The sequence below is a fragment of the Crinia signifera genome, chromosome 3, assembly GCF_055691185.1.
Source record: "Crinia signifera chromosome 3, ASM5569118v1, whole genome shotgun sequence".
NCBI lineage: Eukaryota > Metazoa > Chordata > Amphibia > Anura > Myobatrachidae > Crinia > Crinia signifera.
In genome coordinates this window covers 123,188,254-123,260,342 of record NC_139219.1, presented here as the reverse complement: position 1 = coordinate 123,260,342, position 72,089 = coordinate 123,188,254, and the positions used below count along the sequence as shown (strand labels likewise).

General features: G+C 44.4%; 1 protein-coding gene across 2 annotated transcripts; it reads left to right on the top strand.

The window, feature by feature from the left end:
- Positions 1-25,192: 25,192 nt before the first annotated feature.
- On the top strand, positions 25,193-52,958 carry CCSAP (centriole, cilia and spindle associated protein). 2 transcript variants are annotated; one of them, XM_083176458.1, is made up of 4 exons: positions 25,193-25,341; positions 39,229-39,624; positions 43,730-43,968; positions 49,073-52,958. In XM_083176458.1, the coding sequence occupies exons 2-4, from the start codon at positions 39,282-39,284 to the stop codon at positions 49,250-49,252; spliced, it is 762 nt and encodes a 253-aa protein (XP_083032584.1). In that variant the 5' UTR covers positions 25,193-25,341; positions 39,229-39,281; the 3' UTR covers positions 49,253-52,958. The 2 variants fall into 2 exon arrangements, with proteins under 2 accessions (XP_083032584.1, XP_083032583.1); XM_083176457.1 differs by lacking the exon at positions 25,193-25,341 and adding an exon at positions 39,008-39,139.
- The last annotated feature ends 19,131 nt before the right edge of the window (positions 52,959-72,089 follow it).

The window sequence follows — 72,089 nt, the reverse complement described above, 5'->3', positions numbered from 1 at the left end:
CCAGCTCCTCTCAGCTTTAGACGGACATAAAACAATTGCCCAATCACAGTGGGAAAGAGACTTGGGAGTGTCCCTCTCTGAGGAGGATTGGGATAGTATTTTCAAGTCATGTTTTAAGATATCGCGTTGTTTACATCATTCTGAAATGTATTTTAAACTTTTACACAGAGCCTACTATACCCCTGCAAGGTTGCATAAGATCTGGCCATCCACCTCTAACACCTGCTGGAGAAGGTGTGGGTTGGTAGGAAACCTAATTCATATTTTCTGGGAGTGCCCGATGCTGCGACCTCTTTGGGTCAAGGTGTTCCACTTGATAGGTTCTATACTTAACCGTCCCATCGCCCCCGACCCAGCCCTAGCATTGCTCCATATTTTTTCACCCTCTCTTTCTGCTGCCGACAAATATGTAGTTGGGCATGTGCTGATCGCTACCAAAGCCATGATTGCCAAAATGTGGAAATCAGATGTTATCCCGACCATAGATTCCATTCGCAGAAAAGTTCACAAACATTACACTTTTTAAACTACTGGTGCAAAATACTCCACTGCAGGGCCGTTTCTAGACAATTTAGCTCCCAGGGCGAAGAAATAAAAATGCGCCCCCCCCCCCCCCAATACATAGCATGGTATTATAGTAATTTCGCGCGCCGAAGGCGCGCGCCGAAATAGGGGGTGTGGCTTGATATTAAAAGGGGTGTGGCTTAATGTAAGGCGTGGTCTAGCAGGAAAACAATTACCTTATATCACACTTTTGCAACCTGCAAGACCAGACATTGGTTGCTGCAGGAATTGTTATTGTCCTCCCGCACTTAAGTTGGCTGGCTGAAGGCCACACAATGACCTAGTACGCCTCACAATGACAGGCTACTTAAATCATTATACACTATTTATCTGTGATGCCAATTACACATTACGCCGTACACTGTGATGACGATTACATATTACGCCGCACACCGTGATGACAATTACACATTACACCGCACACCAAGATGCCCATTAGACCACACACTGTGATGGCAATTACACAATACTCCCCACATCGTAATGCCCATTACACATTATGCCCCATGTGCCGCTGCCGCACAACCGATGCTGTTTACTAATATGCCCCCACAGTGCCAGATATGCCCCCACAGCGCCACAAATATATACCCCACAGTGCCACATATATGCCCCCACAGTGCCACACATATGCCCCCACAGTGACACAAATATATGCCCCCACAGTGACACAAATATATGCCCCCACAGTGACACAAATATATGCCCCCCACAGTCCCACAAATATATGCCCCCACAGTGCCACACATATGCCCCCAGTGCCACAAATATATGCCCCCACAGTGCCACAATTATGCCCCACAGTGCCACACATATGCCCCACAGTGCCACAGATATATGCCCCCAGTGCCACAGATATATGCCCCCAGTGCCACAGATATATGCCCCCAGTGCCACAGATATATGCCCCCCAGTGCCACAGATATATGCCCCCCAGTGTCACAAACATATGCCCCCAGTGCCACAGATATATGCCCCCAGTGCCACAGATATATGCCCCCAGTGCCACAGATATATGCCCCCAGTGCCACAGATATATGCCCCCCAGTGCCACAGATATATGCCCCCCAGTGTCACAAACATATGCCCCCAGTGCCACAGATATATGCCCCCAGTGCCACAGATATATGCCCACAGTGCCACAGATATATGCCCCCCAGTGCCACAGATATATGCCCCCCCGTGTCACAAACATATGCCCCCAGTGCCACAGATATATGCCCCCAGTGCCACAGATATATGCCCCCAGTGCCACAGATATATGCCCCCCAGTGCCACAGATATATGCCCCCCAGTGCCACAGATATATGCCCCCCAGTGTCACAAACATATGCCCCCAGTAACAAACTTACTTGGAGAGGGGAGGGGAGCGCATCGTGCTTCTCTCCTATCCCGCGCCCGAGCTCCTATTGGCTGACAGCGGCAGCCCAGTGACGTGGGCGAGGGGACGGAGAAACGCACGATGCGTTCCCCTCCCCTCTCCAGCGTGGAGTCGGGCGGCCGGGGAGACAGCGGCAGCGGCAGCGGCTGCGGCTGCGGGCGGGGGGGTTAGACTGCCGGGCGCCCTGGCTGTTTCAGAGGCGGACAAGCCGTGCGGCGCCCCGGGCTGCTGCACGGCTTGTCCGCCTCTAGAAACGGCCCTGCTCCACTGCGTCTAATTCAATATTGATTAAATGGTTCGGATGGTCTCTCTATTGTGACAAGGCGGGTATCTCAAACTTGCTTAGTGACCCGATTGATCTCTCAACTCTAGCCTCCAGTACTAACGGCCCTTGATCTCACTTAGTGCTATTTTACTTACTATTAGAGTCAGACTGTACTTCTACTGATTAATATATTGGTATATACTTTTTCTATTTTTGTCTTTACCAGAGTTATTTATCGCTGATAATTCGACTTTTATTCCATGAGCATGTATAAATGTCCCCTCCCATCCCTTTTTTCCCTTCTGTACCCCCTCTCCCATACCAAACTGTCTTTCAGACTAAATTTCTTGCAATAAAAATCTAATGTTTAAAAAAAAAAAGTACAGAACGGAGCCGCAAAAACGGACCGTGTATGGGGGGCATTACTGATGGAACCATTACTTTATTCAGGCATGTCCAAACTATGGCCCTCCAGCTGTTGTGTCCATCATGCCTTGCCACATTTTTGCTATTAGGGAATGCTAAAACTATGGCAAGGCATGTTGGGATATGTAGTTTCACAACAGCTGGAGGGCCACAGTTTGGACATGCCTGCTTCATGTACATTGTGCTACAGCACCAGCTGGGCAGCCAAAAGCCAGTCTCACTCACAAACCTCAAGCATTATATCTTCATCCTACATACCAGTTATATAACCTTTGTTACAGTGGCGTAACTATAAATTTTTCGGTACTTATGTAATATCTGGGCTCCCGTTTTTCTTATGAGACCGCGTCCGCTCGCCACACTTCGGGCACAGTGGCTCGCTGCGCTCCCCACACTATATAAAATCAACTCCATGCGTAGTTGGATAGTAGGGGTATGAAAAAAATGGGGTGCATTTAACATGGGAGCCCAGATAATACATAAGTACCAATTTTTCTCCCCCCAGCCAAAAAAATTATTGCGGTAAGGTATATATATATATATTTTACACATATACTTCTTTAAAATGTATTTATTTATATAATTGCAAGTAAAAACAAACCTCTGCTTTTACAGTGCTGCCTGAAGAAGTTATGAAGACTGGGTCGACTGGGACACTCTGCAACCTGAGGAAACCACCCTCCCTGCTCAGCTTCCCGGGCTCCTCTGTCTGGCCTCTCCAGCGTGTGATGACGTCACACGCATAGGAGAAGCTGAGGCAGAGTAACCAGCAGCCACTGCTGCTTACCGTCACTCAGTGTCAGGCCACTCCCCCGCCCGCCCTCTCATTCCACAGCCAAATCATGCCCGCCCTCCCTCCCATTGGACAGCCGCCTGCCCATTAAGCAATGTGACAGTCTGACAGTGAGTCTGTAGGCGCACGCAGCACACTAGAATGTAAGTTTTAAAAAAAAGAGCAACCCACCCGTTTTGACACATAGTGCGCCGGGCGGGAGCCGGGGCCCACGCAGCCCCCGCTCCCCCAAGCAGTGGCGGGGGCTGCCTTACACAAGCTACACCCCTGCTTTGTTACATGCACATGCAGGGCCGGTGCAAGGTTCATCTGTGAGACTGCGCCCTAGGCAAACTGTCTGCCTACCCCCCCACCCATTCATACACACCAACACCTGCACGTCCCATATATGACACGCTGGTAGCAGAGGCGTGGGAAGGTAGCAGTAATGGGTAGATGGAGGCTGGAAGTCGGAGGCGGGCGGATGGAGGCAGGTGGGAGGGCGGATGGACTCGAGGCAGGCGGGCGGCCGGGTGGATGGAGGCGAGCAGGCAGGCAGGTGAATGGATGCATGGTAGCGGACGGGTGGATGGAGGGCGGTGGGCTACTGTGTTTTTTCCGCTATGCAGTGACAGCTGACTGCCCCTCAGGTTCCGCCACCCTAGGCAGCTGCCTAAAGCTGCCTAGTGGAAGTGCCGGCCCTGTGCACATGTGCAGTATAACTAGTAAGTCCCTTACTAGTTTAGCACTGGGTTTATCACAATTAGAAGGGGAGCTGTATGTATATTAGCCTAGGGCAGTGGTCGCCGACCCGTCGCTCACAAGCTACCGGTAGCTCGCCAGAGCAATTTGGGCATTCGCTGCATTACCCCGCAGGCTTACCCTCCCAGCCTCATAGGAAACAGACACTAGAAGTCATATTTGACCGCTAGTGTCTCCCAGTGCACAGTGCTGGAACTTCCAGGCAACACTGCAGCGTTGTGCACCCTGTCAGACGCTAGAGGTAAAATATGACTTCTAGCATCTGTCTCTTTCGAGGGGAGGGGTGTGGGGGGGGGGGGGGGGGGACGATGGGAAGACGAGTGGAGGGGTGTGGGGGAAGACGATGGTGGTTGACCCCTTGGCAATGAGCATTAACGAGGGGGGGTAAGAAAAAGATTTGCTCTGCGGATGCACTCCAAAAGGACAAAAATTAATTAACACGTTAAATTCTTTTAATCTTTATTTAAAAAAATTATTAAAAAGGTTTTTTCTAAATCCTGTGTATATTTTAATCAATGAATTTACGGGAAAGAGCTCCTACTTGCAGTGAAATTTTTGAAGGAGTTTTTAAAGCGTTTTAGACACACTTAACACACAACATATAATAAAGTGCTAATTGCTAAAGTGAAGAAAAGAGAAGAAAATGTGTATATAGATTAAAATAGGTTAGGTAGCAGGGAGATACTGATCATTTGATAAGTATGTGATAGTTTGAATAAAGATTTTGTTTTAATTATAATTTTGTGTCTTTATTTCAGTATTCTTAATTATTTTATTCAAACTAATTGTAGTAGGTGTAAGTAGCTTTGTTCTTTTAATATTGAGGTATTTCCTCTTGTTTATTTGCACAATGTAGTAGGTGTAAGTAGCTTGGTTCTTTTAATATTGAGGTATTTCCTCTTATTTATTTACACAATGATAGCCTAGTTGTGTTATGAACAATTATGGGTTCCCCACAACACACATAGGATAATTTCAGGGATTTGCTCAATTCGCACAATGATGCTTCAGGTAAGCTCTCTTTCCCTGTTATGTATTGGTCAATATCCCCATCTAGTGGCGGATCTCGAGAATTGTCAGCATTAGTCTCTGTTTCAATATTTATATACATATATAAGGTGGGGGTATGTATCAATGGTATTCCTCTTATTTTTCTCTCTCCAAGATTTACTTATTCTTGGCTTGGAGTATTTGAGTAGAGGCAGTACCACTTAACAATACATATCTACTATACTACATTTGTATTAACATAAATTTCACATGAATGTCATCCCTGCTCCTAGCCTAGTAACATCTCAACAGCTGTTTCACTTGCGCTTCGTCAGGAGAACCAGGGGGACATCGTGTGAAGCATCTTGTGTCAGGGGTATTACAGCGTGCAGCATAATATGTCAGGGGTATTACGGTGTGCAGCATAGTATCAGGGGCATTGCGTGTGTGGTATAATGTGTCAGGGGTATTACGGTGTGTAGCATAGTATGTCAGGGGAATTACGGTGTGCAGCATATTATGTCAGGGGTAAAATGTTTTCATACCTCCCAACAGTCCCGCTTTCCATGGGAATGTCCTGTTTTTTGGGGGACATTCCCATGTCCTGCCCAGAGCCAGCATTGTCCTGCAGCGAGAAGGGGGCAAAAGGTAGAGGGGCAGCAGTGGCAAAACGGGGGGCATGTTCTCGTGCGAGTAATACGATTTGAAGGGCACACCCCCTCATTGCACGGCCACGCCCCCAAGTTTCGGGTGCACAAAGGTCCCGCTGCACCACCATAGATAGTTGGGAGGTATGTGGTGTGCAGCATAGTATCAGGGGCATTAAGGTGTGTAGCATAGTATGCCAGGAGTATTAAGGTGTGTAGCATAGTATCAGGGACATTGCGGTGTGGAATAATATGTCAGGGGCATAATGGTGTGCAGTATAGTATCATGGGAATTAGGCAAATTTTAGTAGCTCTTCAGGAGGTTTATTTTGTCTCGAGAAGCTCACACTCGATTAAGGTTGGAGACCACTGGCCTAGGACATCTGGAACCTTTAATCGGGCCATGCTAAGCCTACTCAACCTACCTAGCCCTAATGCTACCAGCCAAAACTTCCCCCAAGTGCCTAAACCTAACCTTTCTCACCTTCCCTGGTCTAACCACATGACGTCTTTGGGTCATCAGCAAGTTGTTAGACCAGTGGTTCCCAAACTATGTGCTGTGGCACCCTGGGTGCCTTGGTGGACTTGCAGGGGTGCCCTGGGTTGGTGGTCCAGGACCAATTTAAGTTATTTATGTCCATTATAATTGTAGACAAACAGAAGGGAATCCTGTTCATTACCACATAACTGACCCTAAGGATAAGATATAAACACAATTTATTTAAATTAATATATGTTTCTGACTTTCTCAGTAAGAAACCTCTAGCCTAGGGGTGCCGTGAAAACATTTCTGATACTTTGGGGTGCCGTGATTTAAAAACTTTGGGAACCCCTGTGTTAGACAGTCATTAGGTCGACATGCATTTAGGTCGACATGTGTCTAGGTCGACATGGGTTAGGTCAACATGGTCATTAGGTCGATAGTCAAAAGGTCGACATGGGGTTTTTCACTTTTTGTGAGCCGACGTGCCGACAGGCGGTATTTCATGCCCTACCATCCACTAGGGCATGATGGGAGAATAAAATAGTGTGCTGAGCATAGCGAGGCACCGAGCCCGAAGCATGGTGAGCGCAGCGAGCCATGCGAGGGTACGCGGTGCACTTTAACCTGTGCCCATGTCGACTGTGTTGACATTTGGGTAAAAAAACTGTGAAAACCCCATGTCGACCTTTTGACTGTCAACCTAACCCATGTTGACCTAATGACCCTGTCGACCTAGACTCATGTCGACCTTCCTGCACGTCGACTTAGACACATGTCGACCTAAATGCATGTCGATCTAATGGTGTCGCCCTAATGACTGTATAACATCTTACTGGTGAACAATTGATCCACACCCACGTCAGCCACTTGCCCTGTCTTCATAACAAGGGCCGCAAATATGTGAGTTCAGACTTACTCATATATGCGAAGGCAGGAGAACTCATGGGTGGGATTTATTGTGTTTACCGTTTTTTAGAAAATGCGATTTTTTTCTCAAATCGCCCTATATGGCCGTTTTTTTATATCGCACTTTTAAACAGAAATCGCGTATTTAAGGCTGGCGTAATGCCGCATGAAAAGTGCGATATATGGCGATATACGGCGATATGGTGCGAATTAAGCCGATGTAATACGCCATAAAAGTGCGATTTCCGGGTTAGGTCATGTGCGTATTTGCGGCCAACCGGAATGCGATTTACACCAATACACCTGATCAGCCCATAAAACATGCTAACCTATTGGCCCACCTTAGTCCCTTGCAATACGCATCACACCCCCTATATAAAGGGGCGCAGGCGCCATTTTACCCTTTGAAAGGGAGTAAGGCGTTTGAGATGGAGAGGAGCAGTCATAAGGTGCAGAGGAGGCAAAGGGACAGCCAGCTTGGGCCCAAATAGCCCCACCACTGGGAGAGGTAGGGGAGTGAGAGGCTGCACTGTAAGAGCATACCTCCCAACTGTCACGATTGACCCCCCAATCTAATAGAATAGACGCTGTGCGCATGCGCACAGTGTCTATTCTCGTATAAAAATGAGGTTGCGGCTAATTAGCATAAGCCGCACCCTCATTTGCATACGCCCCCACCCCCTTTCTGGACGCTCCCTATTTCATCAGCACAGAAGTTGGGAGGTATATAAGAGGCAGGACAGGGAGAGCCAGCATGCTGCCAGGAAGAGCTGCGCCAGGGAGAAGCCACATGGTGGAAGCTGAGCATGGAGGATGAGGAGGAAGTAGGCACAAGCCATGTGTCTTCACAGGAGGAACAGAATGCCAGGCACACAGAGGAGGAGCTGCAGGAGGGTGATTTCTCAGAGGTGGACTGGCCACTGCAGGAGGAAGATGAAGCAGACTTGGAGGTGCTGGGGGAAGAACCAGGACAGGAGGAGGGGGAGGAGGGTGACCCTGAAAATGTGGATAAGGAGGATGATGCAGCTCGTACAGCTAGTGGGAGGAAAGTCAGGTTCTCATATGAGGAGAATATGGCCCTGGTGCGTGCACTCTTGCCCCTGTATGATCGCCTGCTTTGTCCTCACCATCACCGCACAAGTGTGGCAAGGAAGAAGGGGATGTGGGACAATATCACCTCCGCGGTAAATGCAGTCAGCACACACAAGAGGAGTGTGCGCAACGTCAAAAAACGATATAATGACATCAAGCGCCTCCTTAAAGCCAAGCTTGCCCTGGAGAAGAAAGAGGCCTGTCGCACAGGAGGTGGACCTAGGCAGCAAGTCAGCTTTAAGGCCTATGAAAGGCTGCTACGCAGAATCATCCCACCGGAGGTGCTTCCCGGCATCCACATTGCTGACACAGACAGGCCCCCCACTCCACCGCCAACTGGTAAGTGTCCACACATGTCAACTACACATTTTGCTGTTATGTGCGCATGCAATTATGGTGGAATGCTTTATGTGTCCTATAATGTGTGTGTGGAACTACATATCCCAGCAAAAACACATGTTGCTAGGTTTCATTGCAAAATAATGGACTGTGCATTTTGCTGGGTTATGTAGTTCCACAGAACCAATTAATGTGTGCTGTCCTTATCACTGTAGGCCTGCAGTGTAGATGATTGTTAATCCACATCAATCCTCTGGGTAGTTGAACAAGCACTTTGCAGTCACTTTTACATGTGTAATCTGATGGTCTTTCCTGTTAGTAGCAAGTGGAGGACAAATATCGTGCATAGTCATAATACTTAAATAACCTCTTCAGTTCAAAGTCATAAAATTCCTTTTTTTATCATATCAGAAGAGAAATGTTTTTTTTTTTTACTTTTTATCTGCATATTTGCAAAAGTGCCAGTTAGGTGCAAATGTTCATAATGGAAAATGTCTTCTTCTTTCAAACAGCGCCATCTCTGGAGTCCCAGCCTGCTGTTGAGCGACATCAGCCACATCCGATTGTTCATACTGTCCAGTCTGCAGGTGAGATATCATTACACAAACACATTGCACATTTCACACATGGCTGGCCCCACCACAGTAGCCTGTGCCAATGCATGCACAATGCATGGGCAAGACCTCACCATTCCAGCTAAGGTAACATGACCCACCATACACCATTCTGCATAACATACTTACCACTGTTATCTCATTTGTAGGACCTTCACAACCGATGGCAGAATCCACGGATCCCATGCAAACTATGGACGACATGAGTGAAATCATCTTGGAGCCGGTGCCATCATTGGAACCTGCACAATACCAATCACACCCAGTCAATGAGGCCACCTATACGCAGTCACATAGGTAGCAGCCCCCAATCATTGCAGCCACCAACACTCCAACTAGTGCAGAGGAGTTGGCACAATCCATCCATATTTTCAAAGGGAAACAAATATCTGTTATGGAGATGCAGACCACCCAACTAGAAAGCATTAAGGGGTATGTGCGTAACATCGGTCAGCAAATGAGAAAAAGTGTGCGTGCTAATGTAGGGACACAAATTCGTCTTGTCTCCACATTAGACACACGCTTATCAGGAATTGGGCAAGCCATTCAGGGCCAAACTACTAATTTTAGAGCACTAAATGCCAATATGGTTGAACAGACCCAAGCTATTAACCCCTTCCCGACATTTGACGTATATATACGTCATGGCCGGGATGTACTTCCCGACACATGACGTATATATACGTCATGACTTTAAACTGTCACCGCGTCTATAGACGCGGTGACAGTTTAAACATGTCTGCTGTCCCTGACAGCAGACATGTCCCTGCATGCCCAGGGGGGGCGGCGATGCCTCCCCCCCGTCGGCGATCGCTGTGATTGGCTGTTCAATGTGAACAGCCAGTCGCAGCGTTTTCCTGTGTTACCGGCGAATCAGACGCTCGGTAACACAGGGATCAATCACCGCCGGGTGGGAGGGGGCGTGAGGGGGTCACCGGTGATGACCACACCTCACCCCACCTCACCCCACCTGCCCCCAAGGCTGTGATTGGTCCGTCGGACCGACGGACCAATCACAGCCATGGCGCGTGATTTAAACTAACGGTGACTGCGCTGCAGACGCCATTCCGGTCTGGAATTGCGTGCAGAGCGGTCACCGTGCCAATCTGTCGTGATATACTGACCTGATCCTTGCCTGATACTTACCTGATCACCGCTGGTAGCGTGCTGCCAGCAGCTGGATGCTTCCTGGATCTTGTGACTTCCTGTGTGCTGCTGCTGCAGTGTCATAGAGTCACAGATAGTGAGAGATAGTGAGAGATAGTGAGAGATAGTGACAGAGAGTGATAGAGAGTGCTATATTTTGTGTCTGCTGCCCCCCCTTTTGTGCTGATCAGTATATCTGTGCTGATCAGCAACTTTTTGGGGGTGCAGGTTTTTTTTTTATATATATATACCTGTCAGTTGCACCAAAGGTTGTGCTGCCTGTGCAACTGACTGCTGCCCCCCCTTTTGTGCTGATCAGTATAAACTAAGTGATCAGCACCTTTTTTGGGGTCCAGGGTTTTGTTTTTTTATATATACCCTGTCAGGTTGCACTCACAGTTGTGTGCCTGCTGCCCCTCACTGCTAATCAGTGTTGCATCACTGCATCACTGATCTGCAGGTTTTTTTTTTGGAGAGTGCAGTGGGGTTTTGTTTTTACACCCACGTTGCTTTTGTGGGTGTCCTGTGGCAGCTGAGCGCTGATCAGTGACATACATCACTGAACAGCATTTTTGGCACAGGGTTGATATAATTTTTTTTCTGCAGTTTTTTTAAATTGTTTTTTTTTTTGGAGAGTGCTGTGGTTTATTTTTTTTTATAATTTTTACACCCACGTTGCTTTTGTGGGTGTCCTGTGGCCGCTGAGCGCTGATCAGTGACGTACATCACTGAACAGCATTTTTGGCACAGGGTTGATATAATTTTTTTTTCTGCAGTTTTTTTAAATTGTTTTTTTTTTGGAGAGTGCTGTGGTTTTTTTTTTTTAAATTGTTTTTACACCCACGTTGCTTTTGTGGGTGTCCTGTGGCCGCTGAGCGCTGATCAGTGACGTACATCACTGAACAGCATTTTTGGCACAGGGTTGATATAATTTTTTTTCTTCAGTTTTGTTAAATTGTTTTTTTTTTGGAGAGTGCTGTGGTTTATTTTTTTTAAATTGTTTTTACACCCACGTTGCTTTTGTGGGTGTCCTGTGGCCGCTGAGCGCTGATCAGTGACGTACATCACTGAACAGCATTTTCGGCACAGGGTTGATAAAAAATTTTTTTTTTTTTATTGGGATCAAATTCCTGTATAAAGTATTTTTTTTTTCTGCACTACATACACACTACACACTACATACCCCCCGTGTTGAAATAAAGTTTGTACCCCCCCTACACTATACACGTGTTGAAACATTACACTTACAGAAACACAAAAATAAAAATGGCATCCCAAATGTCATCCCAGTCATCCAGAAGAATGTATTTAGCGGAGGAGGCATATGCCATGCTTGCCTCTGACTCTGACACAGCCAGTGATGCAAGCGGGGAATTTGAAGGATTCGTCTTAACCTCATCTTCCTCCTCTAGTGATGAGGGACCCCCTCAAAGACGCCCCCGTAGAGCAGCTGAGACACCCCCCCCAAATGATTGATCCCGTATGGACCCCACCACCAGACAATTTAGAGCCCCAGGTTCCTGAGTTTTTGGCCATCCCAGGAATCCAATTTGATTCAACAGGTCTCAGAGAAATTGACTTTTTCAAATTATTTTTCTCTGATGATTTTATAAATTTAATGGTGGACCAAAGTAATTTATATGCCCAGCAGTTTATTGCTCAAAACCCCACGTCATCATTTGCTAGGTGGACCCCTGTAGATGCAGTAGAGATGATGACGTTTTGGGGTCTGGTGTTACATATGGGCATAGTAAAAAAGCCAGAAATTAGGCAATATTGGAGTACAGATGTTCTGTACAGCACCCCACTTTACCGTATGGCCATGACTCGGACTCGTTTTGAGACAATCCTTAAATTTTTACATTACACCAATAATGCACAGTGCCCACCCAGAGATGATCCCACCTTTGACCGGCTATTCAAAGTCAGGTCGGTCATTGATCATTTCAGTGCCAAATTTGCAGAGTTGTACATCCCTGAAAAATTTATTTGTATCGACGAGTCCCTTATACATTTTAAAGGAAGGGTTAAATTCCGACAGTACCTTCCCAGTAAGAGGGCAAGGTATGGCATAAAAATGTATAAACTGTGTGAAAGCACCTCAGGGTACACCCACAGGTTTAGGGTATATGAAGGGAAGGATTCAAGAATTGAACCGCCAGAATGCCCCCCCTCCCTCGTAGGTGTTAGTGGAAAAATTGTCTGGGATTTAGTGCACCCCTTCCTGGATAAAGGTTATCACCTCTATGTGGATAACTTTTACACTAGCATCCCCCTGTTTAAGGCCCTTGGTTCAAGAGGTACAGCAGCTTGCGGTACTGTGCGCAAGAACCAAAGAGGCCTCCCAAAAACGCACATTGCCCAAGTACTGAGAAGGGGTGAAAGCAGGGGAATATGCACCGAAAATATGTTGTTGGTCAAATATAAGGACAAGAGGGATGTCCTTATACTGACAACAATTCACGGAGACAGTACCACCTCCGTCCCTGTACGAGGTACCAGTACCCACACCTCAAAACCTAATTGTATCCTAGATTACAATAAGTACATGGGCGGAGTGGATCTTTCAGATACTGAAGCCGTACAGTGCCCTGCGGAAAACAAAAATCTGGTACAAGAAGCTGGCCGTGTATATCATCCAGATGGCACTGTATAACGCTTACGTGCTATTCCGTTCTACCAGCCAGAGGGGGACATTTATGCACTTTCAAGAGGAAGTCATAAAGGGCCTAATATTTGGGAACCAGCAGGCAGAGGGCCCCAGTACTTCTAGTACTGGCCCCCGTATTGTACCAGGGCAGCATTTTCCTAACGAAATCCCCTCCACTGCAAAAAAGGGCAGGACACAAAAAAGGTGCAAAGTTTGCTATAAAAAGGGAATAAGAAAGGATACTATTTTCCACTGTGAAACTTGCCCCGACAAACCCGGCCTATGTATAAAGGAGTGTTTTAAAATATACCACACATCTATGGATTATTAGGTTCATCATTTCACCGTGCTTCGGGGGTCTTGCTAATGCCACATAGCACCCACCATTCATTCCACCAGAATCTGAGCTGCAAAATCCAAATATCACTCCTTCCCTTCTGAGTCCTGCCATGCACCCAACTGGTATTTTTTGGTCACATATGAGGCATTGCCATACTCGGAAGAAATTGGGGCACAGATTTTGGGGTGCTTTGTCTCCTTCATTCCTTGTGAAAATGAAAAATTTTGAGCCAGAACTGCATTTTTGTGTAAAAAATTTAATTTTTCATTTTCACTGCCCAGTTGTACCACAATTGGTGAAACCCCTGGGGGTTTGAAATGTACACTATAGCCCTAGATGAATTCCCTGAGGGGTGTAGTTTGCAAAATGGGGTCACTTGTGGGGGGGTTCCACTGTATTGGTGCTTCGGGGGTCTTGCTAATGCGACATAGCACCCACCATTCATTCCACCAGAATCTGTGCTGCAAAATCCAAATATCACTCCTTCCCTTCTGAGTCCTGCCATGCACCCAAATGGTATTTTTTGGTCACATGTGAGGCATTGCCGTACTCGGGAGAAATTGGGGCACAGATTTTGGGGTGCTTTGTCTCCTTCATTCCTTGTGAAAATGAAAAATTTTGAGCCAGAACTGCATTTTTGTGTAAAAAATTTAATTTTTCATTTTCACTGCCCAGTTGTACCACAATTGGTGAATCCCCTGGGGGTTTGAAATGTACACTATACCCCTAGATGAATTCCCTGAGGGGTGTAGTTTGCAAAATGGGGTCACTTGTGGGGGGGTTCCACTGTATTGGTGCTTTGGGGGTCTTGCTAATGCAACATAGCACCCACCAACATTCCACCAGAATCTGTGCTGCAAAATCCAAATATCACTCCTTCCCTTCTGAGTCCTGCCATGCACCCAAATGGTATTTTTTGGTCACATGTGAGGCATTGCCGTACTCGGGAGAAATTGGGGCACAGATTTTGGGGTGCTTTGTCTCCTTCATTCCTTGTGAAAATGAAAATTTTTGAGCCAGAACTGCATTTTTGTGTAAAAAATTTAATTTTTCATTTTCACTGCCCAGTTGTACCACAATTGGTGAAACCCCTGGGGGTTTGAAATGTACACTATACCCCTAGATGAATTCCCTGGGGGGTGTAGTTTGCAAAATGGGGTCACTTGTGGGGGGGTTCCACTGTATTGGTGCTTCAGGGGTCTTGCTAATGCGACATAGCACCCACCAACATTCCACCAGAATCTGTGCTGCAAAATCCAAATATCACTCCTTCCCTTCTGAGTCCTGCCATGCACCCAAATGGTATTTTTTGGTCACATGTGAGGCATTGTCGTACTCGGGAGAAATTGGGGCACAGATTTTGGGGTGCTTTGTCTCATTCATTCCTTGTGAAAATGAAAAATTTTGAGCCAGAACTGCTTTTTTGTGTAAAAAATTTAATTTTTCATTTTCACTGCCCAGTTGTACCACAATTGGTGAAACCCCTGGGGGTTTGAAATGTACACTATAGCCCTAGATGAATTCCCTGAGGGGTGTAGTTTGCAAAATGGGGTCACTTGTGGGGGGGTTCCACTGTATTGGTGCTTCGGGGGTCTTGCTAATGCGACATAGCACCCACCAACATTCCACCAGAATCTGTGCTGCAAAATCCAAATATCACTCCTTCCCTTCTGAGTCCTGCCATGCACCCAAATGGTATTTTTTGGTCACATGTGAGGCATTGCCGTACTCGGGAGAAATTGGGGCACAGATTTTGGGGTGCTTTGTCTCCTTCATTCCTTGTGAAAATGAAAAATTTGGAGCCAGAACTGCATTTTTGTGTAAAAAATGTAATTTTTCATTTTCACAGCCCAGTTGTACAACAATTGGTGAAACCCCTGGGGGTTTGAAATGTACACTATAGCCCTAGATGAATTCCCTGAGGGGTGTAGTTTGCAAAATGGGGTCACTTGTGGGGGGGTTCCTAACTTTTAGCATCTTATGGTGCCTAGAAACCTACATGGTGCCTAAAAAATATTCTCATAAAAAGGAGGCTCCAAAATCAAGTAGGTGCTCCTTCTATTATGAAGCCTGGGGTTTGGTCAACGTGCACACTAGGGCCACATATAGGATATTTATGAAAACAAAAGAATTGGGGGAATCAATTTTTAGTCACATTTCTCTAGTAAAATCTACTGTGTTCCTTAGAAAAATGTATTAAAATTGAAAATCTGCTAAAAAAATGAAATTTTGAAATTTCACCTACACTTTGTTTTAATTCCGGTGAAACACCTAAAGGGTTAACAAACTTCCAAAATGCTGTTTTGAATACTGTGAGGGGTGCAGTTTTTGAAATGGCATCATTTATGGGGGTGTCTCACATACAAGTCCCTCAAAGTCACATCAGAACTGAACTGGTCCCTAAAAAAATCAGTGTTTGAAATTTTCTTGAAAATTTGAGAATTTGCTATTCATATTTTAAGCCTCCTAGTGTCCAAAAAAATGAAAAGGAGGTTGTAATAATGATGGAAACATAAAGTAGACATATGGTCTATGTTAGTTATTAACTATTTTGAGTGGTATGATTATTTGTCTCACAAGCAGAAAATTTAACATTTTGAAAATTGCTAAATTTTCCATTTTTTTACGACATTTTGGTATTTTTCACAAAAAACACAGACTATATCGACCCAAATTTACCACTAACTTGAAGTACAATGTGTCACGAGAAAACAATCTCAAAATCACTGGGATAAGTAAAAGCAAAAAAAAGTTATCCCCACTTAAGTAATACATGTCAGATTTGAAAAAAAGGGCTCTGTCAGGAAGGCAAAAACAGGCTGCGGCGGGAAGGGGTTAATGGCCAAACAACTGCGTTGATGTCCCTACAAACGCAACTTAGCCTCAGTGCAACTAGTTTGTTAGGTCAGCACCAAACCACATCTACCCAAAGCAGTAGTGTGTCCTCCACACCCGTGAGTGGATCCCCCACTACTCCCCCACGTCGTAGTATCCGTACTAGGGGTGGTGGCTCCACTAGTGTTAAGGGTGCTAATACCCGGGCTCCAGGGAAAAATGATTAATGTTGTGTGCATTTACATGTATCATGTGCTGTTTTTTTTTTTTTACCACACTCATGCAGTGAATGGTTATGTTAAAATTTTCTATGGTAATGTTACATTTTTCTATGGTATGGGCTATGCCTAAATGTTTCAGCAAGTAAAAATGATTTACAGCCAGCAAACTTGTTGTCATTCTTTACTAATGATTACCCACACTGTACTTTTTTGTATTGTCAAATAGTGACATTTTAGCAGACACAGGACTTTGGGTTGTGTGTGCTTATTTGTCATGAAAGTTTAAGGACATAGTGACATTTCAGGGGGATAAGCATTGGGAATTGCATACTGTATGTAGCCGCCACTTGTTTTATTAAATTTCAACCACTTTTACAAAAAGAAATTGGCTTGCACTGACTTTTAGTTGCCTAAGCCTAAATGAATGAACCAACTTTTTTATTGATATCGGTATAAAATACCTCACATGAATTTGTTGGTGGTGCTCCCTAGAGTTATGGATAACTATATATTGTAAAAAGAAAAAAGATAACTCTCTTTTTAGGGGCACTAACTTGTTTACTTGAATTAATAAATGTATTTAATGTGTGGTAATAAGTGATCCAATGCACTATCATGCACGTATGTCCCTGGACACCCAGGCACAAAAAAGAGGAAGGAAAAACACAGTATAGACAAAAAGAGAGGAAAATAGCGTGTCACAATTAAATATGATTATGAAAAGTGCCAATGCATTCCCTTACAGGGGACTAATCCGAGCTCGCACTAGTGAGCCCAAGACTCAGCGCCCTCCTTCACTTGTTCATATATGGCAGGGCTATAGTTATATAGTGATTTAACATGAAAGCATTAGTGCACACTTAAAAATTGAAAAATTAATTTTTGTTTCAGCTTTGTATGTTCAGTGATTCCCATATATGGTCCTTCGCAGAACTCTTTGGGTCAATGATTGATAAAGCTGAGTTTTTTTGAGTTGCTTAATGTGAAAAATTGAATCAAAATACAGTATTATAACATATAACAAAATTTACAAGTGACTAATTAAGAATAAATAGTGAATGGCGAAAATTTCTTTACAGTGGTGTCAGCCACCTGAGGGAGACCCCAATCTCATATCTTTTATATTTATTACATTTAAATTGTTACGATTAGAGCAGATAGAGGGATGGAGAGATGAAAAAAAGGATTTTGCACCCCTAGTGTCCCAACTGATCCCTGCTTGGTCGTGTGCCAATAGGGCAGTGAACGATTCAGCAGTATGCAGATTAAGGGGCTACTAGTATGGGGGCAAATGAAGAAAGATGACTGGGATCTGCTTTTGGGACTCAGCTGCCTGGATCACCCCTGTTGATGTCCAAGCGCAGGGGATCACTCTCTGGCTGGCCGCAATGAGAGTCCCTTAAAGGGAGAAAGGAGATAGTCTTACATGGAGGTGATTTTATATTCTGCAATATACTGTAGTCTCAATTTATGTGGATAGTATACAAGTGACCACAACTGTGTCCCTTATCCCCTCTTCACACTGCTGAAAAAATCTCTATCTGGATTATCTCAGCAATTGCCAGAGAAATCTCTGGTTAAAATTGCTGTAGCACACTGTCTGCAGAGAGAGAATAGGGTACTGACGACAGAGAAATTTATCATCACAATTTTTGCATAATTCACCCTCACACAAGTGAATAGCATATCAGTAATTGTAAATAGATTCTAAAGACTTCAAAAAAGGTCCACATCCACAATTTTAAGTAATAATCAAATACATTGATCTTAAGCTCTACATTACTGACACAGTTTGCATTAAGCCATAATATTAGCTCACAAGGAGGGGAAGATTGTGACCCAGAGTCACTGTCACAGTGTTTGGTATATATTCCCACCAATAAAAGGTTCTCTCAAAACCAGTCTATGTGCGTAATTGCAGCAGATCAATGCGGTTATCAGTTATAAACTCTGCAATGTTGACACATTGTCGACTGAGGGAGGGATAGTCGTAGCAAGGAGTTTCAATCGCAGTTTCAGTCACCTTTACCCTCTAAATAGACAGCCTCCATACAAAATTTACAGTAGGTATTTAAGGCTCATTCCCCTTTCAATCACCAGGGGTTCGCTCATATGCAATAGTATAAGCAAATAAATATTACAGCCCAAAAAAAGGTTTTCTACTTAGCCTCCTTATGTCCGCTCATGTACGTGTATGTATCACTGGGGTCTCCTCAGTGGCCGCCATACCACCTCTCTGGACGCGCGTTTCGCCGTTAAAAGCTTGTTCACCAGTGTCTGGTGAACAAGCTTTTAACGGCCACATCTACATTGACCCAATGGTTGACCCAAAGCTATGTTATGCAGCATGCAGCAAGCCTGGACAACCAAAACAACTTTGGCAGAGTGGTATAGCAGTGTACCTGCTGACCTGTCCAAACACCGAAATCTGCTTTTCAGCACCCCAAAGGTGCATTCCACTACATTGCGGGTAGCAATATGTGCAGCATTGTAGCGGTGCTGTGCAGGGCTTTGTGGGTTCCGCAGAGGTGTCATGAGCCACGAATGACACCCATACCCATAGTCACCTAACATGTAAAGGGATTTGTGTGGTCACATATCATGTGGGTAATTTGCACATAATAGTAGCAGCCTAGACTATATTGTTCGGGCTGGTATAAACAATTACAACAAAAATGACTCTTTAATATAAGGTTACACACATGGATGTTAAAGGGAAAGACATAGGTTAGCATACATCATGCAAACCAGGGGTCTTCAACCCATGGCCCGCGGGCCACGAGTGGCCCGCCGACTTGTTTTTACTGGCCTGCCAGTCAAAAGATTCTTGCTGTATGAAAAAAAAAAAAATCCTTCCGCGCTGTCCTCTTAGCAGAGGGACGCGGCGGAGGATGCTGCTGGGTGACGTTGAGGCTGGGGCGGACGGGACTGTGTGCAGACATGCGCATTGTCTACTTCCTGATGCCGCGCACACGTCCCGCCCTCGCCCTTCCAGACAGCCGGGAGGAGACTGACTGACAACCGCCGCCAGCCGCGCACTGCACTGCATTGCACCTCAGCACCTGTCCCTTCTTAGGGACAGACGCAGACACCTCCAGCAGCAGCAGCAGCCCTCTGCAAGGGACACTGAGGCAGGTGCCTCAGGAGAGGGTGAGCTGTCTGTTTTTAGAATTGTTTTGTTGAAGGTGGGGGTGGGGGTGAGGTGAGCTGGCTAGGGTGAGGGTGGGGTGAGCTGGCTAGGGTGAGGTGAGCTGGCTTAGAAGGCTGCATTTAGAGATGTTTTTTTTTGGGGGGGGGGGGGGGGGTGAGGTGACCTGGTTGCATTTAGAAATCTTTTGGGGGTGCTGACTATGGGGGAGGGGGGCTGGCAGTGCAATGTGGCCATGTGTATGGGGAGAGTGCTGACTATGGGGGAGGGGGGGCTGGCAGTGCAATGTGGCCCTGTGTATGGGAGGGTGCTGACTATGGGGGAGGGGGGCTGGCAGTGCAATGTGGTGCTGACTAAGGGAGGGCTGGCATGCTGTGCAATGCAGTGCTGACTATGGAGGGCAATACTAGGACATTTTGTGAGGGACACTACTGGTGGCATTTTATGAAGGACACTACTGGTGGCATTTTGTGAGAGGCACTGCTGGGGGCATCATATGCATAAGCAGGAGTATTGGGGGCCTTATAGTGCAATGGGCATCATGGTGCGAGGCATGATGTGCAATGGGCATCACGGTGTGTGGCATAATGTGCAATGAGCATCATGGTGTAATGGGCCTTCATGTTTAGATGTCACTGTGCGGCCTTTAGACAGCCAACTTAAGCATGGAAGGACAACAACTATTCCTGCGGTAACCAATGTCTGGCCATGCAGGTGTCAGGTAATTTTTTTTCCTGCTAGTTCACACTCTTATAATTAGACCACGCCCCTTATAATTAGGCCACACCCATTTTTCTTAAATACCAAGTTATGTATGGGGGGCTGCATTTTTATTCTGTTTGCACTGGGACCCTAATTGTTATGAAATAACCCTGGTGCTGACTATATATTGGGGGCAGGGTTTATGTGTATGGGCAGCTGTGCCAACTATCTATGCGGGGGCTGTGCTGTCTATCTATTAAGAGCTGTGCTAAATACCACAGTAGAGCTTAGTGGCCCTCGGGCATCGTTGAATTTTTTAATGTGGCCCACACTGTCTTAAAGGTTGAAGACCCCTGATGTAAACAGTGCTAAGTGACTTACCAAGTAGAAACGGTCCCAGAGAGCTGAGTGCCGCAGGATATAGGCATCATGGCAATTCCCGGGATAGCCTGCAACCACACTGAGAATTCTGAGGTTGGCATCGCAGACCACCTGCACATTGAGGGAATGTCTGCCCCTTCTATTCACATACATGCTCCCTCACGTGCGGGGCCCGAATCCCAATGTGGGTGCAGTCTATGGCTCCCAGCACATTTGGAAATGCTGAGAGCCGATAGAATGCCACCTTCAGGTCCTGCCACTCGGACTCACAACGTGGGAATGTGATATATGTGCGCCACAGCTTCTTTAATGCATTTAACACCTGAGATAAATGTTTAGAGAAAGTGGCTTGTGACACCCCCAAGGCCCATGAGCTCACAGACTGAGTGGAGCCTGTGGCAAAGAAGTGGAGGGCACACATAAATTTCTGCAGCCCAGACACTGCATAGTTGGCCCCCCCACAAGGGTCCAAATCATCTCTCACCTGCTCATATAAGTTCAACAGGTTCTGTCGGTTCAACCTAAACATGTCCACCACCTGTTGATCAGAGAGGGAGTCCAGGTACACCCAGGGCCGGTGCAAGGCACCGGAGCGCCCCAGGCGAGTCGGGGTGGGGGCGCCCCGGTGCCGGGGGGTGGTACCTGTGTAAAAAACTTGCATCCCTGCAGTGCTGGAGCGTGCATAGCGCTAGTTATTTTCTATTCACTGTAGGGACCCCGCCGGCCGCGGCCAGCTTATACACAATGACAGCGCCACAGGTACTCCCTCGGCACGGACACCCCTGCACGTTTCAGCACTGCAGAGACGCCGGGGACGCAAGTTTTTTACACAGGTACCACAGTTCGCTAACCCTCCATGCTGGGGGTGAGGGGCGAACTGCCGCCCTCCAGGTGCCTGGGTACACCCTAGTACGGTACCGACGAGAAGCACGGAGTGGTCGGGGTACCTGGATCTGGTGGGCAGCATCATCCCTCCTGCGTAGCTCCTCCAAACGCCCCAGCTCACACACTAGCACCTCCAGTCCACTCTGCAAAATCTCCATCTCAAACAGCCTCACAGGTGTCCATAATCATGTGGGGGTATATGTAGGGGACTTAGTAATTGCTATGTGTGTCACCTGTGACAGATTTAACCTTTTCTACGCTCAAATGCTGGCGATTTTGAGCAAATCGCCACCCTCTACTTGGTCTATTTTTTTTTTGGGGGGGGGGGGGGAAATGCATTTTGCTGCCGATTTCCAAATGCGGCAGACATTAAATTAGCGATTTCTATCTTTTTCAATGGGAAAACATCTGGATGCGATGTTGGAAATTGCCACTTCAGAAAGTGTGAATTAGCAGCAAAAAGTGCGACTTCTGCCGCAAATCGCCACCCATTAAGTAGTCGATTTGGAAAAAAATGCGATAGCGGCCGTATTTGCGAAAAAAATCTCAAAAAACACAACATCGACCTCTAATAAATGTCACCCCATTTCTCCTGCAACCGCGGCATGCGAGGGGCTGTGTCTTCATTACACATCGCATGGGCCCTTATTCTGGTTGGTGCGGTAATGTCCGCGTGCGTTCGTGCCACCGATGTTTTGTGTCTGCGCATGTGCGAGCGGGACGCACGGCCACATTCCGCATGAAATGTGTACACTACGAACAGGGGGTGGAGAGGGGCGTGAAGGGCTGTTTGGCCTCATTACCATATGTTTACACCCCACGTTTCATGGGCGTTCCCATGAAAACGCTGGGCGTACGTATGGTAATGCGGCCATGACGCACGTGTAGGGGGCGGACATATGACATCGCCGGATGTCAGCTGCCCGCCCAGATCCCTGCTTTTGCACGGAGAAATGCCGTGTGGTCTGAGGTTGCGGGAGCTGGCGGAACACTCGGTCCTGCATTCGATGGTCTGCGACCATCGAATGATGGGGGAGGTTCCAAGAGATGGAGGAGGTGTATCCGTAAGAAATACACTCGTGCTCCGTGTGGTCAGCGGCTTACCGCATTCGGACGGAGTGAGCGATCCGTACGAAAGGCGGGGTTTAGGACGCACGGTCCTGGCCGCATATTCGGCTCCGTCCGCACCGACCAGAATAATGCCCATGGTTGGGAGGGTAAACAGTGGTGGAGGGGGTGGAGATTTAGAAGGGCGATGGGGTAGCGAGGCTGCAGCACAGTTGCTTGGTATACTGAGAGCTTCGCAGTTTACCGAGCAGAATAGAATCACCCCCCAAAGTATGGTGGGACAGATTCATCACTACTGTTTCTTGTTTGTAGTGGTACAGGAGGATTTTGTCTGATTTCTTTTGTTTTGCTTCCCCCCCCCGGGTGCGCAGTTTTAGTTTGTCAGAGATAATAAAATCTTTGTCATTATTAACAACCGCAAATTCACAACAATTACGACCCTTAGTCGCTCTAGAGCAGTGTTTTTCAACCACTGTGCCGTGGCACACTAGTGTGCCTTGAGCTGTTCTCAAGTGTGCCCCCAGATTTAGAGATGCCCAAACCAGTTTACAGCCACCACCATTGTTCAACTGTTATTTACTGGTCTCTTCTTTTCATGTAAAGGGCCAATGTATTTATTTTTGTTACCTGTGGGGACCAATGTGATTGTTTTTTATATGTGGTCCAATAGGATTAGTTTTTTCCTGTGGGGGCCAATGTGTTTCGCCCTGTGGGGATCTAATGGTGTGCCTTGGCAATTTCAAAATCTTATTTAGTGTGCCGCAAGGTAAAAAGGTTGAAAATCACTGCTCTAGAGTGTCACAGGCTTCGACTTTTCTCTCCACTATCCTGGCATTGGTAGACACAATTTTCATTGTAATCTGTGTCCACTGTACATTTTTTTAATCCGCTTAAATTTAATAAGATCGTTGTTATATGATTCACATTGTTGCTTTTCCAGCCAGGTCTCATTAGCGGGATCATTCAGCATCGTATTATGGGCCTTATTCTAGTTCACTCTTAGAGGCAAATTCCTTCTTAGCTGGACAAAACCATGTGCACTGCAGGTGGGGAAGATGTAACATGTGCAGAGAGAATTAGATTTGGGTGGGGTTTTTCGTTAAAGTGAGATCTATATTGCAGTGTAAAAATAATGCAGTCAGTATTTTCCCTGCACAGAAACAAAATAACTCACCCAAAGCTAATTCTCTCTGCACATGTTACATCTGCCCCCCTGCAGTGCACATGGTTTTGTCCAGCTAAGAAGGAATTTGCCTCTAAGAGTGAACTAGAATAAGGCCCTATGCTTGTTAAGGAATCCACTGATTTTGTTTCTGGTGGTTTGAAGTCCCGCTTCCTCAATCACAAGGACCATTAGGTCCAAGGCGCTATGATTAAGAATCCTGATCCATTTTCTAACCATCTAGAACAGGGGTGGGGAACCTCAGGCCCGGGGGCCGTATGCGGCCCCTGTAGCCAGTCTGAGTGGCCCGCCCACCCGTTTGGCGGCTTTGCCGGGAGTCAAGTACAGGGGAATTCCTGTGAGAGGTCAGTAGTTCTTGCGAGATTCCTCTTAAATCAACAGCAGCCGGAGACTGTCAGTCCTATTCAGCAGCAGCCGCCGGAGTGTGGGACGGCTGCAGCAGGACAATTTGTACAATAAATTTTTACATTTGGCCCCGAAGGATTTTTTCCCCATACAAATGGCCCTTGGCACAAAAAAGGTTCTCCACCCCTGATCTAGAATATGCCTCCCTATAGTGGGGTATTCCTCACCCTGAAACCTTGTGGAATTCGCACAGTCTATTTTTCTATTCGATACAGACTAAACGGGGGTGCGCATCGGCATCGAATGTGGCTAAACACTGTACAATCAAATAGCCAAATCGATAACCAGAATTGCACTGTGTCCACAGCTAAAGTGCCCACTTTACCAGTGTATTCCATACCCATAGGCAATTGACTTTTCAGGTTTCAAATTTGTATTCAAAATAGTAAATCATAACATGGTGTATGTGCCCACTTTGCCAGTATATTGAATGCCCAAACCACTGTTGGGCAAGGTATACATATACATGTGGGTCATAGGCAATTGACTCTCCTCTCCTAATTTTAGGTGTCAAATTTGTTGCCCAAGACTCGTTAACCCTTGCAACACTACAGATACTTATTCAAAATGATAAATTATAGCATATGTGCCCAATTTGCCAGCATATTTCATTCCCAAACCAGTGTTGGGCAAGGCAAAATACATGTGGGTCATATGCAATTGACACCCCGCTGGTGATTTTAGTTGGCAAATTTGTTGTCCAAGACTCTCTAACCCTTGCAAAATTTTATTTTTTTGAATAAGAAGCTAGAGTCCAAACAAGAAGAGTGAATAAGAAGCTAACTTCAGTCTCGGCCCTCGTTTGATACATTTGCATCATATTTCCTACGCTAAATGTAGCAATATTACAAGAATAATGATCTTTATTATTTTTCCTTCAATTCTTTAGGAAGCTGTAAATCTGCCGTGGATAGTGTGTGTGTGGAGTACACACAGGCTGCCTACAGCTGAGGAGAAGCATCACTGTATAATCTGCACTACGGGGGAAGGAAAGGGAGGAGCCTAAAGGATTTGGCTTTCTCTTCTGTTAACTACATAATAGCAGAGTATATATACTGTATGTGTTTACTCACGCACAGCAGCAGAGCATAGGAGCACGGCATGAATAGAAGCATCCCAATCTTATTAATGAACTGTGAGTATTCGCCAAACCCCAGTACTGTATACCAGGCACCGCGGGGAGAATGTTATCAGTGCATATCTATCTAGTAATACGATGTTATCGTCCTGTATGGAAGCTGCAGCACTCACACAAGTGGCATGTTTCCCCGCCAGATAGTGGGACATTGCTTACTACGCTGTAGCACCATTAGCAGCTGTGGGTTGCTTGCCTTGTATGCTTGGTCGTTGCCACTGACTGTGTACATACATGATGGCATGCTTGTGTGATCAGAACCGGATTGCAGTAGTGGGTAAGAGGCGAGCTGTCACAGGGTGGCATGTAAGGGGTGTCTGGGGATGTTGGTGGGGGAATGATAAAAATAGATCTTGCTCTCCTCGCGCAGCCAGCCCACTGTGTGTAATACTGATGATTCCCATGCCATCTGTCATGGACCTGTGTGTGGGGAAAATAAAGGTTGAATTGAAATATATCCATGGTAATGGTAGCCAGAGTGCCGGTCCACCAGCGCAATATATATATATATATATATATATATATATATATATATATATATATATATAATAATTTCAGTACAGGTATGTGCAGGCACCTAGCACTGTGACATGCAGGGCAGACAGGGTATGGGTAAAATCCGGACCAGGACAAAACCCCCGGACCGCCGGACCAGATATCAAACTCTGCATTTTGGAGCTTGTAGCATTCCGTCCGGGGGGTGTCCAGTCCGGGGGGGGGGGGGGGGGTGCCTGTGACACCTGTCACCAGGGAGTGGAGGAGGGGGAGAATAAAGTCTCCCTGTATGGTCCGGGCATGTAGCAAAAACCGGACGGTCCGGACCACACGGGGAGGCTGTAATCTCGGGACAATGTAAAAACCGGACCCGGACTAAACCCCGGACTGCAGGACATCAAAATATGCAGTCCGGAGCTTGTAGTGTCCGGTCCGGGGGGTGTCATGTCCGGGGTGGGTCCCTGTGATAGCTATCATCGGGGACATGGGGAAGGGGAGATTACAGCCTCCCCGTGTGGTCCGGTTTTTGCTACATGCCCGGACCATACAGGGAGGCTTTATTCTCTCCCTCCTCCTCTCCCTGGTGACAGGTGTCACAGGCAGCCCCCCCGGACAGCACACCCCCGGACAGGACACCCCCCAGACCAGACGCTACAAGATCCGGACTGCAGATTTTGATGTCAGGTCCGGTGGTCCGGGGTCTTGTCCTGGTCCGGTTTTTACCCATACCCTGTAATCTCCCCTCTCCCATGTCCCTGGTGATAGCTATCACAGGGACCCTCCCAGACAAGACACCCCCCGAACAGGACACCCCCTGGACCGGACCCTACAAGCTCCGGACTGCAGATTTTGATGTCCTGACCGGCGGTCCGGAGTCTAGTCCGGGTCCGGTTTTTACATAGTACCGGGCAGACATGCTGATCTCCAGGCCACAATATACCATTTATTTCCACATGCTTTTCACTACCCTGGAGACTATAGGGTAAATTTACTAAAGCTACTAAAAATAGCAACAACCAGATTCTATCATTTTCTAGGATGCAATAGAGAAATAAGACAGAATCTGTTGCTATGGGCAACATCACCTCTTCTAATTTTTAGAATCTTTAGTAAATATATATACTCCTAATGCTGGGTACACACAAGATAATTTTCTCACGCTCAATTGGCCTAGTTCAGCATGTAGGGTTAGCACCTAGTCCCTTTAATAATGGACACATATTAATTACACAGGTTCTGTGGCTGGCTGACTTCAAGACTCCACTTCACCTGATTTAAAACTGCCACAGAACCTGTGTAATTAACATGTGTCCGGAATTAAAGGGACTAGGTGGTAACCCTATCAGCATGGATCGCTATATAGAGTACTTGCAATCCACCTGATTACATAGGGTACAAGGTCGTTAGGTTAACATACCTAAGGTCGACCACTGACGTTATAGTTTACATCTGGGGTAGCCAACCCTAGTCCTCGAGAGCTACCAACAGTGCATGTTTTGCAGGTCTCCTCACAGAATCACAAGTGAGCTAATTAGCTTCATCTGTGTATCTTTTAAAATGTGTCAGTGATTAATGAGTGCAGCTGTGCAGCAGCTAGGTTGTCTGGAAAATGTGAACTGTTGGTAGCTCTCGAGGGCTAGGGTTGGCTACCACTGGTTTACATCAACACCTGAAATAGATCGACATGCCTAAAGTCGACGTGGATGGAAGATTGACACAAGCATTAGATTGACAATGGCTACGTCGACAGTTGAATGGTCGACATGGATTTTTCACTTTTTTTGAGACGACATGCCGACAGGCGGTATTTAATGCCCTACTATCCAATAGGGGGTGGAGGGAGAATAAATTAGTGTGCCAAGCGCAGCGAGGCACCGTTCCAGACGCATGGCAAGCTCAGCAAACCATGCGAGAGGGTTTGTGGTTCACTGTTCCGGTGACCATGTCGAAATTTGGGACAAAAAAGTGAAAAATTTCAGTTGTCGAACTAAGCCATGTCAACCATGTTGAGCTTTGGTTGGTTGACCCAATGACCCATACCTGTTGCCAGGGATTTAAAAGTCGATTCCTGCTAATTTTTCTATTGGATCTAGTTTTGAGATATTGATATGTCTCCTTCCTGCATTCGTAGGGAGATATGAATGTGTTATGTGTCTCAAAGGGTGTGGATTAGTTGGTCACCAACAAGTTGTCATTAGGTCAAAAGGTAGGGAGCTTTTCACGACATAGGGTTTTTCACTGTTTTTTTTTACCCGAATGTCGACACAGTCGACATGGACACAAGTTAAAGTGCACTACGTCCCCTCACATGGCTCGCTGCGCTCGGCACACTATTTTATTCTCCCACCACGCCCTAGTGGGCATGAAATACCGCCAATCGGCACGTCGGCTCAAAAAACAGTGGGAAAATGCTATGTCGACCTTTTGACTGTCGACCTCATGACCCTGTCGACCTTCCCGCATGATGACCTTCCTGCATGTCGACCTTATGGTGGCGACCTAATGACTGTCTAAGAACTTGATGGTGACCCAATGACTCTATCCCGTCTCAAATGGGACGACCATACTATTTTCTCCATTTTAAATACCTTATTATCGAACATTTGTATGGCACATGCATGCACAAATTGCAAATACATTTCTGTACGCATAGCTAGGGCCGGCAACAGAAATCTTGGGGCCCTGTACAATTATATTTCTGGGGCCCCCCATCTAATCTCAAATCCACACAACCCTCTTCTGCATGAGCCTCACCTGGGCGGAATATTACCGCCCAGGATCGCATTGTAAAATGTGATCATATCACTGGGATGTATCACCTGGCAGGGCGCAGGGACAGGGCTCCGAAAGGAGCCTGTCCCTGTGATACCCAGAGTCGGAAGCCGCATGCGAGGTTATGCGACCCCGCTGACCGCACTGCCGATATGTAGCCATAGGCTACAATGGGCTATCGCCATATCAGAATGGCGATAGCCCAGGGGTGCGATCCCAGGCTGCCCAATGTTGATACATCGGCCAGCTTCGCATCCCCATAGAAACCTAAGGGGGATGTGGCCGGCGGCGCTGCAGGGGGATCGCAGCGGGGATCGGAGATTCCTGCTGCGGTCCCCCTTTAATACATTTCAGTGATACTTAATATTTGCGGTTAACCCCCAAAAACTGATGTTTTCGGGGATTTAGCCGCAAATATTGCTTGATAAATGGGCCCCTTAACCTTTTGCTGCTCCAGATCCTGCTTTCAGGTGCGGACTTTTGTTCTCAGTCCTGCTGACCTGGCTCCAGGCTGCTGCTTCCTGCTGGCTCCCGACTGCTACTGGCCTGTCACTTTCACCAAAAACCGCCAAGCACTACAAGCAGACAGAGCAGGTTGAGCGCAGAGTGCAGAACAGATGACAGGCACATTAAAAGTACAGGAGCCAGAGACTGAGGCCACAGCGCCAGCAGAGTAGATGGCTCTGAGTGCTGAGCGGCAGGGCGCACACACAGTTGATGGCAGTAGCACACAATGGGGCAGATGTATTAAGCCATAACAAGAGTTAAATGCAAGGGTGATAAAGAGAGATAACCGTCCAGCCAAATCAGCTCCTTACTTACTTTTTTCGGTACTTGTTTCCTAGCACGACGCCCCCGATTTTGATTGTATTACATCTTATACAATCGCATGCATCGCATGCAATATAGCGGCATGCGATGAGATCCGATAGGTGCTTTTAATGTTAAATGCACCCCATTGGCAACGCCACCCCCACTATCAAGCCAACCCGAAGCGTGGCGACCGCTGCTAGCGGTACGCGCCCTCCGACCTTTTCATACCCCTACTGATTTTAGATAGTGTGGTGAGCGCAGCGAGCCACCGAGACCGAATCGCAGCGAGTGCAGCCGGATTACTTTACATGTATTGCGCATCACCTAGCGGGGCTCGCTTTGCTCGCCACGCTTCGGGCTCGTATTCCGTGTCTACTTGACGGGATCGCTGTGCTCGCCACGCTTCGGGCTCGGTGGCTCGCTGCGCTTGCCACACTATCTTACATCTACTCCACGCCGACGTGGATAGTAGGGGTATGAAAAGGTTGGAGGACGCGTACCGCCGCCCCTTGTGAGCTCGCTGTGCTCGCCACGTTTCGGGTTGGCGTTGATCCAGGGGATGGCGTTGACTATGGGGGGCCATTTAACATTGTAAGGACCCATCAGGGTGCTTGTACAATCAAAAATCATATACGATCGCATTGTATGGCATACGATGCGATGCAGTATTTTATTGTACAATATCGCGTCGCATCGCATACCATCGTATACCTTATTTAGTGTAATGGTATACGATGCGATGGGCGCCGTGCTAGGGAATAAGTACCCTTTTTTTCAAACACAGCCTGTAACATGGCAGTTAGCAGGTGATTGGCTGGATGTTTATCTCTCTTTATCACCCTCGCATTTATCTCTTGTTAAGGCTTAATACATCTGCCCCAGTGAGTCAGTCACAGATGGTGTACAGTAGACTGTTGGGCCACAAGGGTCACTGACAAGCCAACTAGTACAGGCGGTGGCCGTCCTGGGGCATGAAAGCTCTGGGGCCCTTCAGATCGCTGGGGCCCTTCACACTTGTCTCCCTTGACACCCCCCCCTGTCGCCGGCCCTGCGCATAGCAAAAAAATATACATGCTACAGAATGTCATAAGGCCCCCATACACTATTGAGTTTTGCAACAATTTAACCCGATTCTGACAAATCGGCACAAATGTCATGTGTTGACATCCCGAGAGGACGGGATGTCAAGACAGGCACATAAGACTGGTGGGTCGAGAAGCAAATGAATGGACAGTCAGTGAGAGCCCAAATGCATATGTATGGGGGGGGGGGGTTTCAGCTTGGCCCTCCCTGCCTGACTCTCCACGAACTTCACTCACCATTTCCACCTCACTGGTTCTTTTTAGTGAGGTGAAAACGTCGAGTGCGGCAATCAAACCGGCGAGGCCCACCACTATATGCAGCGGGCTCGCTGTCCTCTGATGGTGAGGATTTCCCAGAACATTGCATACTGCAAGCAGCCGGCGAGGGGGTTAGACAGAGTTTTAGTTGGGTTTTTTTTGCCCCAGTTGGTGGTAAAGGACCAATTCAAGTTTTTTATGTCCATTATAATAGTCAAATTGTGGGTAAATATTTGTTAGATTTAACTTAGTTTAACTTAACCGAAGGGTGCCGCGAAAACATTTCTGATGCTGTGGGGTGCCGTGATTCAAAAACTTTGGGATCCTCTGGGATAATGCATTCTTGAGCTTGGTTAATCTGACAGTTTTGCAGCCCCCATAAATGATTATGGGGGATGGGGCTGTTGCTGCTGTCAGAAATATAAAGACCAGAGCAGAAACTGTACATCCAAGATACTGTATATGCTGCAGTCACTCTGTGGTGCATTTTGTGGATACTTAATATTTTGGAAATATCCCACAAATAAAATGTAATAAATAAGACCCTAAATCTGCTGTTATTGCTCTCTTAGGGCCTCATTTAGAGTCTGATGTCAATGTTATTTGCATCTATAAAATGCTATTATGTATGTTTGCGCTATAAAAAAAAAGTATCTTCAAGCAGCAGATGGCATTAAACAAAGTGTATCATGTGTTCCCAGTATGGTATGTGTCATATTCTTGTACACAGGGTGCATTATTTAACAGGTACTTGTTTCCTAGCACGGCGCCAGCGATTTTTATCTTAAGCATCGGGACCTAGAAAAATTGCATTGATCGCATCACATGCAACCAAATCGCATGCGATGCGATCTACGCGATTTTTACATTGGAATCAATGTAAAATGGTCCCTGAGACCCAATTTTACATGGGGGGCCATTTCACCCCCCTCATGGGTGAAGTGGCCCCCATTGTTAACGCCACCCCACTATTGACGCCAACCCGAAGCGTGGCGACCTTTTCATACCCCCACTATCCACGTCGGCGTGGAGTTGATGTTATAAAGTGTGGCAAGCGCAGCGAGCCACCGAGCCCGAAGCATGGCGAGCATAACTTCACAGGTATACACGTCCCCTCATGGGGCTCGCTCCGCTCGCCACGCTTCAGGCTCGGTGGCTCGCTGCGCTGACGTGGATAGTGGGTATGAAAAGGTCGAAGGACATGTACCGCCGCCCCTCACTCGCCACGCTTCGGGTTGGCGTCAATAGTGGGGTGGCGTTAACAATGGGGGGGACACTTCACATACGTAAAACCCATGACCGTGCATATACAATGAAAAATTGGGCCCATTGGCCCATTTTCCATTGTTAGCTATGTAAAATCGCGTCGATCTCATCGCATGCCATTATAATGGCATGCGATGGACGCGATCAACGCGATTTTCTCCTTGCCGGCAATTAAAACACTTAATTGACAGAAGATCGCATACCTTAAGTTACCTTAACTTAAGGTATGCGATCTACCACGACGGGCGCCGTGCTAGGAAACAAGTACCGTCAAACATAATTTGGACTATGTTTCCATCTCAATGTGATTAATCGCACTTTGTATGTGTCTGTTCTCAGATTCTGTGTCATTTGTCTCCAGTCTGCATTCAGGCTTACTGTGACTAGGGGGTCTGAGACCTAGGCTGTAGTGGGTGTGGGATAGGCGGAAGTAGGCATGAATGTGAGAGTATAAGGGCATGTAATTGTGAATTGAGATTTACATGACTGCCGATAAGTATCAAACAGACCCTCCGGAGGGGTTTGATTTGTGTCCGTTCTGACCCTAGTGTAAACATTGGCTGCAAAGCTGCTAATGGTGACAATGTCTAATTGACCACAAATAAATAAATAAACACATCAGTTTATTCAAATTTAGGAAAACCAACAGCAGCAGTTTTTGAAAAAGTCATTTTTGTAACCATTTTTGCAACAAATGGGGAATGCATAAAGAGACTGTATACACAATTTGCATCTGCTTTGCAAAGGCCTCTTCAATATTGTATATGTATAGTGTACTGGGATTTTTATATCATTTTCAGTATTGTCTGTGAAGTGAAACCTCCAGCCACAATACAATCTAATCTCAGACCGGGGGAAGTAGCAGCCCAAACATTGCAATTAAATTACCTGGAATTAGCGGAAATAATTGTGTTTTCTATGGATTGCTTTTAAAGGCCCTAAACACGTACCGACTGAGAATGCAGAGCGTTTTAAGCAATGCTGCTTCGCTCAGAATGCTCTCCCTCTCTCAGCACACAGCGCTGTACAGTGGTTGAGAACACTGGCCCCGGACAACTAATAACCTATAATAGCAAGGAAGCACTGTTTGTCCACAGACGATATTGACTCTGAGGGAGCTGCTGAGTGTTTTGAAGGCGGAGAAACACGTTAGAATCCTTCTGCTCATCTGGTACCAATATTTCTGTGGACAAACAGAGTTTCCTTGTTTGCGGACCTAGAAAAGGCAAGACTGGAATGCTAACCAGGCCGGGGAACATGCTTCTACATCTTAATTCAGGTGGCCACCTGATTGTCCACCAACATGTTTTTCTAAAGCTAAAGGCCCATACACACTGGGCAACTTTGAGCTGAAAGTCACTCAAAACAGGAGGTTTGAGCGGCTTTCAGCTCAAAGCTGCCCAGTGTGTATGGCCCGGCGATGAGCGCTGCTACGCGCTCCCGCAACATCGCCGGGAAAGCCGTTCATCTGCTGGTTATACCAGCAGATGAGCGGCTTTCAGGGCGGCTTTGCATAGCGCTCCGCTATGCAACGGCATCCTCCCCTCCTCCGTCGGCGCCGAGCAGAAGGAAAGCCACACAGTGTGTATGCACTGATCGGCTTTCCCCGCAGCGATGATAGTGATCATCGCTGTCCATACACGCTGGGCATAGTTGCCCATTGTGTACGGATCTTAACTGTGGTAGCTCTGGTAACTATAGCACACTATTGGCAGCTTAAGGGGTTGATCCTATTAATTCGCTGAAAAGTGCTCTCACCTCCATAGGTGAATTCGCTGCGAAGTGAATTCGCTGAGAAGGGTGCGAGTTAGGGTTAATTCGGGGGCCGTTTTCAGCGTGAAAACGGCACCGACCGGCAACTCGCACCCTTTGGGGTTAATAGGATAGACCCCTAAATCTCTTCTGCTTTTGCTTTGCATTGTGGTGCTGCATGGAAATAGTAACAGAACTGCTTTTCTGCTTTGCAAAAACTAACTAAAAAGCACTAAACAAATAGAGACTTTTTTTACTATGACCTGACTCATAACTCAAAAGTACTAACAATTAGGGGACTAACTTCACTTCCCTGACTCAGGACTGAGCTCTACTGCATTTTATATAAGTTGTTGTTTCATTCATTTATTCATTTTATTTCATTTGTTGTATTGTTTTTTGTACCTTTTTTTTTAGTTAGAATTATATGGTTTATTTCGAGCATCAATTCTGTCTTTATATATACTGTACGCCTAGAATCTGCTTATGGAGACATCTAGTGGAAAGTTGATATTATTACCATCAAGGTGACAGAATTGAATAGAATTTCCATCTTAGTATAGTCGGTTATATTAAATAATATCCTCTCTAATGTGAATATTTTTATCGCATATCTATCTTTTATTATTAATAAACCACAAAAATATTTTCATCATAGCGCAGTGTTCAGTTTTTCTTTTCCACCATAGAAGCCCATGTTAACATTTATTTTTCTGCAGTGTGTGTGTGTGTCTAATTTATTTCACTATTGGTTAAGTTGCAGAACTACAAGACCTAGCGGGCCCTTTACTGCATGCGGAGGAGGCTGCTTGTAGTTCCACAACATGCCACTATAGATTTCAATCTAACTTTACACTTAAATCATTAGCCCGGTGCCCATTGCCCAAGGGCACCGGGCACAGCACTGGGCTGGGGTAATTCTGGAGAGGGGGACCCCTTTATTGGGGGGTCCCCACTCCCCCAGGGTCCCAGCCTGGGCTGACCAGTCAGGGGGGTAATTTTTTGGCTGGGGGAACTAGTGTATATATCCAGTACTCTGAAGAAGGTGTTTAAACACCGAAACGCGTTGAGCCCACTACCACCCACCCTATTGTTTTGGACCAGCACAAGACACCACCAAGGTCGTATTCCTACCCATTCGATGTGAAATACATACATATTTCACATCGAATTGGTACGAATACAACCATTAATACCCATTCGATCTTAGTAAATTTACCCACGGTCACTTGTCACCGCCACCACAAGCAGATGCAACTGTTGGAAACTGATGCAACTGCAGAAAAGACAAAAGGACAGCTGCATCCAACTCAGCTTTGAGGGATCTTGTCCCTTGAACAGACCCCACCTCAATGAGGGCTGCTTCTAGACATTTCCTAGGCTAGTTTTCCATTCCAATCTGCCCCTGCTATGTGCAGTTTTTCACTTCTATCTAGAGATAGAGCTCTGTTTCATTCTCCTAGAGGGGGTGACAACACTGGCACACTGTAGGAGTTGAAAGTAACGAGAGGATGGCCCAGGTGGTAGGCGTACAAGGGCTGTGGGGAGAGAGAGCAGGTGAAGTAGCTGGAAAGAAGATTTCTGTGCAGAGACTAAAGACATTCTTCCCATGGTAACTGTACTCAGTGACCCAGTGCATTAACCTGTAACTCTGAAACGTTTTGGGGTGGGAGACGAGATGTTCCCTTGCCCCTCCCCCCAATATTCTTCCACGATGTCCCCTTAGCTAAAGTTTTTTAGAGCAGGTCAGCATTTTGTTCTAGTAGAGGAGATTCATCTTTGTATGGGCTACCAGCTCTGACTGCTGTACTGTGGTATTTTTTTTATTTCCTTCTTTTAAAATAAATAATTTACTTCCAAAGGCCCCTCCTATATTATTGTGACTTGTCTGAGGCACAAGTCGCAATCGATTTCCCTTTAACAGCTCCCGGTAACTCCCTGGTAGTCCTTCCATCCAATTTGGGACTTGATGTGCTATTTTTAAATGTGCTTAATGCGCATGTAAAAATAGCACAGAAGGACTTCCGGGGAGATCAAGGAAATTCTGTTTACAACTTTTCACATGATTTCTTAGTCCAGTCGGAATCGTGTGAAAAGTGGCCAAATTGCACTTTAGGCATTTGAGTATTCTTAAAAAGAAGAGAAACGGTGGTCCACAGAGAGTGGCAGCCGTTCGCAGAAAGGATTCCTTTTTGGAGGCACAAATGTGCCTCCAAAAAGGAATCCTTTCTGCGAACGGCTGCCACTCTCTGTGGACCACCGTTTCTCTTCTTTTTAAGTATACTAGTACTTGATTCCTGGGGGCACCTCCAACGCCATATAATTGTTGTACGCCATCAATTGTATTGTTCTCCTAGTTGGTTCTTTAAAAACTGCTTTCTATTACCCTTTGTCCTGTGCATGATACCACTCCCACTTGTTCCAGGCATTTGAGTATTGTCATGGACTAGTATACACAACTGTCAGGGACCCACTAGGGTTGCAGGTCTGCTACCTTTGCCACCACTTGCAATAATCTTACAACTAATATAACAAGGAAAGTTGCAGGACTCCTGTCACCTTATACCAGGGCTGGGCAACACTGGCCCTCCAGATGTTAATGAACTACACATCCCAGGATGCTTTGCATTAGTTTTGCTATGTGACCATGCTGAAACTGATGCAAGGCATGCTGGGATGTGTAGTTCATCAACATCTGGAGGGCCGGTGTTGCCCAGCCCTGCCTTATACACTAATTTGCTAATCAGGCGTGTCTACCATCATCATCTCACTACAATATAAAACATCTTTTAGTCACACCCATAATTTCCGCCCTTTTTCAGTTTCAATCTTCTAACTACTCTGTGTAACAGTACTTGCATATAAAGTTAAAAATATCTACATCTGCTGCAGTGTACTGAGTTAGGAAGGGCATGTACCAGCCATCCATTGTGGACCTTCAACTTCAACTTCTCATAGAAAACATCAAAATTGCAAAAGTAATGGGGTGCAGTTTTTAAAATCACACCCTAAACATGATCAAAAATCGCAAAATAAATAGAGCAGGTGTAGCCTGGCGAGTTTGACAGAACCATGCCTGGATCAGTGAGATCTATGCATGATTCTGTAAAAAAAAAAAAAAAAATGTGTGTTATAGTGTCAAAAAAGATGTGAAATAAATGGGGGGCGTCCCCCCTCCCCATTACCAGCCCCCTTCCCTGTATATGGGAGAAAAAAATAGTGGGGATCCCCTCCATATTTAAGAAACCAGCATCGGCTCTTGGGACGGTCCTGGATTCAAAAATATAGGGGACAAAATGAGTAGGGGTCCACCGTATTTTGGAAACACACTGGGCTTCAACAGCCAGCAGTGTCATGCCACAGAAAAGGGACACTTTAAAAAAAATACTCTAAGGACTTAGCCCTGATTGGCTGCAGGCATCTCCATGGAAATGCTTACAGCCTATCAGGCCTGAGCCGAGTCCTGATTGTCTGTAGGGGATACGGTAATTAGGTCTATAACAACTAGGTCGGCAAGCATTGAATCGACATGGGTCAAGGTTGACATGGATGTAGGTCGACATGACATTAGGTCGACACAAGCATTAGGTCAACATGGGCTAGGTCGACAGTCAAAAGGTCGACATGTTTTTTGAGCCGACATATTTCGGCGGTATTTCATGCCCTACCATCCACTAGGGCAGTGGTTCCCAAACCACCACCCAAACCCCACTCCCTGGGGTGCCTCGGGACACTTGCAGGGGTGCCACGGGTTGGTGGACCAGGACCAATTCAAATTATTTATGGTCAATTATTTATGGACAAAACCAGTGCTGGTGGCTGCCAATCATAAAATATGTGTACAATCAGAACCAAATCCTGCCCTTTACACATAACTGAACCTAAGACACACATATAAACACAGGCTACTTAATTTTATATATTTTTTGGGGGGTCTAGGGGTGCCGCGGAAAAATTCTGATACTCTAGGGTGCCGCGATCCGAAAAAGATTGGGAACCTCTGCACTAGGGCATTGTGGGAGAATAAAATAGTGTGCCGAGCGTAGTGATGCACTTCAAGCTGTGTCCATGCCGACTCTTTTGACATTCATGTAAAAAAAACTGTGAAAAACCCCATGTCCACATGACCTTTTGACTGTCAACCTAGCCCCCTGTTGACCTAATGCTTGTGTCGACAGAATTTCACGTTAACCTAGATCCATGTCGACCTTGACCCATGTCGACCTTGCTGCATGTCAACCTAGTGGTGTCGACCCAATGCTTGTCGACCTAGTTGTTGTAGACCCAATGATCCCAACCCGTCTGTAGATAGTCCAAATCGATACCCAAATGCGCACCACGTGTACACAGCTTTAGGCATGCCCTGGTATAATGGCATGTGCCACGATTTACCGGGAAAAATCAATAATCCAGTAATGGGTGCGGGATGCATGACATGGGTCCCACACCTTTGGGTCCGATCCAATTATCCCTTGCAATCCAACCCAAAATATCCAGCAGGTGAAAATCATATTTACAGATTTTCACCTGCTTGGATTAAACTCTTTCCTAGGGTTAGCACCGCCCGTCCAGGATTACTTCGGAGTCCGGAGGGGTGGTGTTCTTACCTGTCTGCAGTAATCCTATTCTTTCCTGGGTTGGTAAGAGTATACCGGGCCTAAAGGCCCATACACACTGGGCGACTTTGAGCTGAAAGCCGCTCAAAACAGCAGGTTTGAGCGGCTTTCAGCTCAAATCCGCCCAGTGTGTATGCCCCATTGATGAGCGCTGCTGCGAGCTCCCGCATCATCGCCGGGAAAGCCGCTCATCTGCTGGTAATTCCAGCAGATGAGCGGCTTTGAGGACGGCTTTGCATAGTGCTGCACTATGCAAAGCCGTCTTCCCCCCTCCGTTAGGCAGGGGGAAAGCCGATCAGTGTGTATGCATAGTCGCCCAGTGTGTATGCCGGACCTTTGCTAAGTATGAGAATAAATGCTCTTCTCTGTGCAGGAACTATAGTTTCCTGAAGGTGTAGCAAATGTATTCCATTTATAGGTTACATTGTTTCTGTTATATATTTGTTTAGATATTTTCAATATAGTCTAAAAATTACAGTATGAGTTACATAACCATATGCAGCACAATGCGTGTTCTACAGCACCGGACAGCTGTGTCTGCGCGCTCTTATTGGTTTGCGGGCTTTCAGGGGGCGTGGCCACAACATTTGTTTTGGTTTAAATGACCGTGGAAGCAAGGCAAGCCGGGCCGCACTGAGCACATGGGGCGGGGTGTGGTGTGCACTTTGTGTATCGCGTTTTGGTTGGTACATGGCTGGCAGGAGAATTGTTATTACCGAACCCCGCTGGAAGTAACGCCACGCTGTAAGTTGCTCTGCCAACGGCGTGTACATAAAGCAGTGACGCTCTGGCTGCGGAGTAACCCTTCCTTTGTATTTCCTTCCCTCTTCTAGAGCTCTGTCTGTGAACTGAGAGCCCAGCCTATGGGTCGGGGAGACCGGACAGGATGCACTGCAAAAATCTCCGTACTGAATACATGAAACGTTTCAAAGATCCGCACTGGGATGCCTACAGGAAGTGTTATGAGGAGATGCTGAAGTATAGGCTGGCACGCCGGCTGCTGGAGCACGCACATAACCCCTGGCTGTGGGAAGGATGGGAGGGAAGCTCAAATTCTAGCAGTGGTCACTCCACACCCCCAACAAAGCCTTCAGAGTCTGCTCCTGCGTCCCACCAGGCACCAGAGACGGCTCAGGCTCCCCATAAACTCCCACACACTGAAGACCGGCCTGATGTGCAGCTGGCAGACCCTGATGTGCCCACTAGTGGCAATGGTCACATCACACAAGGTAAGAGTTTGTGTTATAGGGCTATATGTACTAACCCTTGAAAAGGGATAAACCACCTGCCAATCAGTGTCTAATACCCCTTTCAGACACGTGAAAATCCCGGGTTTTTTCACATGAACGCGCCCAAACCCGGGACTAGTGTATGTCTGAAAGGGTATACCCGGGATTTCACTCCCAGATACTGAGCACCTGCAATTGACCAGGGTTTTTCCCGGTATTTAACTCCCGGGTATAGTACCCGGCTTATGTCTGAATGGGTTTACCCGGGTTTTTCAGTTTTAAACATGTGATGTTGCTTTTTTTTGCTGCCGGGGCGTGTCCCATTTTAACGATGAAACACTGAAATACTTGAAAAGCCTGGCTTATGTGTGAAAGGGGTATACCCGGGTATTTCCCGGATTTGAGGTGTAGTGTGAAAGGGGGTCTGTACTAAAATCCTGGGAGTGACCTGGGTTGAAAATCCCGGGTAAACCTGACCAAAATCCCGGGTAGTATGTCTAAAAGGGGTATAACTCATTTTCTAATATGGCAGTTATATACCCTCCAACTGTACTGATGTACCCGGTACAGTACCGTTTTTTAACTGTCTGTACTGGCTAAAATAAGCTGTACCGCTTTTTTAACAGAAGCCCTGGGTAATTGAGGGACCCTGGGAGTTGTAGTTTAAAGCACCAACGGCTGCTCTCCAGGGACTGTGAGGGAGCTAAACAACCAGTTAAACAGAAAACCACATCGGGCGCAAACACTACAATAGTTCACCCTTGGAATTAGGGAATCTATAACGATTTTCACATATGGCTGCTCCCAATTAGCAAATTGGATGATTTGCAATAGGTACACAATAGGGGAAATGGGGAGTGTGTATGACTGATCACACACACCCAGAGAGCGCCAGACGATTGGATAAATATAAATGTATTTGAATAAACGACAATAAAATATATCACATCAAATGCAACATGTAATAAAATGAATGGTATTAAAAAAGGTACATTACACTCCCATGGGATATATAGCAACAGGTGGTAGTCCCAATATTTGGATATCTCCTTTTAGGGGTAAAGTATATGTCAGATCCAGCTCAATTATCATAGATGTTGAATTTTTTTGTGTGAACAACACATCACATGAAAGGTGTAGTAGCTGATAGTTGTGGATATGCTCAGTCTATTAAGCAGACTGCTCTAGCTTATCCGCCGGCTGTCGCCGCCTGTTGACGACCAGCCAGTTTGTGTGTCGGCGGAGAGCGAGCTGTCTGCCTCCGGCAATCAGCTAAGTTGTTGCACGCTGAATTGCCGGGAGGTTAGAGCGGTCCAATGAATGCTGCAGGTAACTCACCCAGGACTTGTGCCGATGTCCGGCTAGCGTGTTCAGTGCTGGCGGCACTGGGGAGACCTTAGTTTTGCAGGTAATCAGCTGGAAAAGCAAAGACGTTTTCAGGAGCTTGAATCGATAATGCTGGAGCTCACCCACAACTATCAGCTACTACACCTTTCTTGTGATGTGGTGTTCACACAAAAAATTCAACATCTATGATGATTGAGCTGGATCTGACGTACACTTTACCCCTAAAAGGAGATATCCAAATATTGGGACTACCACCTGTTGCTATATATCCCATGGGAGTGTAATGTACCTTTTTTGATACCATTCATTTTATTACATGTTGCATTTGATGTGATATATTTTATTGTCGTTTATTCAAATAAATTTATTACATTTTATATTTATCCAATCGTCTGGCGCTCTCTGGGTGTGTGTGTGTGATCAGTCATACACATTCCCCATTTCCCCTACTGTGAGGGAGCTGCCTGCCAAGACTATATCTCCCATAGTGCACGGCAGGGGGACACAGCGGGCCTGCCTCTCCCTGCTAAGGGATAGACTGTGGTTCGAGGACGTTACTCCACGGCTGCGGGGAGAGTACAAGTCCCGGCATGCTGTGTGTGGCCCTTCAGCAGTGCGAGAGAGAGTGACTGTAGATTTCTCTCCCAGCCGCTACAGCGCAAGCCGCTGCCGGATAAAAGAATGGGCGGCCTGAACCCAGCTGCGGTGACTAACAGTGGCTGAAGTTTCCAGTCATCTTCCAGCCAGACCCCGCACAGCTGATGGGGACTGAGGTAGGGACAGCCAGCACAGTTATATTATATAGTTATATAATATATAATTTTATTATTATTTTTTTTTTTTGTTTGTTTAATGGGATGCTACAATTTTTTTTGGGATATGAAGTGGAAAGTAAAAGGGTCTTGGCCACTCCCCCTTTACCCATGGCCATGCCCCTCTATCTATGACCACACCCCTCTACCGGTTTTTGAGTCCAATATATTGTAGGGTATGCAGTTATGAGCCAATTTGCTGCTTGTTAATATCTCTGCATTTTTTTTTTTATATATAATTTTTCACAATTAGTAAATCTTTAGGAAAATAAAGCATAAACAGTGCCCAGTAATATGTTGTTGTTGTGCCACAAGGGTTCTGCAGTGCATGACAGTACATGGATGAGTAAAAATACTAAACTACAGTACATGGTAAATAAAGACCATTGGGGCTGGGGACAGGGCACTGATGCAATTATCAGGGTGGCAGCAATATATTTTAAGAAAAGCACATGAGGAGAGAGAGCTCTGCTCCATGAGTGATTACATGCTGTGACTGTTCTGCATTCTGCTCTGCCCATTCTCGCCCTTCATTCTGTCTGGTTTACTTTTTTTTTTTTTTTTTTATACAGTCGGCCAGGGCACTGTCTCCGCTCAGCTGTCTACCCCTCCTGGCACCAGCGGCAGCGGTGTCCGACTCCCCCCCTTCTCCCCCTCCTGACACCAGAAGCTGGCAGGCATCAGTGTCTGAACCCCTCTTCCCCCTACTGACAGCAGTGGCAACGCGTACAGTGGTGCCCTACCCCCTTCTCCCCTTCCTGGCTGCAGCAGAGTATGAATCCAGCCACGCAGGGGCACCGCTATCTGCCTGACTATCACTGCTTTTAATACGAGCGAGTGGCAGCATTTCACTTATTGGCCAGGAGCGCGCGCCTCCGGCATGCACTGTCCCTTTTTGCAATCAAAATGCATGATGTGCATCGCACCCTTAATTTGTCTGACTCCTACACTTTCATCCTTACTCATAGAAAATTGTCAAGCCCGGGTGTACACACTAGACAAGATAGTAAAAGATATAGCTCGGAAGGAATTTTCTGAGCAACATTTACTTTCTTGTCTAGTGTGTATGGGGCTTTACCATGTAAGAAACAGATTTCTACTTGTTCTTGTACCCCAAGATGCAGACATCCGCATTAAGTAGGTCTCTGGCATTAGTTGTGACCACAGCTGCGATGTGGCTCCTGGGAGCTAAATTCCAGTGTATTAATGGAATCTCCCCCACCTGAAACGGGAGAATATAAAAATATAATTTATACAAAACAAGCCATTTAAGAGATTTGTATAATAACGTCTTGTGAATAATAGCCTTTTGCAATCTAGTCATTTCAGTCACTGTGACCGGTATTCAGTGCCCTAATGGCAAGCTATCGGCACATAGAAGTGCCGATGGCTCACATCAGTGTATTCTATGAATCCTTGCTCTTCCTTGAGGTGAGGTGGAAACGGTGAGTGTGGCCATTAAAATGGTGGGGCTCACCACAAAATGCAGCAGACTTGCTCTATTTGCAGCAAACCTCTCCGTTTAAGGGGACCCTTGCCGGCCTCTCACGGCAAGGATTCTGTCCAAACATTGAATACGGTGAGGGGGTTTAGAAGGTTTGATGGATTTTTCCCCCTGAATTCTTGAAATCTTACAGCTGAGGAGTACTTCTTTGCCAACTCCTCATAAATATTAAATCACTGAAAGTTACAGTACCATCTTCCTGATTATCTTTCCTGTGTTTGCAACCTCCTGCTGATATCATAATTACTGCTGCCAACTGACCCAAGCAGTCACAACCACTGTGCCTACTAGCCAGTAGCTTTTTCCTCTGGATAATGTTCTCCTTGTTTTTTTTTGCAGGGAGAGCTTCACCTTCTGTTTTGGCAATGAATGTTTTGTATGTATCATGGTCAATACAATGTGTCAAAATTCTAAAGCTGCAACACAATTTGTTTTTGGACAGAAAATACTTGTCACAGTGAGAAGAACACAGAGTTGGATGACAAATCTGTAAGTCGTTCCAGAGAACCGCATGGTCACAGAGCCAGAAAGGACGATCAGAAGTCAATGCGAAGTCCACATAAGACTACCTTGGCCAAAGAAAGCAGGCATGCTTTTGCTCTTTATGCCTGTGGTGAGAGAAAGAAAGACACTGGAAGCCAGAAGACCCACAATGTTTGTGCTCCCACTCAGGAAAATGAGGTATGTGGTTCTTATTGTGCAAAAGGGTATATTTAATCTGTCTATAGAGATTCTCCTTATTAATTTGAGAGAGTACTGAAAGCTCAAGAAAGGGTGACAACCATAATTATGCTCAGTGATATATGTGGGTCCTGGAGACCACTAACTTTATAATTTAGGGTCCTAGTTCACTGGGTCCCATTGCTTATTATGCATTTGAGCTAACTGCAACTCAGTAGTCAGAGAATGAAAGAGACTGTCAGGGAGAGAGATGGGTTACAGACGAGAGAGGATGTCATTAAGCCAGTGCCAGGTAAAGAGAAAAGGAGGAAGAAGAGGCAAAGCATGGGGTCAAGAGAGAGAGATTGTTTGTAGGGGCAAAAGAGCAGGAGGGGGGGTGTATGAAACCAGGTGAAGAGAGGCGTGAGGCTATGTAACCAGGGGTTATATGGAGAGGAGGCAGCATCAGCAGGCTCCCCTGCTTCCTGGTTGTGCTGCAGTGAGAGGTGTTGAGACTAAGTGAGCTAGGCGCTCTGCATTCCCCAGGAACCCACTCCGGCCACAGGCTTTCCTGCTCACTGGCTGTGTTGCAGCAGAGCATGTCCCCAGAGACCCAAGTATTGTGGAAAACTGAATCCCCCAGCCCTCATTTCCGGGTAAAATACGTGCTATAGCTTGTATTTGGGATCAGCGTGAGATGTACATTACTGAAGGAATGATCATTGAAAAAATAGTGTGCGGTAGCAAATATTTATTGCTGTTTGCATCTCTAAATGTCTCTGCTTGGCCAGTATATGTGCCTGGTTTCTACATGCCATTATCAGCAATGTGTACTTGCACACACCTTAGGATCAAAAGATACACATTACAAGTGTAGTCTCATAGGTCTGCATGGGTATCATTTGCATCAACAATTTCCGACATGATATCTCCTCCCCTCCCAACTACCCCACTCTGTCATCCTTCTGCCCTACTACAGCTGAGGAAGTCCGCTCCCTCATCTCATCCTCTCCCCCCTCTACCTGTCCCTTGGACCCTCCCGTCTCCTCAGTTCCCTCTCCCCCACTGGCTGCTCCCACCTTGCTCACCTCTTTAACCTATCTTTCTACTGGCATCTTTCCCTCACCCTTCAAACATGCTCTGGTCTCGCCTATTCTTAAAAACCAAACCTGGACCCTTTATCTCCCACAAGCTACCGCCCTATCTCTTCTCCCATTTGCCTCTAAAATACTAGAACGGCTGGTTTACAGGCGTCTCACCAGCTACTTGTCTGACCACTCCATCCTTCATCCTCTTCAATTTGGCTTTTGCCCACTTCATTCCACTGAGACTGCCCTAGTGAAAATGACCTACTGTCAGCCAAATCCAAGGGTCACTTCTCCCTGCTTATCCTTTTGGACCTATCTGCTACCTTTGACACTGTGGATCACCCTCTCCTCCTCCACACACTCCAAAACATTGGCCTCTCTGGCACTGTCTTCAACTGGTTTTCCTCTTACCTCTTCAACTGTTCCTTCTCAGTCTCTGCCTCTGGCTCTACCTCACCACCTTCTATCCTTCCTTTCGGGGTCCCTCAGGGTTCCTTATTTGGCCCCCTTCTGTTCTCTCTGTGCACCTCCTCTCTGGGTGCACTCATTAACTCCTTTGGCTTCCAATATCACCTCTATGCGGATGACACCCAAATCTACCTCTCCTCTCCTGATATGTCCCCCACTGTTTTCTCTCAAGTTTCCAACTGACTCTCTGCCATCTCCACCTGGATGTCTGAGCGATTTCTGAAGCTGAATATGGACAAAACGGAACTTATTATCTTTCCCCCACCCAGAGCTATGCCCCCTACTAATCTCTATCACTGTTAACAACACCATCATCTCCCCCGTTCCCTAACTCCGCTGCCTGGGTGTCACTCTTGACTCCTCCCTCTCCTTTGCACCCCACATCCAAGCCCTGGCCCATTGTTGCCGGTTCCAGTTACGCAACATTGCTCGCATCAGGCCCTTTCTCTCACAGAGTGCAACTAAGCTGATCATCCACTCATTGGTCATCTCACGGCTCGACTACTGCAATGTTCTCCTCACCGGCCTCACTCAATCCCAACTGGCTCCTCTCCAATCTGTCCTCAATGCTGCAGCCAGGCTTATCTTCCTCTCCCGCCGCTCTAATTCTGCCACTCCCCTTCAACAAAATCTGCACTGGCTTCCATTCCCCTACAGAATCCTCTTCAAACACCTCACTCACGTACAGGGCCATCTCTAATTCCATTGCTCCATATATCTCTAACCTCATCTCCATTCATACACCCTCCCGCCCTCTACGGTCGGCTGACGACTGTCGTCTCTCCTCCACCCTGATCACTGCTTCCCATGCTAGAGTACAGGACCTTGCCCGTGCTGCACCCCTTCAGTGGAACGCACTCTCTCGCTCCATTAGACTCTCCCTGACCTTGCAAAGCTTCAAACGGGCACTGAAAACTCACCTATTCATGAAAGCATACCCTTCTGCTGCATAAACCAGCTAGTTCTCCGACCCCTTGCCTGTTTACATCCTGCTATCTAACCACCACCCACTCGCTTGCACCTCTTGTAATCTGTCTGTCTCCCCTACTAGATTGTAAGCTCCTCCGATTAGGGCCCTCTTCCCTCCTGTTGTCAAAGCCCACTTCTCTTCACATTTCACTCACAGCTCTCCTATACTCTAGGAGTCCAAATTGAGCACTAAACACTAGTTTGTTGTCTATGTAATATAGCAACTAAAAAACACTCAGTGACCATCTTTGTCCGCATACTCATCTCCATCATTGGCATCAAGCCTCTAGTTGTATGTTGATTGAGTCCTCACTAACATTTAAGCTGTAATGTGTATTGATCTGTGGCGCTCTTCATTCGTACTGTATTTTTGTTATTTATTCAATGTTATGCCAAGCTTTGTCTCCCTGTATTGTTCCTTTGTACGGCGCTGCGAAACACTTGTGGCGCCTTTATAAATAAAATTTTAATAATAATCAATAAGCAATCATTGAACGGTTTTTACTTTCTAAAATTCTATCACATTTGATAGTATAATACAGAAGTACAATATCACAGCATAACACTCTGACTGAATTTGAAAGAGAAACTAGAAATAGTCAGCGCTGAACAGCTGTGGTAATTCAATAGAAATCTACATGTACTAGGGACAAATTCACTAAAGGCGCATCATTTTAAGAAGTTCAAATATATTTTGAGAACCGTGATCTGGATAATCATGTGAATCATCATAATGAACTCTTTTTACTACACTTAAACACAAAAGTCAACATGGTTCTCACTGGACCATGCAGGCTTTGCTTCATCTCAGCACTGCCCCACACTCCACAAATCAACTCCATATATCATCAAAAACTATATGCCAGCCAAAATTTGCAATAAATAAAGTACTTGGGGGTCGCAGACCTAAACTATTCTTGCTAAATTTCCTCCAAGGAGTCAGAATTCAAGAACTAAAAGTTTGTTCTGGCAATTATTACATTGTGTGGGAACCATTGACCATTTTAACCTGTCTGACATGACAGGTGTGAATGTGTTCCTGAAACACCCCCACTGAATTTTATAAAGTGTGGTGAGAGCATGCGGTTTACTTGACGTGTAATCCGCGTCCCCTCGCGGGGCACGTTGCGCTCGCAACGCTTTGGGCTGACATGGATAGTGGGGGTTTGAAATGGCGGTATTTGCCAGTATGTAATATGGAGCACTGGCAAGTGCGTCCTTTACAAATTGCTTAGACGCACAAGTGTATGCGCCTCAAGCAGATGGAGCACCTCTCTGCCGGCGCCCACGTGATCTCCAGTGCCCACCAGCACAGGGGATCAGGCGGTTAGCGGCGATGTGTGAGGCACTCACGAGGCTTGCGGCGTCTGCCAGCGCACCTGACCCTGTGAGCTACAGTACGCTTGCTACGCTGCCTTACGACTACTCTGGCTGAAGCTGACTGTGTGTAGCTCTGACTACGCCAACTATGTTGCGTGTGCCGTGATAATACACAAGTACCCAACTTTGCACCTTTTAGCAAGTCATTGGCAAAATTTTAAGGCCACAGGCAGTGTATAAAATAGTAGTAATTCCGTTAATAGATCAAGTACCCATCAGGCAATTGTCCATTTAAGCTGAATGCATGCATGCTCAAAGCAATCCCAAATCTAAGCGGGATGAATTGGGTAATTCAGTACTCGAAAAGGATCTAGGAGTCCAAATTGAGCACTACACCCTAGTTTGTTGTCTTTTTAATATAGCAACTAAAAAGGCCAATAAAACTCTAGCATGTATTAAAGGGGGCATGGAAACTAGGGATTCAAAAGTAATTATGCCTCTGTACAAATCATTGGTTAGACCGCACCTCGAATACGGAGTACAATTCTGGTCCCCACACTATAAAAAGGACATCATAGAATTAGAAAAAATCCAAAGAAGAGCAACTAAGCTTATTAGGGGAATGGAGACTTTAAGCTACGAGGAGAGATTAAGCAAGCTGGGACTATTTACACTAGGAGGAGGAGAGACGTTTAAGGGGGGACATGCTCAACATGTACAAATATATCAGGGGCCAATATAAGGAACTGTCAAGCACCCTTTTTTCTGCTAGACAGGAATCTAGCACGAGAGGGCACGAGTTTAGATTAGAAGAAAAAAAAGATTTTGTTCAGCTAGAAGAAAAAATTTCTTTACAGTCAAACTTTGGAACTCTCTTCCTGAAGAAGTAATGTAGGCAGACACTATAAATATGTTTAAAATAAGGTTGGATAAACATTTATTGGTTAAAAACATCCACGGGTATCAATAAGTAACAATCTGTCTTTAAAATATCAGAACATACTATACAACAAGGGATTAGCTACTATAAACATAGGTTGAACTAGATGGACGCAAGTCTTTTTTCAGCCTCACCTACTATGTAAAATAATGATACGTTCACAGATCCATTAGCAAAAACAAGTTATTTCCATCTGAGTAAGTCTAGGGCTTCTATTAATATCCTAAAGAACCAGGCTGGAAGTTGTCATTATCTGAGATCCACCCAAAAACCACTTGTGCGTTAACCTGAATTTAAATCTTATTTTTTTATATTTCTATTGCATTGTTCCCTTTTTAAGATTCATGAATCTGCTTTGAGAGCAAAGAACAGGCGACAGCGCGACAAGAGACGGCAGCATCTGCAGAAGCAGAGAGCTCGTTCAGCTGATGCAGAAAGTGTTCTAAGAAGAAAACCCTCCACTGTAGATAATCCATGGATGACTGAATACATGAGATGCTATTCAGCCAGAACTTGCTGAATTCTATAATTGTACAGTACATTAAGTTATTTTTTGTGGGTGTTTTAAATAATGTGTTTGGCAAATGTTGTTATTTCCACTATGTGTTGTGTGTTTTTATTATTATACTTGTTATTAGCAATATCAAGCAAATTGTAAATTACACTTTCATACTGGATTTTTATACACTTTTAAAACGGCAATAAGGCTATTTTAAACAGTCCATTTTATGTTTTAATAATTTTTTAAATGGCTTGTACCACAATAAAAACCACACTAGGTTTGCTCATGCACCTGAAATATACCAATATTTCAAGTTAACTATAGATGAGGGAGGGAGGGAGGGAGGAGGAGGAGAAGAGCGAAACATATTGCTCCTAATGCAGGGTTGCTAACATTACCATATTAGATGGGGTGTATATAATATATACCATCACAAACACACACGACTATCTATTCCCAATTTATGCTATGTAATATCCTTTGCTGATATATGCCCTGGCAAGTACACCGCTCCAATCTGGGTCTCTTAACCCAGATGTATACTACCCATGTCACGCATACTGTTGAGATTGTGTTGATGATACTAGGTGCCTTGGGGTGAGTTGGTGCTTGAGAGGCGAGTTGACCAGGGCAGTCAAAAGGGGGTGAGATGGAGAGCGGGTAGAGCTGATTGGTTGAGGCTCTGACAGCAATTGTAGAGAGGAAGGCCCATCCCCCTGCCAAGTATCCACGGACATACAGTCAGCTTGTTCTAGGTGCACATGATCTGGGCACTGACTGGTTGCAAGTCCTGGAAATATCCCTGGTTGTTTGCATAAACTTTCAGAAATAAGCAGGATCAATGTTGCACCGTCCTGTGTTTTTGCTTATGTCTGAATGGGTTATAAGAGAAAAATAATTTGGGCAGCAGTTAATTGCAAATTCCATAGCAGATGTGTTTTCTTTTGCAAACAGTGATGGTCAAGGTGGGGATGCATTGTCTACTGTAATTTGCCTGGGTAAATGGCATTCAGATGGTGGTAAAATAGTTTTGAGATGCAGCCAGTATATTCTGGTGCCCAGACTTCCTTTGGAGGGTTGAGCAGAAACATACTTTCGGAGTTGATCTAATTCAGTAACTCCTGCCACGTTGTGTGCTCTTTAAAAGTTAATATGGTACTTATATAATATCTGGGCTCCCGTTTTTCTTATGAGACCGCGTCCCCTCGCGGGGCTCGCTACGCTTCGGGCACAGTGGCTCGCTGCGCTCGCCACACTATATAAAATCAACTCCATGCGTAGTTGGATAGTAGGGATATGAAAAAATGGGGTGCATTTAACATGGGAGCCCAGATAATACATAAGTACCGTAAATATTTATTCTTGCTATAGTTATATTTTTTTAAATGCCAGGACCGTTGTGTTAAAAGGCTTTCTTGGTGCATTCAGCTGTGAGAGCAGGAAGATGTTACTCTTCCCTTCTTTTTTCCATTTCAGCAGGCAAAAAAAACCCAATGGAAAACATAGATAGGGTGCTTGTCAGGAAAGATGAGACCATTCACTTCCTTATCTAAATACTGGTCTTGCATAGGCCCATCTAGTAACCATTCAATAGACCCATTTATCCAAGAGGAGACAATTGAATCTGGTTTATGGTGTATTTGGTATAAATCACTTTTCTATCTCTGCAGTAAGTTTGATATTCTTTTAATATAGATATATGTAAACTACACTATGGACAAACTATTCAGACGTTTGACCCCTACGCTATCAGGGACTGCAATGACACTGTATTTAAATACATATACTTTAATATGGGGTTGGACCCCATTTTGCAGCAATAACATATTCCACTCTTCTTGGTAGGCTTTCCACAATATTTTGGAGTTTTTCTGTGGGAATTTGTGCCCAATCATCCTGTAGAGCATTTATTACTTCTTGCAATCTCCATTCCAGTTCATTCCAAAGGTGCTTGATCAAGTTCTTTCACAACATATACTTCAAGCCACATATTGATAATTCCTGTTTTATGCACAGGGGCAAATTCATGTTGGAATACAAAAAGGCCTTCCCCAGATTGTTGCCTCACCGTTTTAAGCAGAGCATTGTTTAAAATGTCTTGATATCCTGAAGCATTTAGATTGCCCTTCACTGGAAATAAGGGGCCGAGCCCAAACCCTAAAAAAAACAGGCCTATCCCATTATGCCTCCTACTCAAAACTTCATAATTGGCATAATGCAGTCAGCCAGGTAATGTTCTCATGACATCTGCCAAACCCAGTCATGCCAATCTGACTGCAAAACACCTGTGATTCATAACCCGGATGGTTAGCATTACTGCCTCACAGCACAGGTCATGGGTTAGATTGCCATCATGGACCTAAGGGCTTTTTCACACGCTCCTGCCGGGCGGCGAAACCCTGCACGGCCAGGAAGCTGTGCCGCACACAGCAGTTAATAATGGACACAAATGTGTCCATTCACATGGGACAGACATGGCCCGGTTGCAGCCGGATCCCACCACTGGAAGGGACGGCTGCCGGGCTGTGGCCATCCCCTCCATTGTAAACTACTGTGTGCAGCACGGCTTCCTGGCCGTGCAGGATTTCGCTGCCCGGCTGTGAAATAGCCCTATCTGCACAGTTTGTATATTCTCCCCAGGCTTGTGTGGGTTTCTTCCCACAATACAAAAATATGCTGGTAGGTTAATTGGCTCCCAACAAAATGAACCCATACATGTGGTATTAAAATATGTGAATGTTCAAATATTCTTTGTAAAGCGTTACAGAATATTTGTGTGCTATGTAATCCACTGGGAATAAATACATTATTTCACAGAACACATTTAATATGCTTCACAGTGTCGGTGTGTACGCCACTCCATCTGACACTTAGCATTGGACTTGGTGATGTGAGGCTTGCATACAACTGCTCAGCCATGAGAACCCATTTCATTAAGCTCCGGCTGCACAGATTTTGTGCTTACATTAATGCCAGTGGAATGTCAGAACTCTTCTATGGAATGAGCAGTGCATTGGCAACTTTTACACACCATGCTCCTTAGCAGTCGTTGACTACTCTGTGATTTCAGATGGTCTTCCACTTCATTGCTATTGTTCCTAGATGCTTCCACTTTCTAATAATATCACTTGCAGTTGATTGTTGAAATTTCATGAACCACCTTAATGCAAAGGTGCCTATCACAGTACCAGGCTTGAAGGTGCTGGGCTCTTCAGAGCAATCCCTATTCTCAAATGGAGACTGCATGGCTAGGTGCTTTATTTTATACACCTGTGGCAACGGGTCTGATTGAAACCTCTGAATTCAATAATTAACAAGTGTGGCAAAAAACTTTTGTCCGTATAGTGTATCTTATTTTAAATTTTTAGACATATCTTTTTAATTTTTTACCATTTGTGATCTAAATGAGCATGAACAATGTATACATAGTACCACTAAACCTGGGAAATCCTGGTCCAGAATGGATTATTGACTTAGAAATATAAAAACTTGATGTTTATTATTGTGTCCAATGGTCATCTAATCGGTAGGTGAGGGATTGCACTGTTGCATTATCAACCATTGATGGATATTATGAGTATTGCTTATACTGGGTGACTGCATTTGAATGTACAAATAACATTTGTAAAAAATGTAGTCTATTTAGACACACAGCTTAACATCAGTATGTTTCAAGTAAACAAATAAAAATAAAACAAATGGAGCTGCAGAATTTCTCAACCTCTCCGTACAGTATGCACTGGTTTTCATGTAACATCTGCTTACACCTGCTGCAACTTCTATTCATCAGCCGTTTCCCTCATACATTACACAGCATTGGTTTGATTCCCAACATGCCTCCAAACTGCGTGGAGTTTAAACATTCTTCCTGTGCTGGCATTGGGTTTCCTCCCACAATCCAAAATATACCGGTATTTTAATTGGCTCCTGACAAATAATTTGTTGTTAACCCTAGTTTGTGCATGTTTAGGGATTCTAGTCGTCATATTGGATGGCAAGTTATGTTGGCTAGGTGAGAAGTTCCCAAATGCTGCCCCAAGACACCCTAGTGGTTGAGGTTTACAGTATATCGATGGCTCAGTACAGAACTATATATATATATATATATATATATATATATATATATATATATATATATATATATATATATATATTCTGGTAATTCGGTCCGGCACTCACCCTCGTGTGCAGTTACCTGGGTGCCTTCTGGGAACAATTATGGTAAGATCTTGGAATAACAGGCAGCGGCACTCAGTCGGGAATTTTCAAACGTGTATTTAGGAAATCACAGCATAAGCCAACGTTTCGGGGATTATACGCCCCTGTATCACCACACCTTGACAAAGGGGCGTATAATCCCCGAAACGTTGGCTTATGCTGTGATTTCCTAAATACACGTTTGAAAACTCCCGACTGAGTGCCGCTGCCTGTTATTCCAAGATCTTACTATATATATATTTTAGGATGCCTTGTGGACTGCATTAGGGAACATCCGTGCTAAGTTATCCTGGGTGATCTGAAATGCTATACCTACCTATGTGAAAAAAAATTGATCATGCTTAACCCTTTGAGTGCAAATTGAAATTGGTGAAAGCAAACTTTTTCATTCATTATTATGACCTTTAATGTTTACATTATATAGAAAATATAATCTTTTTTACACAACAATTTTTATTTGATTTTGTATAACAAATGTGAGCGACACTGGCAGATGTTAAAGGTATTAATTGTTATAACCATACATTATAATTTTTTTCATGTCACATAGTAAAATGCCTTTTATAGACCCAGATTTTACTTTGCATACCCATACGTTAGCTTAGTTTAAAGTACTATGATATAACCGGAATAACACTCTTACCATCTATGCTAAATATTTACTCATGTAGTGCCAGTATGTTTCACGGTACGTTACATGGAACAAACACTAGTAAAGCAAGACTGCGAGTGTTAATTTATTACTTTATTGACAAACAGTATGTGGCCTGCAATTCTGGTGTGGTACTAATGCCTGCTGAAGCATGCACACCATGTGATTCTATGGATTGTGAGTGCGTGTGCAGAGCACAAGCACACCAATCACGGGAAATGAGCCACGACTCATCTGCACACTATGAGGCAGGACTCATCTGTACACTAATGTAAAGGTAATTTGAACAATATTTTTAATAAATGTGTGCCTGAAACAATGGGGGTTATTCTAATTGAATTGGTCCCCTGAGTGTTCGCACGGTGCGCATGTGCGAGCGGGCACAGCGAACTGCATTAAGGACATTATGTTCCACATAGTATAAACAATATTTTCCATTGCATAAAAAAGTCCACAAATATAAATGTATACAATTCAGAAATACTAATTGAGGCCTCATGTAAATAATTTGTATGTTCACTGACCAATGTTTCTGTTCTGAATATTTCTGAATTTATAAATCTATTTTGTAATTGAGTGATATGGTTAAATGTTATACTAGAATTAAATTAGCCAGTTGTCAACAGAATATTAAAAGTAAATGTGAATGTTTTTATATGTCCTTCTTGTGTATGAAAAGGTAGTACTCCTAATAGGAAAATATCTGTGATATTATGTATTTGATATATAGTTGTAATCTGCAAGATTAAATCGCACTGGATCTGGATGGTACTGAAAACAGATCTCCCTCCAGCTTTATGCTAAGAATGAGTGAGTTTATTACTGCAAGTACTAGATTATGGAAGAATCTCATTGGAGTGGGATTGTTATGTTTTGTAAAATGTTAACATGTATTTGCACATATTGCAAACACTGCAGTTTCTCAAAAATTAGGCCACAAACAGTAATTTGCAACCTGGATTTTTTTTTAAATATTTGGTTTGGGGTGTATGATGTATTATATATAATAGCCAATATACTGTACATACGTATATGCTATCACTGTGAGATCAGAGTAATTGCCAGGGATTGAGGATTTGATTTCTCGGAGAACACTCCGAGATAGGTGAAATTTAAGAAGAATAAATTAATGTTATGCTTAAACTATTAGAATTAAATAAATCTGAATGGTAATATAAATTGAATTAGTATAAATAAATAAGTCTGTAATAAAAACGTAATTATTATAATAAATACATTTGAATAGCAATACAAAATGGAAAATGCGAAAGCACTATTCAGAGAAACAAGCAAACAAACACAAAAGGAGTTATGCATTAGCACTGGGTATGCCACTGGCATTAAAAAAAAGTGTTTTTATTCTAAATGTTCAAGTCACCATTCTGTGCCAGTAGTCACAGCATTACAATAAAAGCCAACCTTGCATAGTGGTTAGCATTACTGTATTTGTTCAATGTTTGTGTGTTCATGTATCGTAGTGACTATAGATGGTACTTGTTTCTTAGCACAGCGCCACCGATTTTAATTGTATACAATCGGGTCGCAAAAATCCGGTCAATCGCATCGCATGGAACCAAATCACATGCGATGTGATCGACCCCATTTTTTACATTAGAACCAATGTTAAATGGTCCATGAGACCCGATTTTACATTGGCCCCAATATTAAATGCCCCCCAACACCATTTTTCATTGTATGCCCCCCCCCCCCATTGTGAAGCGTGGCGAGCGCTGCGGTAAGCGTCCTCCAACCTTTTCATATATAGTGTTCTTTCTAGGAACCGGGGCAGGCAGGGCGCCACTGCACAGGGGGCATCATCAAGGGGGCGGACCTGCCCGCCATCATCACTGTTCTGGGCGGTCCCGTGCCCTATACGTCACAAAAGGAGCGTGCCGTGTCGTGGCGAAAAGGGGCGGGCCCGGCTGCTGTCGTCAGGAAAAGGGGCGAGCCCGCCCAGCATCGTCATTGAAGGGGGCATGCCCGGCCGCACCGAAGGCTCTCCGCTGCCGGGGAAGCGCCGGGCACCGCTATATACTGCGGCACCGGGCTTCTCCGATATCACGATAAGAGGAGGAGGCAGGCTGTTTTAGCGGGGTGCTGCCAGAGGGGCAGGGCGCATTTTGCCCCGCTAAAACAGCCTAGCGGGAATGCTAATATCCAAACTATCCATGTCGGCGTGGAGTTGATTTTATATAGTGTGGTGAGTGCAGCGAGCAGACGTGCATTACTTCAGACATATTACGTGTCCGCTCACCATGCTTCGGGCTCGGTGGCTCCCTACACTATATAAAATAAACTCCACGCCAAAGTGGATAGTGGGGGTATGAAAAGGTCGGAGGACGCGTACCGCCGACCCTCGCGGGCTCGCCACGCTTTGGGTTGGCGTTCATCGTGGGGTTGCGTTAACAATGGGGGGGCATTTTACATACAAATTACTCATCTGGGTGGCTATACAATAAAAAAATCGGGTATGGGGGGCCATTTAACATTGATTCCTATTTAAAATCAGGTCCATCGCATTGGTCGCATCGCATGGATTTTTACATTGTCGGGAAAGCTGTTAAATAGCCTGAAATCGGGTCCCATCGCATACCTTAAGTTAAGATATGCGATGGGACCCGATGGGCGCTCTGCTAGGAAACAAGTACCCTATAGATTATGAAACATTCTCTGGAAGTGAGCTATGAATAACTTAATAAATATATATATTTTTTAAATGGAACCAATGTGGTTTGATAGCAAGCAAAGTTTAAGCTAAAAAAATCAAACAATAATGGACAAGAAACACTAAATTTAGGAGAATGAGCTTAATTGGATACAATTAACTTTTATAAATGTTGCAATTGTTTAATTTTAAGAAAACATTTTCGGCACAGAACTACTGGACTGTAACGTCCAGTAGTTCTGTGCCGAAAATGTTTTCTTAAAATTAAACAATTGCAACATTTATAAAAGTTATTGTATCCAATTAAGCTCATTCTCCTAAATTTAGTGTTTCTTGTCCATTATTGTTTGATTTTTTTAGCTTAAACTTTGGGATCCAATTGTACATGTTTCTAAAGCTGGGTACACGCATGACAATATGTGTACCCAGCAATGTCGTGAGTGACAGGACCCAGCAGGTCATCATGGCATCATCAAGCATTGTTAATAAGATATGGTCATACCTGATCGCTGCAGGGCAAAGTTGCAGAGCCCTGTGATCAGTTAGCCACCACCCACCATGTGCAAGTCTTCAAATGAATTGCAAAAATATTGCAGCTCAGCGATCAGCTACAAATCCAGTCGCAACTCACTCAACATCCAATGATTTTTCCAGTCTGTGTAACTATGAGTAAGGCTGACCATTCAACAAATCTGCTACAGAATAAGGCTGATCGAGGCCAGCACTGATGTCACAAACCATCCCTGGCAGCGCCTGGGCATGCCTGCCCAGTGGGCAGACACTCTCAGAAAACTACCAGTTACCACCCACAAACTACGGCTTGCTAACAATCAAGTTGACTGACTAGGGGGTTGCGACTACTTGCTGATTTTTGCTGCAGTTTAGCCTTGCGCATGTGCGCTATGATCCGTTCGCAGCCATTCGATAACCAATCGCCTAACACTATGTGCATGAAAATATTTTAAACAATATCATGATCGTTGGAGCCGAGGGAGATGAATATGTATGGGTGTGGGTATGTATGGTAATAAAGCCATACTTTTCTGGGGGTGTTTGCATTTATTTTAATACTTGGTTCTCCAAGTCCCAGCATTCGGGGAGTCTTGCTGGGACTTGTATTTCACCAGCACAACCCAATGTTGTTATTATTTTTTTTCAATCAATTTTTTTAACACAATGAGCCCGCCACCCCCAGCCCAGGGGGGCTGACAGTTGGAGCCCAGTGGTTCTAAAATACAGGGGGCACCTACATTTTTTGTCCCCCATATATTTGGAACTGGGACCGGTCCAAGAGCCCAGTGTTGGTTTCTTAAATACAAGAGAACCCCATCACTTTTCCCCCATATTCAAGAAAACAGGACCGGCTTAAAGAGCTTGGGGCTGGTTATGCTTGGGCCACTTTTTTGTTTCTGTGCATTGTTCTGTCAATCTTCAAGATAGGATAGTGGGGTGCGCAACCAGCAGCAACTGACAAAAGGGTAGTCAGTCCCCCTAAAAGGCATAAATAAAAAGATTATGGAAGCGCTGGCTGTGAGACTGTATTTAGATGGTTTAAATTAAATATCTATTATTATTAATTTATAATTAATGAATTACTTGTGAAAACTGTCTATATGCATTCTTTCAGCCATAATGACGTATTGGTGAATGTGGAAAAATATTGCCATCCTACACATACGGTGGAGCCATATAAAGATACCTTTATGGGAATATTGGGCCCTATTTTGATGTCAGTATAAGGTACTACATTAATTGTCTTTCTGGTGAAGTGTGTGGAGGACATAGGGGTCACAGGGAGAAGAGGTCACCCCATAGAGAAAATGCTATAGGAACATACTGTAGGGCGAGATTAAAAGGTCAGTGTGGCTACTGAGAAGGCTAACAAAACAAAAGAGGAAGCCTTCAGAGGGACACATCAACTATGAAGATGGGACTTCATGGTCCCAATATTTAATTAATTAATATGGTATAGCATAGACAGCTCTAATTGTATGTATTTTTTCTATTTAAGTTGTGTATAGGGTCTGGTATCCCTGGTAATACATACGACAGCTGCAGTCTATAGGAGCAGTGTCCATTTCCCATTTGTTTTATTTGTTACACTGCCTACATCAGTTACTGACTTTTACATTTTTATCCACCCACAGCGTTCTTTGTGAAGCTACGATTTGAATATTACTGTATGTTTGTATCACCACACTGTGTGATATACTTGCATCCTATATTTTCCATTCTGACACTGTAATCTGACATTGTCCACGCACTTTTTCTATATTGGTTGTGCACTTAGAGATAAGGTGAACAAATTTGTTTTGTATTGTCACTACACTATATTGATTTATCATTAAATAATACTTTTCCACTGTATATGGTGAGACTTGTATGTGAAGAAGACAATCGCAGCTTTGCGGTTCAATATTGACTTTCTTTGCTTGCAGCATGTAAAAAACATAAATCCAGTTAAATGAAATGCTCCCAAGCAGCAAAGGCCGAGCATGCCAAATGGTTATCCTTTTTGTTATTTAAATAAAATTCTTATTAAAGCATTATATCACATCCAACAAATGTATTACTGTACAATAGAACATAGCAGTCAAGAAATTACATATCTTAAGTCATTTCCTTGTGTTTGTGTTATAATCCACTACTTAATGGTTATTTTATCTTCTTGTTTTCGGATATGCCTTTTAATGTAAATGTACTGAATCCACATAGAGAATAGTGTTGGTTATTGTTAATCATATGACAGCTTAAATGTAAATTAGACAATTAAGTTTTCCCACAGTCACCATAAGGTCTGGGAAAATATCAGGGGGGGGGGCACCCCAAAGAAAAGACGTCATCTAAGTACAGAGGAGCTAGAGGAGGAAAGAGAGTCCAACATAAGAAACTAACTTCAAAGAAACCGATTACCAATATATTTAATATTTCTTCCAGACCCCTCAGCGAAGCAGAATCTAGATTGTTGCAAACGGTTTAAAGTTCTCTCCCTCCACAGACGCTAATATTTTTACACTCTTCATAGAATTAAATCGATATATCCGTACTTTATGTTGACAGAGATATTTTTTCTCACAAAAATCCCGTAAGGATAATGATCCAGGACTACCTATCCTATTGGATAGTGGTGATCAAACCTCTCTGGACATATTGGCGGATCTGTGGACCGAGAGTAACGATTCCCCTAAAAAAATCTTCGATATAGATAAATCCAAACTAAAAAATAAATCCGATTTCTACCCAATAAAAGCTAAAGGTACAAGTGTTGAGTCTTTTTATAAGACACACTCAATGACTTTAAAGAGCTTTGCTCTAGAGATAAACAAAAATCCAAATATAGATTCCGGGACAATCTCACAATGTGGGAGAAGAAAGCCCTTGCCGGCCTCACTGGAGACACCTCCATTGTCTTCAGGGAGGCCGACAAGGGTGGAGGGATCGTTATTCAAGATAGAACATGTTATGTGGACGAAGCACTTCGTCAATTGTCCAACCTGTCCTTTTATTCCAAACTACCTGATAATCCCACACAAATATATATTTTAGAGCTGAAAACTCTCCTCGATCAAGCTACTATAGATTGTGTCATCACTAAGGATGAACACCACTTTTTATTTACCCCACATCCTTTGGTCCCCATTTTTTATCACCTCCCCAAGATTCATAAACACCTCACTTCCCCACCCGGTCGCCCTATTATTTCCGGTGTCCAATCACTTACCTCTAACCTTTCACAATTTGTTGATTCCCATTTACAATCACGTGTTACCACCCTCAGATCACACATCCACGACTCCACTCATTTTTTGAACTTAATTAAAAATATTAACTGGAAAGATACTTACCACTTCCTAACTCTCGATGTGGAGAGTCTATACTCAAACATACCGCACAAATTAGGTATTAATACTATCTCCAAAAGACTAAGGGAGGATGGTGATCTGACGGTGGAACTACAACACTTCCTCACTAACTCCATTTCATTTATCCTTAAACACAATTATTTTCTTTTTCAAGACACTTTCTACTTACAGGTGATGGGAACGGCCATGGGGACCAGGTTCGCGCCAAGCTATGCCAACCTCTATATGGGGGAGGTTGAGGACCAACTCATTTGGGGGTCCCCGTTTGGCGCGAACCTGGTCCTCTATGGCCGTTATATAGATGATTTATTCTTTATTTGGGATGGGGATTGCACGTCCATCACTTCTTTTGTTTCACATTTAAATTCTAATTCCTTTAACCTTAAATTCACTCACGAATATCACCCCCACACTATTAATTTCCTTGATCTTACTTTGAGGAGTGTGGACGGCTCTATTCAAACTAGTAATTACCAGAAATCAGTAAATACTAATTCTTATCTAAACTTTAAAAGCGGCCATTACCCTCCTTGGGTAAAGAATATTCCCAAGGGACAGATGTTGCGACTCAGACGCAATTGTTCGGAATTAGATTGCTTTGATAATCAGGCTAAGGACCTTATCACTGCATTTCAAAATTGTGGATATCCCTCCCAACTAATTCAGGATGCCTACACATCCAGTAGAGGGAAAGATAGAGATGCACTCCTTTGTGACAAACGTCATATGAAAAAATGTCCCACAGACCTTCCCTCCAACAGAGAGAATCATATCTCATTTATCTCCACTTTCAACAGAGATTACCAAGAAATTCAAAAAATTATTAGAAAAAATCATTCAATATTAAAACAAGATCCCCTATTGAAGGAGGTACTTCCCCCTCACCCCTCTTTTATATTCAGAAAAAATAAGTCATTGAAGAATCTGTTAGCTCCAAGTTCTTTAAAATGCCCAAAAACATCGGCACAAACATCAGCATCACCCCTGGATTGGCTTCCAGTAAAACCATCAGGATGCTACAAGTGCGGTAGTAATCACTGTATCGCTTGTAACTTTATTACTAACAAAGTAACGATAATAAACACACCTACTGAGAAGATGAAAATAAAAGGGTTTATTAATTGTAACACTTCATATATAATCTATCTACTTACCTGTACCTGCAATATGAAATATGTGGGTAGGACCACACAATGTTTGAGGTCTAGGTTCCTCGAACATAGTCGGAACATCATAAAAGGGTCTCTACTCCACAGTGTCTCCAGACACTTTTCAGAGTATCATGATAACAACCCCAAGGACTTGAAATTAACAGGATTGGAACATGTGCCACCCACTAAGAGGGGTGGCGACAGGTTCCGCACCCTGTGTAGACAAGAAATTTTTTGGACATTTAAAATGGACTCCCTCTTTCCTAGGGGTCTGAATGAGGCAATGGAACTCAACATTGTCCTCTGATCCCCCAAAACCTGCCTCTTCTTTTTGCTATAACCCTCTGTGTCTATCTCCATCCTTACCCTTTAATTGTAAATTCCATATCACATCTGTATACATTATGTATACATACATGTTTTGTCATATACCCTTTTAAGACTAATAAACCAACTAATATATGAGACCACTGTTGAATTGTATCTATTTAATGATTTCTTCACTGAAATATAAATAATAAATAATACTAAAAATATAAAAATATAAATGTGGAATTAATCATGAAGATTTGTATTAGAATATCATAATATATAAAAACAGTATGCCTATATTTATGATGTATTCATACAGCTGTGAACTCTCATTTGACACTTGACACAAAACTGTTATGTACCTATGAAGAAATACCTGTGTGCATTATGCCCTTCTTTTCAATCAGGAACGGGCCCATAAATTTTTGGTGTAATAATAATCTCTTCTTATAAACTTCATAATTCCCCAAAAAACTCATATCGTATATGTTATATAATTATAGTTATTCAAACTCTATTTTTCATCTCTTTTTCTTTATACTGGTTTAAGTACTTCCATATAAGTTTCAAAATGCGGTCTGGTTTAAATATAAATAATAAAAATATGTATTTCTTGCATTATCTGATTAGCGATATATGTAATATTACCCCGATCATGTGACCTTATACTTTTGGAACGCATATGCGTTCCATATACAACTAGACAGGAACTCAGTTCTCCGATCACGTGGCCAGATTTGTGACGCGGTGGGTAGGATGGATACACGGCAGGCCGCACCCACATGTGACGCGCGCTTTTTCGTCTCCCACGTGTCCTCATTGGTGCAGCCACATACCCGCTTCACACTTTATTCATTACAGCTGCCGATGTACTTCCAGGTTGAAAGCGGAAGCTATTATACTCCATGTCAGGTGGAACGCATTTTGCGTTCCGTTTACGCATTCAATACATATCTCCGTTTTATTATATCTTTCTCCCTGGCCTTTTCGAAATATATATAAATCGCTATCGAATATCACGAACATCCTATAGATATTCTCAGGAAATATATATATCTTCCCATATGTTACATTACCTATCGCGATCATGTGACTTATTCAGGTCATGTGATCGGATTTGAGTTTAATAATAAACATTATTTTTACTCATTTCTAATATGAATTTTTATTGTACACCATTTGTATATAACTATTAGCTTGATATATGTCTGCCTACCTATTCCTGTGTCAGTTTTTTGTATGATTAATGAAACAAAATTGTTAATTGCATCTCACAGGTGTACCAATTCTTTCATTAAGTTAGGTATATATACCTGTACCAGGTACACAGTTCCCCACACCTTTGATAAAGCTGCAGGACGCAGTGAAACGCGTTAGATGAACCCCCCCCCCACCTCTGGACATTGCTGCTACATCATACTGATTGTGGACACCTTTATTTCTCCTTGTTTGGACACGACTCGTTGGCGGACAACGTGCTCTAGAAACCCCTGGTAACAACATCTACACCAGTGAGGTTCCACTCCTGGGTACGGAAGCCTTATCTGATCCAATCGCTGGAACCCCCATTTGGGCGCATCACCTCAGAATTACCTCCCGTGTTCGAGACCACCCACATCGGTCCTCACACCCCAAACAGAGGACTGAAAAATATTGAGCAACCCTCTATACCTCCAGCGGTAACCATCCACATACCGCATACATCGTGAGGATTTTCCAGCTCCACACTTCTTCAAAAGGATCCAGAGTCTTCCATCGGTAACGTGCACTTACCTACCTTCCTAAACAAGTGATCAAAAATAATAACTCCAGATATGTCCATTGAGGCGGGGACATTTACAATTTTATTTTGTTAATTCCAATTTACTTTTATTCCCCACCTTCCAATTTATTGTGTTATTATATTTCCATTGTTTTTATTATACATGTAATGCTCTACTGTGTACACCATTTTATATTAGTAAAATTTGTTACTTTTTCATAACTATTGAGTCTCATTCATTGATACAAGCGCTGCTTAAACTCGCCTTGTGCGAGTCCTTTTCTCTTTAACCATTCAATGTAATTTTAATTTTACACCAGTAGGATATATAGCAATACACCTACGTACAGACATACACACAGTATCTACAGTACCTTATGCTGGCTTATTAAACTAATATTTTTATAATATTTAATATGAGTGCCTATATTATATCCCCCCCCCCCCTCCCCCTGGTTTACATATGAATTGGATGCAGCCTTCAAACTTGCTATAATTGATAGGTTTTAGTCTTGATAAAATAAACAGTGAATGTCATTGAATGTGCATGTATATTTTATACAATGTTTGGAATGTTATTTGTACAATTATGCATTGTACTAATAAATTGCACATTACGGAACAATGGCCCTTATTCTGATTGGTGCGGCCGGATCCGAATATGCGGCCAGGACCGTGTGTGCGAAACCCCGCCTTCCATACGGATCGCCAACTCCGTTCGTACGCGGTAAGAAGCTGGCCGAACGGACCGCACGTGTATTTTTCACGGAATACGCCTCCTCCATCTCAGGGAACCTCCCCCATCATTCGATGGTCGCAGACCATCGAATGCAGGACCGAGTGGTCCACCAGCTCCCGCAACCTCAGACCACACAGACTTTTTTCCGTGCAAAAGCAGGGATCTGGGCGGGCAGCTGACATCCGGCGATGTCATTTGTCCGCCCCCTACACGTGCGTCACGACTGCATTACCATACGTACGCCCAGCGTTTGCATGGGAACGCCCATGAAACGCGGGGCGTATGCATATGGTAATGAGCCCAAATAGCCCTTCACGCCCCTCTCCACCCCCTGTTCGGAGTGTTCACATTTCATGCGGGATTTGGCCGTACGCCCCGCTCGCACATGCGCAGAGACAAAACATCGGCGGCACGAATGCACGCGGATATTACCGCACCGATCAGAATAAGGGCCAATGTGCTTAGTACATTTTCATACTTGATATACTCTTGCATTCATTTATTAATATAAAAAGAAGTGCTACATGTAGTATACAGTATATGTCTATGTATATACAAAATGGATTTTTGTGAGAACGGTACTATATATATTGACTATCATCTTTTATTTATATGGCACCACAAGGTACTGCAGCTCCTAACAAATAAACTGATTCAGACCCATTCAGCCATGTCCGATGGTGGGGGGTCTGTGCGTAAAGCGCATGTACAGACGCCCTGTGCAAACGCTCTCAAGGCATACACTAAGGGGAAGTCCAGGGGTGGCTGGAGCACTATGCTGATATCACAACCAATGAGATGTAGTTATCTTCTTAACAAATTGTGAAGGCAATAGTGCACAGGTGTTAGGAAAAGAGCGCTGTGACTTGCTCTCTGATGTCAAAGTAGCACAAATGCTGATGACGCTGGTGTGAGAATTTGTACAGAAATGTCGGCTGACAATTCAATAAGACTTTTTTTTTTCACATTACATTTTTATTGTGAATTTTTTAAAAACATAAACAATATAGCAGGGGGTACAAAGAGAAAGGAGGGGGGAAGGACGGGAGAAATAATAAATAGCAAATGTCATTGTCTCACTGAAAACAACAAGTCAGAATAATACACCAATATTATAGTCTGCATCCATTTTAGCAGGAAAACAATCGCTAGACAAAATATCAAGGAACTACTGGGAGCTTAGCACAGATAAATCTGGGGTGCTGCTGTGTAAGTTCGAATGGTCTGTCCTTTCTAAAAAGAGAGACCAACCAAGCCACTTCATGCATATTGAATTTGAGGAAGAAGAGTACTTGGCGTTAGTTGTTTCATAAATAAAATGTTTGTGAACCTTATTTTGGATAGATTCTATAGACGGTAAAACCTCTGGTTTCCACACTTTAGCAATACAGGCCTTGGTGGCTGTTAGGACGTGTCCCAGGATATACCTGTCTGCAGCAGAGAGTTGTAATGGGAAAACATGGAGAAGCGCAATAGATGGGTCAGGGAGAATGAGTTGATTTGAAATTGAGCTCATAAGATTAAATACTTCCCCCCAGAGAGGCCGCAGGTGTGGGCATGCCCAGAATATGTGGAAAATGTCCCCAATATTACCACATTTTCTCCAGCATAAGTTAGAGGACGTGGGCCAAATCTTATGTAGTCTGGCTGGGGTGAAATAGGCCCTATGAATGAGTTTAAAAACCATTTCGGAGTGGTTAATGCAGCGAGAAATCTTGAAACAGGCTCTAAAAATATTCTCCCAGTCATCTTCATTGAAAGATTTGTTCAAGTCTCTCTCCCATAGGGTTTGAGATTTCAATTTGGACTTATTATCTATGGAGAGTAAGTAAGAGTACCACCATAAGATGCCACCTTTATGTGAATAGTCACCTGTCCTTGTTTTAAGAAAGGCTGGAAAATTTTGCTTTTTAGTAGGTGTACTAAGGTGTGAGTGCAACCAACTTCTGATTTGTAAATAAATGAAAAAATCCTGTTTGGGGATATTAAAGTTCTGTTGTAGGTAACTAAAGGGTACGAAATTATCCTCAACATACAGGTCCCCCACTGAGTTGATTCCTCGGTTAATCCACCTCTGTAACGGCAGATTAGGAATTAAGGATTTCAGAGCTTTAAATGATAAAAAGGGAGCCGGAAAGTCTATTTTAGCTATAGAGGTCATCATTTTATACCAGATATCTAAGGTCGCTTTGATGGATTTACATAAGACTGAGGGTTTCCTAGATTCACTTGGTGGGAGCCATAACAGGTCCGCAATAGGGGTAGGGTGGGAGAAGGTACTCTCCAGTAGCACCCAAGGTTTGGGATCTTTAAGATTGAACCAATCCCTAGCATGGTTTAACACACAGGAGGCGTAGTAAAGTTCAATATCTGGATACGCCACTCCCCCTTCTGTTTTAGACCAAATTAATACCTGCTTTGCTATTCTAGGTTTTGTCCCTCTCCAGATATATTTAGAGAATAGTTGATTGAATTTGTTAAACAAATTTTTGGGGGGGCTCTCGGGATGGAACAAAATAAATACATCAATTTCAGTAAGAGGACCATCTTGGCTGCAGCAACTCTCCCCAGCCAAGATACGTCTTGCATCAACCAGTCTCCAGTCAGTCCCGCAAACGCCCTCAACAAGGGGCCATAGTTGCAATCAAAAAGGTGTTCTGTCGCCAGATTTATGCCCAGATATTTAAGTGACCGAGTTTGCCACGAGTAGTTGTACTTTGCTTTTAATCTATCTACAACCTCAGAGGAAAAACCCAGAGGAAGAGCTTCTGTCTTACTAGTATTTAGCTTATAAAATGAAACTTCAGAGTAGTCCTGCAGCACTCCATGAAGAGCCGGCAGGGAGACGTCAGGATCTAAAATATTCAAAAGGACATTGTCAGCGAAGAGACTGATTTTATGAGATGAGTTGCCTATTACCGGGCCTTTGATACATTTGTTGCGTCTAATATGCTCAGCCAGAGGCTCAACTGCCAATGCAAAGATTAAAGGAGAAAGCGGGCACCCCTGGCAGGTACCATTAGAAATCTTGAACCCCGAAGAAGTACAACCATTTGCAAACACCCTAGCAGATGGAGACGAATAGAGGGCTAAAATTGAGTCAAGTATCTGGCCATAAAAGCCAAATTATTCCAAGGTTGCTTGCATGTAACCCCAGTGAAGTCTATCAAAAGCCTTCTCGGAATCCAATGATAGGACTAAGAGGGGAATGTTCTTTGAAGAGCAGAATTCAAGAACACCCAACTCTCTGCGTGTATTATCTGGGGCCTGTCTATCCAAGACAAAACCAACCTGGTCATTTTTAATGAGGGCGGGAAGTAAAGGACTAATGCGGTTAGCAACTAATTTGGCATACAGTTTCAGGTCAGAATTAAGAAGCGCAATAGGTCTATAATTCTGAACTGAGGTTGGAGATTTTCCCGGTTTAGGGATAGTGATTATATGGGATTCTAACATTTCAGGGGGGAAGCTTTTGGCCAAAGAGGCCTCGTTGAAGACTTTAAGTAGCACTGGAGATAATTGGGCTTTAAAAGTCTTGTAGAAATTGGAGGGAAACCCATCTGGTCCAGGGGCTTTATCAGATGGTAGGGATTCGATACCGGTTTGGACCTCTTCCAACGTCCAAGGGGCATTGAGGGACAGATAGGACTCCGGGGATAAGGAAGAAAGTTGATTTTATTCAGAAAATTAACTATCTTCTCATGATGGGGCTGGTAGATGGAAGGGTCATCTTTCAAGTTATAGAGTTTTGAATAGTAGTCAGAAAAGGCATTGGCTATCTCATTTGGGTCATATATTTTTAATCCCCGATCAGAATGGATCATATGTATTTTTTCCTTGCTCTCTTTCCTGTCAATTTCCTCGCCAATAGCCTACCTGCCCGATTTCCAAGTTGATAGAATTTCTGGTTTAGTCTGTTTACATTGCGCTGGACTTCTGCCAGACAAAAACTGTTCACCTTATCCCTTGCTACATTCAATAGCTTACACGAGGCTTTATCTGCTGGGTTGGACTTATGCACAGCCTCTAGAGTAGTAAGCTCAGATTCGGCTTGTGCTAGATTTCTCAATCTTTTTTCAGCTTGGCCGCTATTTGTATTGCCGAGCCTCTAGCCACTGCCTTAAGGGCACACCAATGAGTAAAGGTTGTAGTGTCTTTGGGGGAGTTCTCCTGTAAATAGTAGTCTATTGATGAGCATATAGCCTGCCAAGCCTCCAGCTGAACGAGACTCTGACGACCCAGGCGCCACAGGCCGGGGGCAGTTGTCCTACACATTATTTCCCACTCAATATAAATAGGGGAATGATCGGACCAGGATCTGGGGAGAATTCTGATTTTCTTAAAGGAGTCTAGAGACCATTTATCAAACAAGGCTAGATCGATTCTTGAGTAAGTGCCATGCACGTGAGAATAAAAAGTATAATCCCTTACCAAAGACCTTTAGAGGGGCCGCGGGGCTGACTGGAAGACCGAGGCACCTTGCGTGAACTATCCAAAGATGGGTCTGGGACCAAGTTGAAGTCACCTAAGAGCAGCAAGGCTCCCCTGGACTGTTGCTGAATTTTGGTACAAAGTTTTCTACAAAATTGGAGTTGCCTAGTATTAGGGGCATAGCAGGACACGATAGTCACTTCTCGATTTTCAAGAGAACCAGTTAAAACCAGGTATCTACCTTCAGGGTCCGAGTACTGTGATGAGAGGGAGAAAGCACAGTGCTGCGAAACAAGAATCACAACTCCGGCTTTGTTAGATGGACCGTTAGCCATGTAGCAGTGCCGGTAGTTCCTATCAGAAAATGACGGGGGAGCTGAGTCTAAAAAGTGTGTTTCTTGAACAGCAGCAATTTGAATTTTATGTTTGTGGAAATATCTAAGGGCCAACCTCCTCTTATTGGGAGAATTGAGACCCTTGGCGTTGATAGAGATAACATTAACCATTATCGTCTATTTGGAGAACAGCTTGACACAACAGGGACAGACAAAAAAAATGTACTAGAGACAATGCGTGAGAATATCCAATTGTGACCTGGGGAGACAACAAGAAAAAGGGAAAAGGAGAGGGGAAAGAGAGAGGGAGGAAAAGAGTGGACCCCCATATGGGGGTAAAGTTGGGCGCCGTACCATGACGGCACACTAAGGCAGCGTGGGGCGTAGTAGTAACATATTCACACCCGGAACAGTAACCAAACACAACTACAACCCAGGGTAAATAGTATCGATGGCCATTACGCTCAATAGTTTGTCCCATACACCACCAAGGAAGCCCGGGGGGACAGAACCCAAAAACCTCTAAACTAATGGTGATTTTTCTAGGCCAGAGAGTACATACAAAGAAAACATATGATAAAACAGTAGAAAGACTGACAAAACAGTAGGATAACAACCTGTTAGGGATATATATATATATATATATATATATATATATATATATATATATATATATATATATATATATATATATATATATAGACAGTTGGGTTCTCAGGTTGGCACTCTGGTTAAAGATAAAACTGTTCCGGTGCCAGGCACATAATGTGGTTAATAGAAAGCACTTACTCCCTCGCAGAAAGGATTGGAGCCAGCACACAGTAGTAGGTGAAGAAAAAAAGCGTTTATTGCAATTACATCATTGCACAAAGAGACGGCAGCTGTCTCTTTGTGCAATGATGTAATTGCAATAAACCCTTTTTTTCTTCACCTTCTACTGTGTGCCGGCTCCAATCCTTTCTGCGAGGGGGTAAGTGCTTTCTATAGATATATATATATATAGTCCAAAGTTCTAGCGTGTCTCCCAGGGGTCCCGGATAGAACAGAGAGCGGCACTCAAACGGATTTTGAGAAATCAAGGTTTAATTTTCAAGGTGGTAAAGGTGGCATCACATGGGCATCATCATCGACGTTTCAAGGCGGTGAGCCTTTTCATCAGGATGCGCTCAAAGTGCATATAGTGCTGTAGTGTGCACTTTGTATATGCACTTTGAGCGCATCCTGATGAAAAGGCTCACCGCCTTGAAACGTCGATGATGATGCCCATGTGATGCCACCTTTACCACCTTGAAAATTAAACCTTGATTTCTCAAAATCCGTTTGAGTGCCGCTCTCTGTTCTATCCGGGACCCCTGGGAGACACGCTAGAACTTTGGACTATATTATCTGATTGAGGGCACCACGGTAGCTGGCTTTATCGTCCGGAGTGCCGAGCAACACCAGGAAACTATATATATATATATATATATATATATATATATATATATATATATATATATCTATATATCTATATCTATATATCTATCTATATAGATATATAGATATATATAACAAAAAAAACAAAACATTGGAGCATCTTCAATAGCGAAAACATTGAAAAACGGTTCTCTAAACCGCTTAATATGTCGGTTTAAATCTAAATGTTAGCATTTAAACTGTAAACATGTGGTGTAAAGAGAAATAATAGTTTTATAAACATAAAAAGATCAATGGTCAGACCCTGATGCAGACCAGTCCTGCTGGAGTCCGCGCTCAGGTGACGGAGCAGTTAAAGAGCTCGCTAAGGTTAGTGTGGACAGGAAGCGTTTCATTCGTCAACTGAAGACAGAACAATCGTAGAACCCTCTCGATTGATTAACAGTTTTGTGGGAACCCCCATCTGTATAGAATATTTTCTATACGTAGGACGCCAGTTATGGGGTAAAAGGAGCGTCTCTTGGCCAAAGTAGCTTGAGATAGGTCTCCGTATATTTGGAGCGGACCTAAAATTCTTGATGTATCTTCGGACGGTCTGGCAGCTTTGAGGATCGCTTCTTTCACATGGAAGAAATGTATCCGCATTAGAACATCCCATGGGGGCACCTTTGGCCTTGGGCAATCTATGGACCCTGTCTATCAAAAAGTCTGCAGAGGGTCTGTTAGGAAGAAGCTTCTGGAAGATATTCTCAGCAAAATCATTTAGGCTACTATTTGAGACCGATTCTGGGATTCCCCGCATTTTAACGTTGTTCCGTCTCAATCTGTCCTCCAGGTCTGAGACTATCTCGCAAAGCAGCAACTTCAGCTTCCAGGGCCTCATGAGAAGAGATTAGATCATTATGTGAGGAGACAACCTCTCCCATCTTGGATTCAATATGATCAGTGGGCTCACCGAGGTCATCAATTGACTTCTGACAGTCCCTAGCGTCACTTTAAACTCCTCTGTGACATCCTTTTTATTTATTTTTTTTAACATGTTTTTATTGAAACACCAGAAAACACAATGTTACAGATTGAATGTATGAATAACAATTTCCATACAGGTAACAGACATTTGAAAGAAACAGTCATTGAGCAGTATTATCTCCTTTATCAGGCACTGTCCTCCAATATAAAGATCTCGGCAAAATATATCCTGTGTCTAAGTCGTCCCTTCCTCCCCCCCCTCAGGTGTATCCCACCTGTCCATTGGCCCTTGGTGTCCCAGGGCTGTCAATCTGATTGGTAAAAGCACCTCACTTTTAGGTA

What these genes read in the sequence shown, in the direction of transcription:
- CCSAP (XM_083176458.1), top strand. Translation starts at nt 39,282, where the DNA reads ATGCACTGCAAAAATCTCCGTACTGAATACATGAAACGTTTCAAAGAT. An exon ending in CAATGGTCACATCACACAAG is followed by an intron (nt 39,625 to 43,729) that starts GTAAGAGTTTGT and finishes GTTTTTGGACAG; the next exon opens with AAAATACTTGTCACAGTGAG. An exon ending in CTCCCACTCAGGAAAATGAG is followed by an intron (nt 43,969 to 49,072) that starts GTATGTGGTTCT and finishes TCCCTTTTTAAG; the next exon opens with ATTCATGAATCTGCTTTGAG.